The 72,089-nt window shown below is 42.6% G+C and overlaps 1 protein-coding gene across 1 annotated transcript; it reads left to right on the forward strand.

Annotated features, from left to right (window-relative positions):
* Nucleotides 1-10,681: 10,681 nt before the first annotated feature.
* On the forward strand, nucleotides 10,682-37,432 carry DPT (dermatopontin). Its single transcript, XM_076349467.1, has 4 exons — nucleotides 10,682-11,005; nucleotides 20,879-21,004; nucleotides 30,931-31,038; nucleotides 36,665-37,432. The coding sequence occupies exons 1-4, from the start codon at nucleotides 10,707-10,709 to the stop codon at nucleotides 36,729-36,731; spliced, it is 600 nt and encodes a 199-aa protein (XP_076205582.1). The 5' UTR covers nucleotides 10,682-10,706; the 3' UTR covers nucleotides 36,732-37,432.
* Nucleotides 37,433-72,089: the final 34,657 nt, after the last annotated feature.

A 72,089-nucleotide genomic window follows, 5' to 3' on the forward strand; every position in this document is an offset into this window, starting at 1 on the left:
GCTAAAGGTGAGAAGAGAAACGGGAGTCTGCTGCCCTAATAAAGCTGTTGGGAGCTCTCAATGCAATAACATAACAGAGCATAGCACACAGAAAAGGAAAGGATGCATTATTCTGTGGATGTAGTTGACAAGCCATCAGAATTCGATGTGATTAGAAAAGGTAAAGGCAGTAATAGCTATGTAGGCATTCTCCTGCTTCTTGGTGAACAGTTACTACTGGGATCGAGCACAGCGTCAGGCACACCAACAAAATACAAGAGTGCTCTTACAAATATGGCCTGCCATGTGGATGGGCATAAGGCATGATAAGCTGTGTGGTGCAAAGCCAAATCTGCATGTTTGAAAGCTGAGAGCAGGCTCAGGAACTACAGGGTTTGATCATGTGAAGACCAGATACTTAAATCAAGTTTCAGGGGCTCTCAGTTGCGCTTGTTGTGGTGATGAGGAGGAGCTGATCTGCCCCAGCCCTACAGAGAAGCTGAACTAAGAAATAGACAATTTGTAGCAATAGTGATCGCTGTAACTGCATGTAACAACAAGGTGGGTGGGGAGGAAGCACATCATGGATCAGAAATAATTATGGCAGCTAGAACTACTGCAAAAAAGGGTATGACCTTATCCTAAAGGACTAGAGGTAGTAGCTTTTATGAACTTGGGAGTAAAAAACCTGTACTGAAGTAGGAGGGTGCAGAATAGGTCAAGCAAATATATTTTTGGTTTTGTGTGAACTCTATCAGAATGGTATCTGAGCCAGGGCAGTATCAAACCTGCCTGTCACATGCACTGAAATAGTTCATCACCCAGTTGAACTGGAGGACTATCAGGATCTTTGTTACCTGGCTGTGCTCTATTCAATTGAACAGATACAATGACTACAGAGACTGGGTGTCAGATATTGTTGCACTCTCCATATTCCAATTTTTTGTTTGAAACCACGGATATTTCCTAGGGGAAAGCAACTTTCCTTTGAGCTGTCACTGTGCTGTCACCTCTGCACAGCAGGTGAGCAGGAGCTGCTCCTAATTAGCCAAATAGAGTAGCAGCAAGGATGACCTCCAGCCACCCCCTGCTTACAAGATAATGAAGCAAGATTTGTAAATGCCATGTAACGAGGGCCTTGACAACAGCAGTTGCCAGTGACACTTGGAAAAGTCTATAATCCCTTGACAAAGGTGAGGAACTTGTAGCATGAGGAGGCAGATCTGACCTAGCTTTCATCCGCCTGGCCAAGGTATCCACAGCAGCAAAGATGATGAGTCTTAGACAGCAGCATGAACCAGTGGCCACGTAAATGTGCAGGGACCTAGGTGGTTTTGTACTCTGCGGTGCTCACGCAGGGGGAGGAGGAGTCCCCAGCAGAGGGGAAGGAGGACAGAGACACGTGCAGAGCAGCAGGGCCTTTTCTGAGGCTGGGCAGATGGACCTCATTTGGCACAGCCACGGAAAGCCACATTTATCATCCACCCCCACAGACTCTGGGACAATCGGCTTGAGTGCTCTCATTAGCAGCTTCACTTCTCATAGCTAGCAAAGAGGGGTGGCATGTGGGGAGGAAGGAGGGTGAAGCAGCCCTGGGAGCTGGGAGGACACAAGGAGGACAAAGCAGGGTGAGACAAGGGAGCTGGATTACAACAACAGGAGCATGGGATTGTCTCAGTGCGAATGCCAAGGAGCTACTTCTGGAGCAGGGCAATCTCTCCTGCAATGACAGGGTTAATTTTAAATTGGCAGAGAGCTTCTCAGACTTTTTAACTTCCACTGTGGGGCTGGCAGTTGCTAATTACAATAATGTGAGGTGACAGTCACATGAAGAGTGGTGGATGGCTGAGCCGGGCTGAAAATCCAGAAGGTCAGATCGCAATGAATTAGTGACAGGACACAGAAGCCCCTTCCCCAGATTTTCTCTTCCTCTCTCCCCCCTTCATCCCCCCACCATCTGCAGCACCACAAAAACAAAAAAGTAAAGAAAAGAGAAATCATTCTCATGACTAGAATGCAAATGGATGGAAGGCACAGGGAGCTGGGCCCGGAGCTGGGTTTCAATGGCTACGCTGTCACTCCAGCTATCCAAATTCACAAACCATATGGCCAATGGCCAAAAGGGACCAACTAAGCATCTCCTTTAATTTCCCACATAACATGGGCTGCCAGATAGCACCTGGCTTTAGTGACTGTTAAAGCAAGATCATTCTGAACCCTTAAGATTTTATTTTGACACAAAAAAGCCTGCACAAAGAAAGTACAAAACCGGTATAAAACACCACAAGCTCTGAGTGTTCCTACTCAGCATTTGCTATGCACCAGCCTGAATGATCATGCAGAAATAGGGTCCTTTGCATGTAACACTGAAACACTCCTAAGTCACATTCTCACCCCTTCTCTCCCTTATCTAGCTCAGGGAAAACTGGTTTTGGCTCAGTCCCATTCCCATGACCAGCAAATGAATTACAGCTACTGCCATTCTAACATCAAAGATCAATCCAGCCCTAACCTCAGACTTACCCCGTGGGTCTGTGCAGAGTTATTATGAGTGATTAGTTCAGATTTTCCCCGCCAGCATTTCACAGAGATGTTATGATCTGTAGGTCACGGTATATGCTAGAGAAAGCCACATGAGAACTTTCTAATGATACCAAAATTCTGTGAAGGAGAAACCTGCTCACCATCCGTAACGGCTGGTTTCCATGACAAGGATCACAGCTGACTGACCTCTTAATGCTGTTCAGTCAGATGGCTACAGTCACACCCCTGGAAAAGGGTGGCCCATATTAAGCCCCAGGTCAGTAGTCCATGGATTTTGAAAATGCTACAGCTGGCTGCTGTGGCCTTTTCTAAAAGGTTTCCCATGGATTAAACGGAAAGAAAAGGTAACTGAGCCATACATGGAAACAAGCTTTGTGTGAGACTTACAAAATAAACAAAATAGGACTTGCGCCTCTTTTGTAGCTCTTCTCAGATTATGAAGGATACCTCAAAAATACTTTGATTGCTTTTTCTAACTTCTTCTGCATTAGAATTTAACATTTTTCCTACCCATTTTATCACAACAGACTTTCTTAATGCTTCAAGAATCAGCTGAAGCTACACATTTTGAGGCCAAACTTAAAACAAGTTGAGAGGGGGAGAAGGTAATTTTTCATAGATCTATTGAAAACTCCTTATGAATTAGGTTTAGTACCAATTTCACTCAAATGTCCAATGAGTCCACTGGAGAAGAGACCTCTTTCTGAAGGAGTCATATAAAGTTTTAGACATTTCTGCCTCTGATGATCTGGTGATGACTGCTCTTCCAGGAAAGCTCTCCAGCTCTATCAAGTAGGAACCACCAACTTCTAGACAGCACAGAGATAGCCAAGCTTGAATTTAGCCTAAAGACTAAATATAAAGCTATTATGTTAAAAAAAGATGAGGAGATCTTGATGAAAAGGGGGATTCAGTTACTCAGCTCATGTATAAAAAGGTCCTGGTAAAATGCTGCCTGCTAAATCTGTGAGGAGGTTCAGCACTGACTCAGCCTGAAGCATCTGGCTCTCTCCTGAATCAATGCCACCTGAATTTCCTGTACCTCGAGGCTTTTTTCTTTTCTTTTGGCAGCTTCACCTTCAAACACTGCACCCTGCCTGACCAGGCTTAATATGGGACTGTAGCTAGAGACCTGTTACAGATTTTAAGCATACATGCTAAAAGAAATAGTGATAACAACAACAGCTACAGCAATAAGAAAAGACCTTTTTAGCAAAGAGTACTGGGAAAAAACACCTAGCTTTTAGCAGAGACATGTAATTGGAAAAATACTGTGCCCGGTCCTGACATTTGAAACTGTAATTGCAAACACTCATCAAATTGGCTTTTCCTCATTGTAGTGATCCTGAAAGAGTCACTGTAATTGCAACAGCTCTGTAATTTTGTTGTGGTTTAACCCCAGCCAGCAACTAAGCCCCACACAGCCGCTCACTCACTCCCCCCTGGTGGGATGGGGGAGAGAATCGGAAGAGTAAAAGTGAGAAAACTCGTGGGTTGAGATAAAGACAGTTTAATAGGTAAAGCAAAAGCTGCGCATGCAAGCAAAGCAAAACAAGGAATTCATTCACCACTTCCCATCGGCAGGCAGGTGTTCAGCCATCCCCAGGAAAGCAGGGCTCCATCACGCGTAACCGTTACTTTGGAAGACAAACGCCATCACTCTGAACATCCCCCCCTTCCTTCTTCTTCCCCCAGCTTTCTATGTTGAGCATGATGCCATATGGCATGGAATATCCCTTTGGTCAGCTGGGGTCAGCTGTCCCGGCTGTGTCCCCTCCCAACTCCTTGTGTACCCCCAGCCTCCTCGCTGGTGGGGTGGGGTGAGAAGCAGAAAAGGCCTTGACTCTGTGTAAGCACTGCTCAGCAATAACGAAAACATCCCTGTGTTATCAACACTGTTTCCAGCACAAATCCAAAACATAGCACCATACTAGCTACTGTGAAGAAAATTAACTCTACCCCAGCCAAAACCAGCACAAATTTGCAACAACTTGAGGGAATGAATTCATTAGCACAAATGGTAAGAGTTAGTAGAACAGGGCAACTTTTACAGTCTGATGCACCGAGTGGGGAGGAGCAGTTATGTCACTGCTCTGACAAAATCCTGTATTACTATGATTAAACCATGCAGGAGGTGAAAGAGCAGGAATCATCTAACTTCATCACTACTAGTGGACCTGAACAAAAAATGCATCATTTTCTGTTCATAAGCTGTATATGACTTCTTACTATATGTACGTAATAGTCAAGTTACATGGTTCCTCATGCCCAGATTTGAGGAATGGCTGTGTCAAAACTGGTTAAATATCCCCTAGTAAATCTATTTGAAATTATTTCTGGGGAGAGATCTGTGGAAGTCAGTAATGATGGCAATAGGCTCCTGGGTTATTTAATGGCAGAATATTCTGTGTAGACATTCTAGGATGTCTGCACAAACCCTGCCATGGATAAGGATGTCTCACCTGGCACAATTTAGCTCTTTTCCTCTCTCCAACTTTTCCCTCCTCAAAGCTTTGTGTGAGCAGGGAAAAGTTTGCCACAAAGGTTTGTGGCTGTCACTTTTGTACCCAGTTTTTGGGGGTAATCTGATCTAGGAATAGTGATCAACCTATGAAACAGTTGTTCACCGATTACTTGAAAACTATGTTTTCAAAATATTAGATTTCAGAGTTAGAATCATAGAATCATAGAATCATTGAGGTTGGAAAAGACCTCTAAGATCATCGAGTCCAACCGTCGACCCAACACCACCATGTCCACTAAACCATGTCCCTAAGTGCCTCATCTACTCGTCTTTTAAATACCTCCAGGGATGGGGACTCCACCACTTCCCTGGGCAGCCTGTTCCAATGTTTAACCACTCTTTCAGTAAAGAAATTTTTCCTTACATCCAATCTAAACCTCCCCTGGCGCAACTTGAGGCCATTTCCTCTCGTCCTATCACTAGTTATCACTAGTTATCACTAGTTATCCTATCCTATCACAGTTGCAGATGGAAAAGATTTATCATGGCATCCAGCCGGCTTCCCAGACCAGGAAAATTTGTTTCAGTTGTTTCTTTACTGATGTTTCAGTGCAGCTTCCTTACCCTTTCCTCAGAGACTTTATGACTTAAGTTTTGCATTTCCTGTTTGCTTCTATTACTTAACCCATGATTACCTATGTGTAGATTACCTACTACACATGCAGGTAAGAAGCTATTACAAAAGTAGTCCAAAGGCTTATGATAACCTTGGAAAAATAGCACTGCCGCTAGCGCTTTTTTTCTCCACGGCAATATTCCAGGTGGTATCGCATCAGAATTTCCTACAGCTACTTCCAAAGAGGAAACAGCTCTGCAATATCTTCTAGTATCACAGGATCTTAAGTAGTATCTTCCCTTTTACAAAGAAAGAGCTACGCAAAGTAGAAGCTGAACCAGCACCTCTGTAGGGAAGTGGCAGGAAGAAGGGGTTGGGAAAAGGTGTGCTTTCCCAGGGCTGGAGTCTGATGCTGACAGTCTAGATGCTGGAGTTTAAAATCTGTTTCTAGCCTTGAGGTACTGGTGGACATGGGGCAGATCACTGGACCTACCGTCCAAAATAAGGTTTTTTTAACCTTTCCTACTTTTCAAGGTGATTGAACTTAATCAAAGTACTTTGAGAACACCAAGTGAAAGGTGTTAGAAGAAATATCATTAACAGTAGGAAGCCTTGACAAATGAACTCCAGCCTTCACCATATACATTACTCTGAAAGAAGGTAATAACTTTGAGCTAAAAAGTTGACAAGGATATATCTTTGTCCCTTGTGAAGCACAGCTTTCTAGCAGCTTCATCCTTCTCCACATTACCAAGGCTTCTGTAACCTCATTTCAAAAACGTAATAAAGGAACCCCAAATCCTCACACATTTATAAAAACTGAAAATGCAGGAAGCTTATAAAACAAAAAAAAAGTCATGCTGCAAAGATGGCACAGAAAAGTAATCAGTAATTGAATTCAAATTACAGCTCCCAGATCATGCAGCCTCCCTGACTCATCCAAGCCACTCTCTTTTATCAGAACTGCCAGCATCACTCTGAGACAGTGTGTAATAAAATATGGAAAATGTGTTCAAAATGTGTGACCTCACTGATGCAATGAGCTGACATGATAAACACTTTCTTCTCACTGTGAAATGCTATGATGTGGTCGCATTAGCTTGGAAGCGGACATATTGCTGCTGCTACTGTCACTGCTTCTGCCATACCTGTTTTGTGTACAGAGGACTTCAGGGCTCAGGGGATACACACTCAGCCTCCTTCACTAGCACAAAATGCAAAGCTTCACTTCTGGCTATAGTCCTGAGTAATATGGGATGGAATCACTCTTGTGCATCTGAAGTGCTGTGAGATAACACCCTTACATGTTCCTTCTGCCCTCATAGTGGGGCAAAAAACTGGTCCCCAAGAGTCAGACCTTTGCAAACACAGGAACTTCAGCAGCACAGCTACTCCAATAAAACCAGATGACACTACTTCCATGCAACCCAGTTTTGTAGACACAGGTCTAGTTGTACCTGTCACTGACCAAGTCTGAACCCTTGCTATTGCCACTGCAGCTTTAATGTCTCTGTGTTTGCCAAATAATAAATAAAGCTTTTCTGTTCTTTCCCCTACTTTAGTATAGAGCTTGGGTGCTAAAATAAAACCCATTAAGCTGGCTACTGTTAGTCATTTGAATAGTACTACTGCACCTATGATTTTAGTTCAAAGCACTGCAATCTCTCTGCATTTCATGGCTGTAACATGGCATATTGCAGCATTTCTCCTAATGGCTCCAAAGCACTAATAATGCCTACAGTGCTAAGTAATGCTGCAACTAGTATCTGCAGCAGGAGAGAAACACAGAATAATTCAGGTTGGAAAGGACATCTCTCCTAAGGCCTCTAGTCCAAACTGTGCTCAAAGCAGAACTAACTTCAAAGTTAGGCCAGGGAGGTGGGGTATCAAGAATAATCACTTTTGTCCACCATCATTGGGCAAGACAGAAATGAAATACTTATTTGTGTGGATTAAATGAAGCATTTCTAAGAACTGATAGGGAATAAAATTACCAGCCAATGTAATAGGTTCCACGGCAAGGAACTGATAATGAAAGGTTGGCCCTAGCACCTCATTGACACTTTCTGCTTTTCCAAAGATTGGATGTGCAAGGCATGCAGCTGGTGTTTTTAAAGTCAAATTAAAGGGTAGGTAATTTCAGAGGGGGACTGATTTTTAAATATGATTGAGTTTTCTCCTAGTGCAAACTCTAGCTGGAGCCAACCAAAGTCACCAAGCTGCAGACTAGTTTGCAGCTCTTCTAGCCACTGGCTTTTGAACTGCTATGTTTGATTGACTGGCCAGAACAGAATAAGGCATAGTGGTTAACATGCCAGTGAGTCAATGGAAACACAGCTAAAATTGCAACTCTCAGCACTGGCAACATCAGTGGAATTATCTGGGTTGGAGCAATGGTGTGAAATGTTAGCGAAATAAGTCGCATGTAGCCTCAGCTTTGCTCCATGAACCAAACAGCTGTGAACTGCAGAGCTGAATGAGCATTACTCAGAAACAAAATTCATGTATGTACACTATTTTCTTTTCTTAACCTCTACAGGAATTTTCAAATCACAGTTCCTCCCACTCACAAATACCACCCTTCTCCAAGATGACTAAAAACCATCATGTCCCTCCTGTAAGAAATTCTGCTCTCTTCTGTTTTCATTCAGTATCAGAATGAAGCATGAAATTTAATATTAAAAGTTCCCAGAAAGCACTGGATCCAGAAACACAGAACTGTAGATTTTCAGGCAGTCCCTGGTCAGGACATGTCTACACTGCCACAACTGCTACAGCGAGCTGTAGTTCTACATCTCTCATGTTCACTATCTTCCCTGCACAGCATTTTCCCCCAGGCAAACCACTTCTTGATCACAGTGCAGCACGGAAGTGCCACCCTATCCACTAACTGGGATCAGGCAGGGTAGACTGTATGTATGAAGTGACAACAGACACCTCGAAGCTTCACACACGTGTCAAAGGGAGCCAAAGGAAGACACTGTCCTACTCTCCATGGAGCCCTCCTCCCCCTTCTCATCCCCTCTTGCCCCTGATTTTGTGTGGGTTATGTGAGGACTTCCTTCCAAGGAATGGTACTTAGAAAGGGTTATGTGAGGTGAGGATCATATATATATGATAATGTGGTACTTCCTGCTAAAACGTCTTCCAGAATGCCTCTCAGGCAAATAGAGCAGTGTGCAGTGCTCCCAGATGTTGACTACATGTCTAAGGAAGTAAGAGGGAAAAAAACATACACTATTGAGTTAGCTGAAAAACTCATGCGAGATCATGCAGTTCAAGTCTGCACTCTGGTGCCCATCAGATAACTATGGGTTTTTTAATCTTAAATTTCCTCTCTCTTTAGACTTTGGCTACCTGTGTCCCCTACTGTTACCTAAGACCCAGGGGAGGGCAGCTCCAAGGAAAGGGCTGTTCTGTGTTGTCTCCATAGCCCTCTTCCCCAGGCATCTGGGGCTGCTACAGCTGGAGGTGAAGCACTGAGCTAGATCAGCAACTCTCAGCTGCCAGGTTCATGTAGATCTGCACTGGCTGTGAGCATGGACAACTGAGATATTGCTGCACTGTGCTCCTGGCAAAGAGCTCAACCCCCACTTACAGTTTTGTCAAACAAGGCTCTGCTACAAAAAAAGCCATTAGCTAAAGGCACAAAAGTACCTGGCTGATGAGGCTGAAGGCAGCTTTTGAGATCTGGGACTGGTTAGTAAAGGCACCCGCCTCCTGGGACGCTTATGCTCCTGCAAAGCAATGACCAGGGTTTGGAGATCCCTAGAGAAGAGCAAGTCCACCGTTACCCATCACAGATCTTCTTTCTGATAGTATCAGCAACAGAATAAAAGCTCATACTTTTTTTTTTTCTTTTATGCATGGCCCAAAGGGGGAAGAGGGTTAGTGAAAAGAGTGGAGGAGAAACTTGCAGCAAGAAACAGTCTCTAGATCCTTTGCGGTGATTTCACTGGAAGAGGCAGGATCTGAATCTGGAGCTGTTCCAAGGGTCATGCATTTCACTAGCAATACAGCATAGGTGACATACGCATATATAGACTATGTTAGATTGACTTTGGACTGTCTTACTTATTAAAACATGCTCAAATCCCATCGTTTTCTACAGGTCAAGAACACAGTTAAGTAAAGCACACTGCTCCACGCTCTCCTGAATAGGGTGGGTTCCTTATAAAGAAATTATCTGAGGATGTGGCATATAAACACATTTCCAAGTGGCAAGCCAGGTTTTGAATTTGCAGCACAGCAGTTCCTCAGCAGTAGCCCCATGTTTCTAGCCCATGATAAATGCAAGGTAGCTTAAAGGGCCTTGCTCAAAGATTTCAGTAGGCTATGGTTACACATGAAGCTTATCTCATCATAACTTGCTTATGTGCTTTATCCTCACATTAAAACATCTGCCAAGTCCACAGTTTTACAGTGCTCACACACAGTTGTAGCAAAATCAGTTCTGCATGGAAGAAGCCAATACCCTACTTCTCAGGGTGGGCTGTTTCCATGCCAAGCCAGAGTCTCAGTCATTTGGGCTCCACCTCCCCTCTAACCAAACCAAACCGAAATGTCTAAAGGATTTTTTACAACAGCAGCAGTGAATTCCCCCACCTTGCCCAATTTCCTTCTTTCTAGGGACTGGCAGAATCATGTCACACTTATTTAGGGAAAAGAAGGTGGGGACACACACATGATTGCATTTTGTTGCATGTTACTAACGATGAAAAATGGCAACTTCAAATAGAGCTTTAATTTCAAATAAAGTAGTTTTCAAACTTAACTGCTGTCTTGAGGATAAAAGTGGGATGTCTGTGACAGTTGTACTACAATGTGTATCTTGCTCCATACAGTAGCTCTGCAGCAAGGGATCACAGGTGGTTTGTGGTGGTGGGAAGACCTTGCTCTTACGGTCTGCAGACTTACTGTACTTGCAGAATTCCACCTTAAAAGTAATTGGATGTGTCTGTAACTCAGAGAAGGTTTGCTAAGCAATGACACATTGCACTTGGATCTGGAAGCATAACATCTGGAAGCCAAATGTTAGAGGCGATATAAAAGGGCCAGCCCAACAAACCAGTGGGGCATTTCTAAGCCAGGAACATCCTCAGGATGGACCTTGTCCTTCTCTGTGTGTTCCTGCCTCTGGTGACCGTGGCATGGGGCCAGTATGGTGACTATTACTATGGTCCCTATAACTACGGAGATAATGATGAATGGGTCAATGTGTACCGCCAGGGTTTCAACTTCCAATGCCCACACGGGCAGGTGATCGTGGCTATCAGGAGTGTTTTCAACAAGAAGGAAGGCTTCGACAGACTGTGGAACTACGCCTGCATGCCGGCGGCCCAGAGCCTCGGTGAGCCGACAGAGTGCTGGTGGGAAGAGATCAACAGGGCAGGAACTGAATGGTAGGATACCCCCAACCATCCCCGGAGGGCACAGCCCTGATACCCCCTGTGGAATGCGGGTGCTAATACTGTGGTCAGAGCAATGCAAACGCATATAAATGCTGTCATAACCAGTGGCTTCACTGCCCTGAACGACTGCCTGAGACTCATTAATCACGATGCATATGTGCGAGGTAATCAGCATCACATTTGCCTTCTCTGTAGCAATTTCCTGCTGGAGGGTCTCAATGTGCTTTAGAAATGCTGTGTCGTTTGGTCACTCACAACCTCAGCTGCAAAGTGGTTCGGTCTTGCTATTGCTGTTTCACAGATGAGGAAAATGAGGCATGAACCTTCAGTGAGGAGAGGACGAAGTCCCTCTTGAAAGGCCACGCATTGAATCAGTGACTAAACTGAGGAACAAATTGTAAAATTCCTCACTCTGTGCTCCTGCTCTTACCACTAGAAAAAAAATTCTTCTCTGTATTGCACTGGCTTTTATCTTTGTGTTTTTGTTGCTAAGCTTTTTGGCTTAGGCCCAGTCAAAGGCTGTTTTCTTGTCATGCTGGTACTACAGGAGCCAAAAATCCACACTAACGAGCGATGATGGTGGCATATATATGCATGATAATGATAGCAGATGATCATGTTAATTCCCTAATACAGTCAGTTTTGGTTAACTAAACATTACATTTTCCATCAGCCTTAGAGGTAAAGGTGATCACATTTTATGGCTACAATAATTTCTGGAAATATGTATAGTGTTTCATGTTTAGGCAGCACATACCCATTTTTTAATTATCTTCTGGTTCTTTCATGAAATGTGAAACACAGTTTTGGAAAACTCTGAGTTTGAAATATTCTTTGGACAGAATGAAATGAATGCAAGAATATTTTCAAATACTTGAAATGGTTTTGTTCCAGAAATTGCAATGTGATTTTTGTAGATTTCATGTTATATGGGAACAGGTTAGCAACGAAATATGAAGCTTCTGCTTTTTAAATGATTCAAAATTTTGTTCTGAATTATTCATAGTCTTTCATTTACCACGTGATACATTCCTATGGCTGATGCAATTGCTAAGGAAAAAAAGATTGACCCTGTACTTAATTTTGGAATAAGAACTGAAAAGAAAGGGGAAGGGCTGCAAAACAGGGTGAAAGAAGACACTGTGGTAATCCTGGATGACTTCTTCATTTTTCATACATTGATGCAATTTCTACTTACTGCATAGTAATTTTGAACTAGACTTTTCTATTGTTCAAAATAAAATTATTATTCTCTTTCTAAAAATCCCTGGCAGCAATTGCTCAAGTTCACTTCTCACAAACAGGATACTGTATAAGTCTATACAGAACATTTTCTTCTGCTATCTAACCATGGGGCCATATTCATCACCATGCTCTTTATGCTTAGCATGACTACGTCCACAGTATATTATCTGAATCTCATTTCCTTCACCTCTTAAAAAAATCTTTCCACTTTGTCCTCTTTCTTGCCTACATTTTTTCCTATTGCCAACCCTATCTTTTCTCCAAATGTATTTCTTTTCCAACCCCTCTTTAATGTGTTTAACTCTGTTTCACTCTCTTTCCTAGCTTTTGGAGTTATTTTAGTTATTTCTTCCCTAGCTCACCTTTCCAGTCTGACATCCTTACATCTATCTGCCTTTTCTGCATAAATCTCCTTCTTTCTTTCTTTCTTTCTTCTATTTTTTGGGGAGGGGGGAATACACCAAAGTGATTAGGGAACACATACCCCTTTGCAAAGGTGAACTTGTGCTCCTAATTACTTGGGCTATTTCCATAAATCTCAGCTAGCTGTGCCTGGTTGTGTTCTGCAGTTTTCTGCACCTAGGGCTGAGCTGGTTGCATTTACAGTGCTTCATGGAGAGAGCCTTGCTGTTAGCCAGCACGTCCCTCACCGTGCCCAGACGCTGCTGTCCAAGAACCCAGCAGGCTCATCCCAGACTGAAGTGAAAGTGTGCGCCAGCAGGCAGACAGCCTGGAGTGTCTTGAGTGCAAATTCAAACCTCAAATTAATGTGATGGCACGGATGTAGCCTGTCGGGCCTTTGACAATCCCACATCTTCTTTCTTGGCAGTCTTACTTCTCATAGCTGCCTCTCTTTTCTCTCTCTCTTCCATGCCCAGCTCAGCGCTATTTGGAGCCATCCCCAGTTCTAAAGAGATTCACTCAGTAATCAAGTGGGACCACAAATAGGAGTCGCAATCTGTACCATTAGTTCCTGTTTGGCCACCTCTGTTTCCCCGCTGATCTTCTGACAAACCAATCTGTTGGTGAGCAATACATCATCCTCATGTCAGCTGACACAGCACTCTGCTGGACTCACTAGTCCATTCCCCATCCATGTAGGATGGACTGTAATATTCCTTCTTCAGCTCTGCCTCACAGGGTATTTTGTCTCACCTTGCAAATCACATCCAGGGAGATTCAATGGCTTGTACCACCAATAACTACAAAGCTGCCAAGTTTTTCCTAAAGTTTAAGCTACGTTTCCTCTGCTGTAATTGAGGCTTTTTATTCCTTGCCCTACCTTCACTGAATAAAGAGAACAAGCACACTGCATCCTTTGTAAAATCTCTTTTAACTTATTAGTAGGTAGCAGCTATGCCTTTCCCTCACCCACGCACCTTCACCCATGCTTTTGCTTTCAGGTTTACCACGTCTCCATCCTTCTAGTTCTCCTTTGGAAGTTTTATATCCCAAAATTCCTAAGCAAGCGCTGATCATATGTACAGCTCTCCTCTGAATTCCCTCCAGTTTCTCAGCCATGTCCCAGAAACTCTAGTCTGGCAGAAACACCAAAAAATGACCTCTGACAAATGATGTTTACGGCATTTCACAAATCACCATTCCTGACTGTTGTGCAGCTGCACAACAGAGACAAACCCAAGAGAGGTTTCTTTAGAAAAGACAACAAACCAAGAAAAGCTTTAGAGAGAAAATGAAGTGGGAATATAAAGCAGAGAGAAGAAAGAGTCTCCAACTCATTATTTTCTTTGCCATTAGCACTGAGGGGGGAAATGGCAGAAATAGATGTGGGGAGCATAGGGATAGGAGAGTTGAGGGGACTGGAGGGCAGGAGGGAACGGCTGGCAGAGCTGGTTTAGGTAAGCTTGCTTCCTAAACTAACACTAGGTAATATATGGACTTCTAGGATTAAACCCGTAAGACTTTGCATCTTACAGATATGAAAAAATTATTCAACAGAAACAGGGCAATGACACAGATCCACATTAGGCATCTAATCACGATGCCTAGTTTATGACATCTGCCCCCTTCCAGAGTCAATGGAGAGAAACAGGTACTCTAAAAACTGCTCTCTGGGGCACCCCATCTCTCCCAGAAGCAGACTCCCGAAGACCAATCACCTCTGACAGTTGACTAGAATTACCTACTGGCATTTCAGAATACACCTAACTATAGGTGCTTCGCTTAATAAATGCATCCCTGAAGTTAAGCATATGCGTACATACACTTCTGAAGACAGCATCTTCTTTTGTGTTTTGCTGAATGGACATGAGAAGCCTGTGAACATGTTACAAGACTCATAGGGAAAGTTTTGGCAATAGATTTGATCAGATGACCAGGGATGCCTTCTCAGCTTCATTAATCTGTGAATATGTTTAAAGTTAAGTACGTGTACACAGGCTTTGTTGAATCTGTCCCAACACCTTACTCCTGCAGAGGCTATCTGCTAACCAAGATGCTATTCAATATAGGGAGCAGAATTTGTTTCTGGATAATTTGCAAATACTCATGTCTGGAGCAGGGAAAAGTCTTCAGGACATCCCCTGATTCTACACAGTCCTTCTAATTATTTGTATGCTGCAACATCTCAAGGAATCCTGCCTTTTCAGACAGAATAAAGTTTATGATTTTAGTTCCATTTGTACTGGAGGAAGCTTGACCTTGGGTAAATATTTCACCACCTAAAAAAAGGTAAGATCTGAGTGATTGCTGGTGAGACTGATCTTCACTGCTTCTCTGAATACTACAGAGTTGTCTCTACAAACCAGTCTTTGAATGAGGTACTTAAGAAAAACTATTTTTCTTGCCTGAAAGTGATTGTACCAAAGGACAGGGATCAAACAAACAAACGAACAAAAGTTTGCAAGTGAAAGACAAGCAACTTTTCCTTCCATGAGAAAATGTTTGTTTTACACTACAGAATACAGATGGAACTGTGCCATATCCCCAATATACTCCTAGTTACCCATAAGGCACAAAGCAGAAACATTTCCAGCCAAGTGTTATTTAATGCATGTTTATTGCCTCTTTTCCTTGTTTAGACTTCTGAGAAAGTATTTGGATGGGACTTGGAAAAAACAGATATCTAGATTCTCCCTCCCCACTCCCATTCTCACTCTCCTTTGCCTTCTCTTTAAGCGCACAAACAGACACACACACGCAGATCCTTCAAGTAGGCACACAACCCTATTTCCCACAAACTGGGTGCAAAGACAGACTCATGAGCAAAGGAAGTGTCTGCAGGAGCCTCCTGTTCAGGCGCTGGCAGCACACCCCGGTACATCTGCGAGGAACTGTTTTTGTTCTCAATCTCTGACCAATCCCAAGTCTCAAATCTGAGGCTGTATTACCCAAACCCGATAATCAAGCTGCCCTTTCAAAACATTCCCATTTGTGCTATCTATGCAAACAAGTTAATTTTCTTCAAAGCCCTAGGTTTATGTTAAAGGGATAGTGCTACAAGCTCTTAGCACAGCTGCAATGGACTGAGTCCAGTGGGAGCATTTGAGGAGAAGAGGGGTGTTTCTGTAGATAGGGAGGCCTCATCGGCGACTGTCAGGAAGAAATCAACAGGGTGAATAGGGCCTTGCCTTCCTTTTGGGCGGGGAGGAGAAAGTAAGTCATCACTGACCCCTAAATGAAAGAAAAAGATAGCTGAAGATGATAGTAAGGTTGCCTTTGGCATGTGGAAGTCATGACAACACATCTCACCACCCCACCACAGATAGTGAAGACTCCTCGTAGAAGTGGCCATTGGAGACTGGCATGGCCTAATCAAACACGGAAAAGTCGTTCCCTTCATCTGAGTGCCAGTGTTTCAAGTGTCCTGAGCCTGCCCTCAGCCACTTATCTCTCCCCACTCACCTGTAACAGACTGACTGTTAAATTAGCTTTCATCATGCGACTAACCAAATTACACAGAGGGAGGACACTCCACAAAAATAACTCAGGAAAGCAGGACAGGGCCTCCCCTCCGCAGCTGTATGAAAAGGAAGTTAAGTTTTGGATATTGAAAGTAACAGGTTTTGGTGAAACAACACTCCAGGAAAACAGTCTATCTAATGTCTTGTTAAAAAATGCCTCCCACACTCTAACCGTGGTCTTACCAGCTGCATGAGGTTAGGCGACCTCTCTCCGTATTCCCTCCAGGGAGGACTACAGGTGAAAGCATGCAGTGTTATTTCCACTGGGTCAGTTTGCCATGGCTGACATATCTCCATAATATATAGATTCATTCTGTTGTGCCAGGCTCTAGAGAGATAGCTTTAAAGTAATTAATGATGCAAGTTTTACAGGAGCCATCTGCTCTACAGCAGAACAGTGGGATTCTTTTGAAGTACATAGAATGACACTCTCAGGTTACCCTGTTATGAGGAACAAATCGCCCTTAATGCAGCATGACCCAGTGACTACTGAGCTATGTTTCAGACTCTGCACGTTTCCAGAGAGCTTCAGGGAGCGCTGCCCGGTCAGTGTGGCAGGGTCTCAATGCAGGCTCTAACAGCACCACTTACTGCATCTTGAACTTGGGCTTCCCTGAGCGGATTTGTAGTGAACAGGCTTCCTCTTTGGGTTGTCATCCTCAGGACAACACGCTGCTCTGGCTAGTTCCTGATGTATCTGAGGGACAGGGGGCCTCAGAGACAGGTTTACAACACAGCACCAGCATTAGATGGGGCACAACACTCTGGGGCTTTGTCTAGCAAAGGGCAAAAATAAGATGTAGGCATAATTATAAAGTGTCACCACAATTGGTGCCATTGCTCAAAACAATTATACTGTTGCAAGCAATATTTGTCTTCAGTCTGGCAGGCAACTGTTGAGTCAATGAGGTACACACTTGGCCGCTGAGGCTATATCAACGTTTGCAAATAATGTGGCACAATTTAAGTGGATCTGTAGGGTGAAACAGCTCATGCATGGATGCAAAATCCACATATGCATTTTGAGTGGGTTTGTTTCAAACCAGCTCTAGTTTGGTCTCACAGATAAAAGCTCATTGGTGAACAAGGAAAGCAGTCCTGACCTGAACTAAACTGCTAACGTGGTAACATGGATGCACACTTTGGTTGCTTGCCATGACAGAACTCAGCTGTACAACACTCATTAACCAGTTCAGAAGAAGATTTGGCAAAGGAGAGGCTTTTCACAGCAATTGCAGCAGGCCAGGAAAGTCTCAGCTACCATATCCCTGTTACTACACAGGACTCCCCCCAAAATAAGGCTGCATAGCTTACTCACTTTCTATGAAACACTGCAGTCATTTCCAGCAGAGGCAAACAAGGGAAGGGAAGGGCAACTTCCCATTCAACAGCACCTGACCCTCACCACCACCAGTCTTCCCACTCCCCCACCTACCAGCCAGCTCACCTCCTCTTCTCCCAGTACCAGATCCAAAAGGCAACTCTTCATGCATCGCAGCTTGAGCCAACTAGAAAAACAAAACAACCTATCCATTGCCAAGTCTAATCCCACACAGTCTCAGCCGGTTTCTCATGCTCTTCTGCATTCACCTTCTAAGAGGTATCTTCCTCTCTTCGTAGCAATGTCAGGATTTCATGAGTGAGGAGAACCCAGTGTCATGAACTCTGAATACTGAATTATCCTCTGTAACAAAAGTGCTACAGAGTGGGTCTAGTAAAAAAGGCTTTTTTTTTTTCACTTGGCCATAAATCAAAGGTCCTCAATCACTAGTTCTTATTCACCATTCTGGTTTGCAGAATTTGCTGTGACAGGAGTAGTGAATTCAACAGAGAAGGAAGAAATCCTCACATATTAAGTGTTGTTTTCAGACTAAAAAGGTGTGTGGGGCGGGATTGCTTGTTTCCCTTGAAGAACTACTTTCTGCTTGTAGGAAAGAGGCCAACTGGGAAAAGGAAAGAGAAAAAAAGATTTTATATGAGCTCACAAATAAGCACTCCAATTTCTGAGAACATCTCTTCATTTTTGGAGGAATATCTGGATTTTACTTGAAAATTAGAAAGATCATGGAAAAAAAATCCTGTGTTATCTCAAAGCTAAAGAAAAGTACTTCGACGTCACTATTATCTTTCTTTCACTGAACCGAATATTGAGCTTGAATAACAGATTGCAGGACTTTGTCTGTATGAGACAGAAGTAGAGAGGGAGAAGTGAACATGAGCTTAAAAGTGTATTTTAAATTTTACTTTGAAAGTTTTTAAAATAAAATGGCAATTTAATTGTAAGACATGACTTATGTCCAGTTATACTCTCCATCTAAGAAGCTAATTTTTAAGGCACCTCCAAATATTATTTTTTCTAAACAGACTTTTCATGAGAAGATAGAATCAGGATCAAAAATAACCAAACCTTCCTAAAGTTTGGTGCCCAAATATGTGTGCATGTACACATAGGAGTGCTATGTTAGCTAGATTTTTTCCAATCCACTAGAGCCAGAACAGTCCATCAGCAATGTCCCTCTCAAGATGAATCTTTCCATCAAAACTGGAGTGTATTAGTAGAGGTGTCAAGAAAATAAAAACTGTTGTAGGGCAAAGAGAGCAGGAAAGAGGGCAGGACTTCCCAGACTGAATGTGAGCAGCTGGGGAGAGAAAAAGAGAAGGAAGAACCTCCCACAAAGACGAATATGGGCAGGAATATCAGATGCTGATTGGTGAGGATAGGAAATTGCAGGGCAATGCCGAGCCTCTGAGAGGAAGTGCAAAGGAAAAGGAGGAACGAAATGCTCCCGTTATTGCACCTATGCAAGAGAGCTAGAAAATCCCCCAGGAGCACAAGGACTTGAGCAGTGGAAATGCATGTAACTGGGAAGGGGGAGAGGCAGAAGAAGATGAAGACACACAAGTTTGGTTCTACTTTACACAGATTAATGCAGAAAAGTGCTCATTTTGCAACAGGTACAACCTTCCCTCTATTTCTGTGTATCAACCTTTCTTCCATCAGGATAACACCAATCATCTGCAGCTATCCAATATGTTTACACAGAGTCTTAGCCATATGTCCCCGTGGCCTATGTGCCAAAAAACAGAGCAGCTTCCTATCAAAGTCCTGCTGAAATCCTCTGAGTGCGAGCCAAACTGCCTTACTTGGTGTGATACCATAGCAACTCAGAGTCCCCATCATTGCTTAACTCTGAAGGTCCTCGGCAGAGTCTCACAAAGCACAGCAAGTATGCGTGGCCCCAGCAACGTGGGAGATGCGGGGATACAAACAAATGTAAATAATCTTGTCTGAACAACAGAACACGGTGGAAGGGACATACAGAAGAGACCCCTGCTTCAAAGGAGGAAGTGGAAAGTTAGGCAGAGGAATTAATCCCTGCACTGGTCAAAATTGATCAGTTTTTCAGCTTCTGCAGACAAACACTTGAGCCTCACACTTTGCGAGCACTAACACCTGTATGCACAAGTGAATGACTTTCCAAACACCAAACTCTGCTAGACGATGTGTTTTCCTTTCTGGGAACTCCAGGCTCATTAAAATAAACTATGAGGTCATTGAATGAAACTAGGGGAAATTTTTGGTATTTGTTAATCATAAAGTTACTTCTGAAAGTGTCTTTTGGATATATCAATGCATTTGATTTTATGGTATCGCAAGGAAGGTTTGCTACAGCTCTAGGCTGCCAGTTTTCCTTGATGAAGGAAAAAGAAAGAAAAGGAAATGGAAGAAACTGAATTCCTGTAATTTTCTCCACTAGGGAAACAATGAGGCTAGGAGGGTGCTTGAGAGAATGAGCACTCAACAGCTGAGTTAATGAGCTGTCTGATTTCACACTCTCCTTGTCTTTAGTCTCCAAGAAGCAAGCTATTCAAATGGATTATCACTTGAATTACTTTGGGTATCAGTGTCCAGATGCTTGTAGGGTGTGCAGAAAGAGAAGCATATATCTGCATGCTTAGGGACCAAGTCTATTCTACTTGAAGGCAGTGATTTACATGTATGACAGAATTCCCGAGTACACAGAAAGCATGAAGCAGATTTTTCTTTTGAAAATCCAGTCATAAAATTTATGTGAGTCTTGTGATTTCATAACATCTGCGTCTCAGTTTAGCTCCTGTGATTGTTATCAAATCATGATTTCATCACAAGCCTATAATGTTTTGAATTAAGAGTGCCTTCTCCTGGAGACAGGTAATTGAGAAAGAAATAAAATAAAAGAAATTGCTGAATTTCTCTTATAAAAGAGTTTCTAAGGCTTCTTTTTTGTAGAGAAGCAGTTGAAAAAATTACTCCAGTGAACCCCCAATGCTCAAATACCAACAGTCAAAGATAAAAGTATTAATGGACTATTTTGAAGTCAGTCTTATGATTTGTAAACAGTTGAGAATGTCAACACCAGAATAATCTTCTTGCCTGATTAGCATATTGGAATGATTAAATACTTTAAAACAGTTAAAATAGTTTTAAGTGCAACGTAAATGTTAAGCCATTATTAGTTAACTACTGCTGCTTTCTTACACAAAATGGTTACTCAATACAAAGCAAGTGCATACAGTGCTTCTCAATACAAAGCCAAACCCTTAGCTTCCACCCCGAATCAAAATTTTTAATGCTGTTTTCAGAAATGCTTGAAACTATCAGGAAATCTAATATCATGTTTTCCTTATGTGTTCTCTTCTTTTTCCTCTTTCTTAGGTATCAAACCTGCTCAAACAATGGGCTGGTGGCTGGTTTCCAGAGTCAGTATTTTCCATCTGTGCTTGACCGTGAATGGCAATTTTACTGCTGCCGCTATAGCCGGAGATGCCCGTATTCATGCTGGTGAGTTTAAGCAGAAACCAAACCTGTTAGCCTCTTTTCCCCAGCAGTTCATATAAATGTCTTTGGCCACCTGGCCCATCAAAAACCTTGTCTGAGAAAAAGTTAACTGTGTTTTATGGGGCTAAGCAAGTTATTTCCAGTCTGGTAACAGGATTCTTGAGGATCCATGGCTAAGGGAAGAGAATGAGGGCACAGTTATGCTGAAGAGCGCAACGCAGTAGCTAGCCCTTAATGAACAGGCCTGGGTACCAGCAGCAGCCTAGCAATGCTAGAAACCATGACAGAAGTCTCCAAAGTGGAATGACATTTCAAGGGTGGTGATATAGCTCCCACTATAAATCCAGCACATTTACAGCAGTAGGAGCATCTCTGTGCTACGCAATTGTGCCACAATGATTTACAGGAGTGAACTTCCTGCCATTTACCTCAGAAAAAATATCCTCTCGCTGACAACTTGGGATTTTTGTATTTGTAGTGCATACAACTTGCTCCCTCTCTCAAGGCTGTTTGAAGACCAAAGTCAAAATGAGCTACTGATCATAGTCCAAACCTAAAAAAAAGGTGGCCTCACCTCACACAGTATCACAACTGGTGCTGGCAACCTCACAGAGGCTATGGAAAAACGAGCTATACATCCCGAGCTTCCCTGTCGCCCCAGGTGTGGTTTCTCTAAATTGAGATGGAAGAACAGTAGCAGACTGTGCAGAGAAAGCTCATATTGCTCCTGTCCATTCTGTGTAACAGAACTCATGATTTTATGCTCCAGGGCTATTAATCCAGCTATTTTCACTGATACAAAGAATAACCTGCCTGCGTTTTAAAAAAAAAAAAAAAGACAAAAATAGGGGAAAAAAATCTGTGCTTGAATCTTTGATTCCAGAACTCAGCTTTGAAGTAAACTTCCCATTGAGATGCACACAAACTGTTAACATGCCCATTGGTCTTACTTGTCTGGCTGGCTACTGGCCAAACACAACAGCAGTGCCTTGCTTTGCATCCTTCAGTCTCCTTGCAGCCAGGAGGAAAAGAATTGTTTTTTTATTATTATTTTTAAATATTTTAAATGACAGGAACTCTGTAACAAAGTCTTTGAACATTCTTCTGCCCCCTTTCCAGCCTACACTGCCTACGGATGTTCTCTGCTTGGGGGTTTATTTACATACCTGCCCAGGCTCTTCCCTCTGAGGGAAACTCACTCTAACTTTTAAGCAGTTCTTCCAATCTCTCTTACTCCTCTAATATTGCATGTATTTTCAGAGAGACAACAGAAATCTTCTCTGACCTCTTTTGTTGTTGACAGTTCTGCTTCCCTCAGACGTCGTCTTGACAACTGGGAACAGCTTTGTCTCTGCCTTGCAAATTGGCATTCAGAGTAATGCGAATCCTAATGTAAATGTTTGGGGTTACTGATGTCTTGTGTTTCCATCCCAGCTGCACACAGACTCCTGTACTGCCCTTCTATTTCCAACAGTGACAACACTCATTTTTTATGCTTGGAAAAGAATGCCTTATGTAGTTCAGCTGCTACTGCCTTTCCATGCAGAAAAGGCAGCATTTCAAAGGCAGGTGAAGCATTTCTCCCTCTAAGCAGAGTAGAAATCCCATGTACTCACATTCGTCTGGGAGGGGAGAGCTGTAAAACCTCTGGGAAGACCTGTCACTAGTTGGTGATTATGGGTTCATTATAAAACCATTTTGTATCCTGTATTACCAGGCTCAGTCACTCCATCTAGAGCCCAGTTTGTTCTGTTCAAGCTACTGGCCTATCTTGACACTTCCATATCCACTCTCACCCTGGACAGTCTCTCATACAGTTTCTTCTACTTGAGAGCCTTGTTTGACCTTACTCTCTTGAAGTGCCTCCTTACAATATATTTCTTCCAATTTTTTTCAAGCTCTCATTCTGTCTTTGGAGTTAGCAAGGTAGATACAAGCTCCTTCTACATACAGTTATCCAAATTAGGATGTTATGGTATGGATGGACAGACTAACAGTTGTTAGATGGGCTACCAACTAGATGGGTAAAAAACTGGTGGTTTAACAGGCTCAGAGGGTAGCAGTTAAAGGGTGATACCCTGCCTGGGTGCCCATTACGAGCAGAGCACTGTAACTAATGGTCTACCCTGAGACCCGTCCTGCTTAACATCTTTATCAATGACCTTGAGGAGGCAACAGAGCACACTCTTGCCAAGTTTCCATATGACACCGAACTGGGGGGAACAGCTGATACGCTTGAGGGCAGGACTGCTGTTCAGAGGAATATGAAAACCTTTTCCTCTATGAGGACAGTGAGATAGTAGAGCAGGTTGCCCAGTGAGGCTATGCAGGCTCCATCCTTGGAGGTTTTCAAGACTCGACTGAATAAAGCCCTAAGCAGCCTGGTCTGACCTTGTGGCTGACCCTGCTTTGAGCAGGGGGCTGTACCAGAGACCTCGAGGTCCCTTTCCACCAGAGTTATGCTGCGATCCCAAACAGGACTCCTCTGCTGGAGGGCCCACACCATGCAGCTAAACTCTCCTCTCCGAAACAGTGGTCTCCTGCCTATTGTCTGCCGGGAATGGTTTCTCTTCTGTTTTATTCCCTTTCCCCTGCCTAGACAGTGTCTGGGAGAGTGCTAGTTGTTACGCTAACATATAAGCAACATGAACTGCAATGTGGTAGCACGAAACCCCATGCTTTGGACCCACTCTTATTACTACAGATGTGACTTGTCTGAATTGTTAAACTTCACTGTACAGCAACTAAACTTCCCATTCCCTAATAGGAGCTCACTCACAACTTCACTTCCATTGGCATTTCCAAGTTATTCTCACAAAACCTTGTTCACACATCACACTTCTGGTCTGTATCTTGTACTCTGTTTAAGATGCATTTGACAGAGACAATGTGTTTTCCAAACATTCTGCAAAGCAGTTCCGGGCTACCATGGGTAGGACCTCAAAATGTATATGCATATAAGACACAATAAAAATGTGTGTGCGTATACAGTATCATTATTTATTACAGTTTCTGCCCCAGCCTATAATGGTATTTATTCTGTTCCAGAAACTAGCTGTCAATAAACTATCTGTGGAGAAATGACTATTAACATGCTGCTGACTCCTATTTCTTGGTTGAAGCAGCTTAATTTCATGCAAAGGCATCTATTAGTATATGACTATGTGGAAAAGTAATACCAGGAAAATACGTAATGGCTGTGGTGCCTCCTGGATCATGCGTGACACATAGGAAAATCCATATTCAAAGACAATCCACATTGCAGAATTTCTCAGCAGCCTTGAATTTTAATGTGCAATGAATCCTTCATTATGAAACCAAATATGGGCAGAAAGGCATTTTTAAGAAAACTGACGGTACTGAGGTGTAACAAAACTCTTTGGTTTAAATTAGCTCTCACCTTGGGTATTTGATCCCTTCCTCTTCCAGTTGTCTCTGTACGGGGCTCTCTGGCAAATATAAAAGTGGTAAGACAGCTGATCCTTATGCATGGCTTCTCTTGGCTCTTCTTCAAGACTACATTCCTCCTAAAGTGAGCTGGTCTTCCCTACAATGAATAAAGACAGGTTTTCCCCATATATATGAGCCATGCAAATGGTTTGTTAGAATTTGACCCGGTTTTTACAGCTGGAACATTCCTGTGTTTTTTGAGTCCTGCTAATACTTATTGGAATACTAATTTATGACACCATCATGCTGACTGAAACCCCCACTTAAACACTTTGCTTAACTTAAGAACATTATTAAACCCAATACATGCTTAAGGACTTTGCTTGGTAGCATCTATATCTTTACCCTTAGAGCCCAGCAGTTCGTTTCACAGCTCGTCTTCTCACCATTAATTCCCAGTTTACCTGTACAGTAAGCCCATACTGAAAATAAATATACTAATCTTTTCCAGTCTCATAGTTTTGCACTTGCTATTTTAAATTTTTTTTACAAGTACTTTGTTTCCTTCCTCACCATGCCAAGTCTTGTCATGGATTCTGCACATTTTTACCGTACTGAAAATAATTAACATTCCTCACAGGAGGCAGAAAAAAACCCCATTATTTTACCTGGCTAGGGAATGCTACCACAGTAAAATAAACTGTGTGCTGATTTGAACCATAAAGGAAGCAAATCCATCGCAGATGCAGAGACAGTGTTATTAAATGGTCCCATTAGAGCTCAGATTTTTCTCTTTGCCAGGAAATTGAAAGCTTGACTCCATACTCTCAAAAGCAAACACATGTCACAGAGCAGCCCCAAGTCTGCACAGACTGTTTATGACTGTTTCCTCTCTCCAAACAACCAGCAGTCCAAGTGCCAGAAAGTCTGTCTGGAGCTGTGGCTGCTCTCTGTCACGGTGATGTTGTCCAGGCAACAATTACGTTTTCCAAGAGTTACGGGGCTTAAAGAACTTACTTGTTTTCTTCACTCAACCTGCCACCAAAGCCATATTGAAACTGATGAGATCCTATACAGGTTTCTCAGAGATTACCAACAGCAGAGATATAAATCCAGGAGGTGAACTCAGAATAGATGCGGTGCAAACATGCACTTCTGGGCAACCCAATTCCCTTCCCCTCTTTTTTTTTTAAAAAAAAAGGTAACTGATTTTTTTTATATCCCAGCAAATACAACCTTACAGTTCAATCTCCTGGACCATCTTCCAGAGACATCTTAGGAGAAACACATCTGCTTAATATTGGAAAGCTGGTTAATGTTATTTCAGACATGTCTTTCTTGAACAGCTCAGGTGCCCTGAGCTCTCTGCTGCTGCTTGTATTGGTATTGCACTAGCTCATGTAGGCCTCCAAGAAGAACTGTGGTCCCACTGTGTTGGCCTCGTGGCTCCTCAGCCCTGTGAGAGTTTGTTTTCACTACAGCAGAGTGGAAACAGAAGAACAGTGATGTGTCTAGGTGAATCTATGATCTCAGAACCTGGAGCGTGAACTCAATCCAGAAACGCACATGACATGGCCACATGAGAAAACTGCTCATCTCTAGAGCAGCTCTAGGACAGCTCTAGTTCCCTGGAAGCCCAGCAGTCTGGGATCTATACTGGGAGCATTGGCAGGAATTTCTGTAGACAGTTTACTAAGACCTTCTTTGGCTTTTCAGCATAGTATGCTTTTGAAAAGGGGATGCCCACTGTCTTCCAGCTGGAGGAGGAATTGAAATTGATTAAAGAGGCGTATAATTCACATGTTCGCAGAATGTAACATGGGGGCTCATGGCTCTTGAAACAAAATTCTCCTTTAGGAGAGCCATATTCTTGAAGCACTTGTAAATAACATCTGAAACAGTAAGGCCATTCAGGGGACACTCCTTGTCCTCAAAGGTCAGAAAGTTAATGTCAAAGCTTGTTTCCCTCTTGAAATGGAACAGCTCCTTCTTTTGGCTGTGGCATCCTTAGAGGAGGAATTCAGCAGCAAAGAGGAAAATGGAGATTAAAGAGGAGCCATTCATCTTGTTAGCAGTGTAGTTGCACAAGAAGTAAAAAGTGTAAGGCACTCTGAAACAACATACTTACTAGCAGGGAATAAGTATATTCAACAGCTGGAGCAGGAAACCATGAGCTCTACCACTGACTGTCTTTGATATTTTAAAAGACTCATTTCTTTTGTCTGCTTGATATCTGAAGGCAAGGCATACCCACAGTTCCCATTTACTTCTCTAAGGGGCGGGCTGTACAATACTAATAAGGCCATTGGTGTGACTTGATCTTCTGATCGGTAAAAAATAGACTCATAATAACTATTTCTGAAGTCAATCGTTCAAAGAGTGCTAGGGATCACTGTAGATTAGTACAAAACATTCTTCTTGGTGCTAAATGAGTAACTCTGTGTTTTCTATTAATCTCTAACATAGTAATTCTTCCCGATGGAAAATAAACAACATTACTACTTTCAGACTAAAATAACAACAGTAATCCTGTTAAAGATTTAATGCCTTTTTTCAATACGTTTCCTGCCTAAGCAAGATTTATAGGATTATAGCAAGTACATTAGAAAAACGTGGGGATGGGTGGGGTGATGCAAACCAGTCAGAAGATAAACCATCCCACATCAACTCTATACCAGCTAAAAACCCCATTATGAAAATACCTTTTTCTGTCAGGTTTTCCTGCTCTCTCCCACACATGCCAAACCATTTACATCCCTTCTCACAAGCTTTTCTTTCCCAGTCTTTAATGTAGAATTTAACCTGCTTTCTCTGCTCTCAACAATGCCACTAGTGCCCCAAGTCTCTTGTGTCCAAACATCATACACCTGATACTGACCTGAAGTGGATTTGCAAAGCCGAAGTAGAATTCCTCTGTTTTCTGTATTAATTCTTGCAAATAGGTCACATGGACTGAAAAGACCACCACTTGCTAAAGGTCTCACGTTACTATTTTCTCTCCTATGAGTCCTTCCCCAAACTTAACACCTATGTACATATCTGGGTTTAGTAAATAATCCCACTAAATGCACCCTGCTAGCCCCTACACAGATCCTCTGCCTCCTCAGGGTTCGTTTGACACCAAATTACTCAGTGCCTAGGTCCCACAATCAGTATAACATAGGTCTTTTCACAGCTGCTTTGCAAGCCGCTCTTCTAGGGCTTTCCTTCATGTACCCTCTCAGACACCACAAGCACCACAGCTTGGTCCTAGAGGCCTCAGATCACCCTAAACGGCAGCAGCAATTTTGTCTAAGCACTTGGCAATTCCCAAGCTTCTCACTGCTCCCCTAGCCCAGTTTTCTTTGCTAAGAGGTCAATGCCAGAAGAGTTTACAGGGCCCTCATGCGGGTTGCTGTGGATGGCTCTTCCCACATGGGTCTTGCCCTTGGGCTTGGACTCCTTGGGAGTCCAGACTCCCGTGGGCAGGCAAACCCTCACCAACTAGGGCAAAAAGCGTCTCTCACTTGTTTCATGACTCCTCTCAGGTATAAACCATATACTGCCACACGTGGCTCACAAACGCTACCACGTTTGTAAATAAATTACCTGTCTGTAGGGCCCTGGTAGGTGGTTCACAGTTGACACGTAGTTGATATGCATTAGAGAGTAAAACACTTAATATTTTCAGTTAAGCACTTGATAATACGGTTACACACCAAGCTACAACAAATGCTGAGGGAACCACTGTCCTCTGCCAGGCAGACCACTTTGAGAAGAGCCTTAATGGCTGAGTTAAATGACCTTTCCATGACAAGAAAACCAAGTACTGAATATCCCTATGCATTAAACACTAGAGCATCTCTCAGTGCAGATACATTTTGTGCGACTTATCCCCACGATTCCAGAAACAGGAATAATAGAGAAGGGCTGGGTAACACCACAGAGCCCTGCTATATGGACAACCAATGGCATTTCCTTCTAAAGGATACAGCACAATCCAGATGACCTTGAGATGCATGGGCTTAAGGGAACAGTTTCATAAATGAGTACAGCAAACATCAGAGAGAACTGAATTAGACAGACAGACCATACAGACCCAAGTGAACTTGAACATTGCTGTCATAGCACTATTTATAATTTTTCTCTCCAGAACAAAAGGAGTCAGTAGGCATCTGTCTATGTAACAAGACAAACTTCAGAGCAGCTCAAGTCCCCATATAATTTACTTTGGGTAATTGCATATATTTGCTTTTCAAACATTTCTTAGCAGAGGAGCCTTAAGAGGCTGAATGGTAATGTGAAAGAAGTTAGTAGAGAGGGAGGGGGAGATGACAGCAGGCAGAAAGAAAAGAGAGGAAAGCTAAATGAAGGCTCCCTACTGCATTCATTCACTTCAGAATAACACTGCCTGCTTCTGCAAAAGATCTGTGAGACCCTTCACAGTAATTCAGGAGCTTGTCATCAGATTCACTTTTCAACTGAAAGGCTCATGAAACAAGTTCAAAGAACTGACTTTCAGTTCTGTCTCTGAGTAGAGCTGAAAGCAGCTTTTTAACCTTGTGTTTTGCACGGTCTTGTCTGCCCAGCACATAGTGCTGGTCAAGATTACAGAACATTTTCCTTGCTGAATGCCAAACAGCTGTTATGAAACACATTTGGTGGAACATATATAAACACATGTCTTAGTGTTTTCTCATAATAATAGCCAAAAAAAGCCCCAAAACCTGAAGCTGATGGGGGAATGCAAAATGACATCCTGGTCCATAGCTGGTCTTCATGCCACATGTTTTAAAAACCTGCTGTGACCCAGGAATCTTTGAAGATGCGCTATCAGACACTCAGGCTACAAATTAGTAAACTAAATATGGGGACTCTTCATTTCTTATCAACAGCACAGCACTGCGAAGGCTCTGCGAATCCATGTGCCCTTGGTCAGAGCCCTGACAACAGGTGCTGTGACCAGGCCTGATCTTCTGTTTCCCAAAACCACTTGGGCACGGGTGTTCTTGTACTACAACTAGTAATTTGTTTGACGATTGCTGTGGCCAAAGGACAGAAGGCACAAGAACAAGATATGTTCAAAGAAGTTGACTGTTGAGACTTAGGGATCTTATAAGGCCATGCTTGAGTTTCACACTCAGTCCCATTTTTCATCTGTCAAGGAATAATGATTTGTTAGGAATGATGTTCCAACTGAATGATGTTTTTCTTTCATTTTCAAAAGCTGAAAATGGAATTAAGTCACATCTTCTTTACAAAGAAGATGTAAACAGCATAAGAATGGGGTAAACGAAGTAATCAAAAATACATTTAAAATATACAGAGAGTGGTGGCAATTTCAGAGGAATTCTTGTTATAGTAAATAGCTCTAGGAGAAAGCGGCCTAATATTCCAGAGTCCCTCAGTTTTCAGGTAAACTTTCAGTTTCTGAGTATTCCAACAGTTACTGGTTTGGGCTCCAAATAACCTCAAAGCATCTCATCTTAAAAACTTAAAACCATCCCAATAATTGTATTCCTAGTGAGTAAAATATTTAAGCTTCTGCTCAAACCCCACCAATTTAACAAAATGTAAACATGCACATGAGTGCTTAGCTGGGATGTGCTAAGATCACCTTCAAGCATCATTCAAGCACTGCTGCTGGGCTGAATTAAGTCAGAAAAACGGTTGTCAGGATTTCTGTAAAGGCATCTTAACCCTGTTAGTCTCAACAGGAGTTGAGCTGTTCATTTCCACAGGGACAGCATCTCCCTTACAGGGAACCTGATTTTTCCCTGTGCTGCTTCGGAGTGAAGCTGACACAACTCCACTAGCAACTCCCACGTAAAATGGTGTAATACAGGGAAAATCTGAGTGCCAGGTTTCCATTCCTGACCTCTAACATAATGTTGACATAAAGTACTGGTCAAGGTCCCAGCCCCTTCCTGCATCTGTTCATTATCTGTAAAATACTTGCCTATTTCCCAGGAGAGCAGTAACCATAATTTGATTAATAAGTGCAGAAGCACTTTGAGCTTCTTAGATAAAATGCACTGCACAAATATTGTCCAGGCCAATATTTTTACATTATAAACTAGGCAGAAAGTGGAAAGAACAAAGAGGAATGGATTAATTGCTACATTCATTTAATATAATTCATAAATGGATAAATGCTTGTAGCTATTTAACTTGGCAACATTTACAACATTCTAGAGCAGCAAACGAAACAGACTGACAAGAGGCCGGAGCAAATCCCTGCAATGAAGACATAAGTAGTAGACAAGCTTTACATTCTTGTTAAGGCTGCTTTTATCCCAAAGCTGCAGATGTATATACATATAATACTCCAACTTGCTCTTAACAGTTCTAAACTTACTGAAATTTATTCAAATAGCTACATGAATTAGTTGCGTAGAAGAGAAATGCAGTCTTATAGGTCAGACTGCATCTTGTGGTGCTATTAAGAAACAAGAACTTTCAAAGAAACATGAAAAATCTACTATTTGAGTTGCATTCAGTCAACTGGACTTTTCTGTAAGATGGTAAATTATTTTGTCTTCTTTTTCCTTAATGTAAAGGTTAACAACAGAATATCCGGGACACTATGGAGAAGATATGGACATGATGATGTACACTTATGACCATTACATCCGTGGGGCAACCACAACTTTCTCTGCTGTGGACAGGTTTGCTTTTCATCTGTTTCACTAGAAATTTAAAAAAAAAAAAAAAAAAAGTTTTCCTTTTCTATTTCTCCCAAACAGTGCATGGCTACACATCATCTGCTGTGGTACTCAGCATCAGGCTAGTACTTCTGAGGACCAAAGTTCACTGTGCATGTGGCCAATTGTCCAGGGTGGTGTATCAGGAAAAGGGCACCTTCATGCACAAGGGGATCATCTGCCATGCCCATCTGAGTAGTGAAAAATATAGCAATGGTAGGCTTGGCTAAATCTGAACTCCACAAAGCTTAACAGATCTTCAGCATTGTTTCTCACCTACCTCTGGTTAGAGCATCTTTTATCTAACCCAGTAAAAACTCAGCCTGGAACACCCTGTCCTTTCAGGGGATGAGGGACTTATTTTGGCCCACTTTTCTTTGCAGAGAAGTGGGGTATCTGCCAGCATGCAAAGATAAGACCATACAAACTGCAGTCTGAATGCTGTAAAATGCCCAATCCATTGGAACACAATACTAACAGATCTGAGGCCACACCAGGAATTAAGGCAATGCAGTGCACATTGATCCCTTTCCAGAAAATGAGTCCACTACTTTTTCTTGTTCAGTCCTGGTCATTACTTGACCAGGCCCTATGAGGCGCTATGGCTAGTGAAGTTGTGGTTGGATCTTGATTCTTTCGTCTTGAGCTGACCTCTAATACATCAACTGTGAGTTATTTCTTCGCTGATGTTTTTTATCAGACACCTCAGCCCAGTATATTAAAGCATTTGTTACCAAACACAGCACAGACAGCAAGGCAAGGTGCGCTACACTGGCCTGTTGTTGCCAAGACTGGCTACAGGAGAAGCGGGGAGAGAAGAGAGAAGGAGGAGTTTAAACACACCAACATTTCAAGCTGTCTCTAATAACACTCAAAGGAGCCGAGGTGCTTTTGTCACTATGACGGTCTCAGCTTGATGGACTTCACTAGGGATCCCCTCAGCCAAAAGATTACCTGAAATAAGAAGACCTTTCCAGAAATGATAACACAGTCAGACTGCTGCAGGTCCATAAATGTAATTTTCTGGCTAAAATTCATTAGCCTGTTTATTAACAAATGGAAGCCATGTCTGCAAATTATTCCTACAAGCGGAAGCATAACTTTCACAGTTAATTAACTCAAAGGTATCTATTTATTCCTTTGGATAAAGAATTTACAAGCTTGCAAGGGACATCCCTGTTCTGGGTTTTTTCTCTTAAATATTACCCAGTGCTATTCTTTATCCTTGCTCCTCACAGCCATGGCAGAGAGTAGGGGAGATAGTGCAGACAGTGCGCTCCCCTGCAGCTGGATTCCAGCCTCTACTGGATGTGGACCAGGGTAAAGTCAGGAATCACAAGGACAAGCCTGGAAAACAGAGCAGCTGAGGTAACCGATGCCTCTGAGCAGATTTCTGTCTGTGACTGTTGAAGGCTTAACGCAGCCTTCAGAACAGGGACTGGGCCAGGAGTGGAGGTAGCATCACGGGGATGTACATCGGGAGTACAGGTCTTCACAGGTTATGGGAACACAGTACCTGGAAAGGGAAGAAGCCACCACCACCTTTGTCCTACCACTGCTGTGACACCACAGATGAACCTGCAATAGTAGCAGGTGAAAACCATAGAGAAAACATTTTATGAATTGCAATCTAGGAAACTTCTCTGTGCCAATGAACTTTCTGGCCCCCGGCTTCCAGAATGACTAAAACCAACTTGTGTTGCCTCGTGTAAGAAGTGAAAAAAACTCCTGCTATGCCAGTTCATAATTCAGATTCATGCAGTAACTCTCCTGAGTGGTATACTCGCAGAAGTTGGCTAAGTTTGTCATCCTAAATGGTTCTTTGCAGCTGGTTGAGGCAGCATAGGAGCAAAAAAAGCTATTCCCAGTCCCAGCCTGCCAGCAGCACGCACACGTGCATCTTGTCTGTGTAAACATGCTGTAGATTTTGAGACTGCTTTTCATTTTCAAGCACGTTAAACTTCTGTCCATACTATTTAGCCCATGACAGGCAGTGTTCTTGAGCTAATGAGCGTCACAAAAAAAGCCTTTGAAGGTATTTTAGTTTAAGCTTTCCTAATCACTTCAAACAGTCAGGTATTTTTAGACTTTTTGAATAAACTTGAAGGAATCATATCCTCCCTTTCCTACTCCCTAAGACATTGCATCACTGGGGTCACTGCTGATGCACAGATATTTGAGAGAGCATGTGATGCCTCTGGCAAAAGCTGTAGAAAATTTAGAAAGGTGGTATCCCCATCTCCTCTTCTGTAATCACTCTCTGAGAGTTTCCATGCCTGTGTATCAACAGGAATGAACAAAGGAGTTGCTGTTCATCATCAGAGGTTCTAAGTGCTCATCTGTGGAGAACAGATTTTAGAAGTGGTTAATATTTACATTTTTCAGTCCCATTTTAAATAGGTCAAAAGGAGAAAACAATTGTCTATAAAGCAAGACAAAAGCAGCTGGAAAGAATTAGCAGAGGCTTGAAGTGTCTCTGGGAGCACATTTGGGAGCGTGGTGATAATGCTGATGCAGACAGGATGACCTATGGACATAAGTAAGGCAACATTTGCAGGTAAAGGCAGTATCTTTTGTTAGACAGACTGATACAGTCAGGTTTCAGAGGTGGACATGGGGTATATGAAGCAGGTTGTAAACAATTGAAACTGCCCGCATAGACATGCACATTATAAACCCTTGACAAAATAGCTTCCAAAATTAAAAAAAAAAAAAAAAAAAAATCAAAATAGCTTCAAAATAGCTTCAGCCTGAGCTCTGAAACATGCTAAGTGATGATGGCATGGCTCCCTCATGGAGCCTTGTTATGGGGCTGTGGTCTGATTGGGTCGGTCCCTCGAGTCCAGAGAGCACCACTGGAACATTCACAGCCCAACCTGCAGGGAGTAGCTTGAACAGGGAGGTGGGGATTACCAGACGTGCTTGATAGGTGCCACAGCTTGCCCTTCGCTGTGTTCTATAAAAACAGCACATGCAGACTGACAGAAGCTCATTTCTCTTACAAAACTGTTCTCTGCTGCATTTATTTGGGTGATCTGAATAGCTGGTAATTTCTTAACTGCTCAGACATCATCACTGAAAGCTAGATCAACACCCAGATACCCCAGCAGTAAGGACATTTGAAATGCCTGGACAAGCTGGATATCTACTGAGCTCAGCTGAGCTAAATTATAGGTTATTTTAGGTCCCTAATAAGTTTCATATGACCAAAGAAAGAGGATTTTGTCAAACTCAATATGAATAGGAATTAATAGAATTTTTTAACTGAATTGGAAACAGATTATTTGGCAATATTTGGAGATAAAAGATATTTTCCCCATAGCATAAAAAATTCAAATCTGACAGCACATGACAGCTGGAGAGTAAAAGTGACAATTCAATATTGACTTCCCAAGCCAAGGAAAATGCATGAAATTAGCAGTTTGGGGGGGAGGGGGGGACTTATAAACTGGTGTTAAGGATCTGCAAAGGCAAGTTCATATATATTCTAGAGTATTCCACTTAGGGCAATTCCTGACAGGATCTGCACCCCCACTGGAAAACTTGTAAGGGATCTACAAATTGAAACAGGCTGATAACTATTGAATTAAACACACAGCACCAATGGTACAAAGTAATTGCCTGCATACTGAAAAGTTGGACATACATGCTTAACTTCAAACACAAGTAATGCAAAAAAAGATAAATTAAGATACTAAATGCATAAACCTATTGGCCATCAATCATGTGCATATATGCTAAAGTGTCTGCAAGTTCAATCTTAAATTACAACTTCAGAAATAATTCTGTTCTAATATTTCAAAGCATGTTATTAATTCAGGTAACTAAAATACATTTATTTTAAAGAACTCAACTTTTAACTTTACAATATCCCTTTTTAGAAAAATGACTTGACCTCAGCTTTTGAGCTAAAAGTCTCTCTGACAACGGGTGCTAGTTTAGCAGACCTTAATTTTGACCCATATAATCCTGTTAATCCACGAGTCATCTTTTTTTTTTTTGGTCTCTCTGGGTAGCTCAGTGACCAAACGAGTACTAACAGTCTTTGAAGAGCATGCACATAGTCCAAATGAGGACTTCCTAAAATAAACCTAAAAATGAATCTTGCATTTCATTAACCTTTGGTAACAGTTTTATGAGGCAATTACAATTAAAAATCATGTAGGAAAGGCCTAAAGAAAACCAAAAATAAACACTATACAACTAAATGCAGACTTGCTGATGAGTATGAGATAGGCCCAGTTCCAAATGACACTCAGCATAAACTGGTGAAGTAGCATAGAAAATTTCCAATTAAAAAACCTCAGTTAATGAAAGCTGAAATGAGACGCTTTATACTTACAAAGAGCTTAAGGGTCAAATTAATTTTATTCCAGGATAGAGTCACCCAGTCAATGAAACCATACAAAAGCAGTTAATGCCAAAATCTGGGCTCAGGTGTCTCAGCACATCCCTAAGAGGCAGCAGGTTCTGCACCAGTTTCCTCAGTGTTTGGAGCTGGCCACCAGAAAACCAGGACTGTGCAGGGATCTTGTAAAGCAAGCTCCTATTGAACCACTCCAGCAGCATTACCTGTGCCATGCCTCAGGTTTAGGAGATAACTATTAGCAGAATCCAAACTTTCAGAAACCTCTTGGAGTACCACCCATTACCAATTTAAATGACGGCTGCCATCTGCAAGGACTGTACTTGAGATCTAAACTCCTGTTAGCCAGTACCAAGCAGCCTAAATTGAACATTTGCTCCACAGCAGGACAGTATTTGTTCCTCTGAACTCATGCGTTTTTGTCAAGGGAAAATTTAACGCACAATAAGCTAAGGTGGAAATTTGCACTGTTGCAGCTATTGGACACTAAATCACTGGCCTCCACTGTTGAATCCTGTTGCTCCAGCCACGCTTCCTACTAAAAATTGTTAGTAGGTATTGTATCACTCTCCTGAGAGAGAATACAGACATCCAATTACTCACAAACCAGGAACAGCATAAACTCTCCTCACACTCGTAAATGTTACTCTGCCTCACACGTGTCTTGTGGAGATCAAGGATGAGAATTGAATTTAATTTCTCTCACTGTTGATTCCTTCACATCTTTGTTAAAGGACACTAGCTAGAAGACCTAGTAGTGGAAAGAAAAAAAACAGAGTGAATTTTGCTCTGTGGATAACTCCCCACTTAGAAATAGCTTGAAAATCACCCATGTATTTTACTTTGTACACATTCTTGAGCAATATATCACATGACAATAACTTTTGAGAGAACCATCCTTTTCCTCTTGGTCACTGATTTAAAGTCAATTTAGGATTGATCACCATCAAAAGTCATTGTCTTCTGAAGGATACTCAGAGACCTAATTACTCAGAGAGCTGATTTTCTTACCTTGTAAGGGAATGTGAAGGAATTATAACTATCAGACATATTTAATCTTCTTCCAGCCCATAAAAACACAAAGCATTCAGAGGAAATTCAGCTAATGGCAGACAGATGTTTTTGTTGCCACAATACCTGGTGTAAAGTTATTCTTACTTGTATAGTCTTATCCTTTGCAGTTCTGGCTCACTAATATCTCTCTCTTGTCTCTCTTCCATGCAGGGATCGTCAGTGGAAATTCATTGTCTGCAGGATGACAGAGTATGACTGCCCATTTCAAAATGTTTAAAAAGATCGAGTTTACTCAACTTGGAAAGCTTGGGGATGGACAGGGTGGGATGAGGCTCAGTGATTACGGGAGAAGGGCAATTAGGCTCACAAAAAAAGTACCAAGACTCATCAGCTGTCTGCTGAAGATACAATTCTTTCCCTCTGGAGCTATTAAATAAATTGCCAGTCCACGTGCTTGCAACAGCGATTTTGGAGGATTCCTTCAAGCTGCACTGGCAGTTGTATCCCCTGACTAAAATTGCTTACAACATACACATTTATGATACACAAGTCTGTGGCATATGCAGTTACCTTTTTTATATATACATATAGCCATTCTGAACACATACAACCTTCTTTCACATAGCAACTTCATATAAATTGCTTCCCAGCACAGTCACTCTGAATGAGGTGGAAACATACTATAAGCTTTCCAACATCCACTAGACTTTCCTGTCTCTACTTTGTACTTGGAACCAACCCAGTGATCCCTACCAGCTTCTCAGCGTTTAGTAGCTGAAAGTGTGCTGAAAGCAGCATCAGGAGGTCTCTGACGTACTGCATCTGGCGTTACCCATTACAGCCCTCAGCATAACTCCATTGCAACAAACGTCTGCCTGCACAGGAGAATTCCAGGTATTTACAACACTGGAAGACATCAATACCTGATTAAAATGAGAGTAGGTCCATCAATAAAAACAGAAGTCTAACCCAGCTTTACTGAGAGTCTCTTTTTTATTGTCTTAAAAGTCTCTAATGACATAACTAGCTACGAGCTCTACTCTGGGCAAACCCAGGAGTAGGTGAGGCCACTTGCACTCTCAGTAAATATGTATACTGCACTTGTCAGGAGTCTACTTTTCAGGTAGATTGGGTTTCCACTATGGGTGCCTGTACAACATCCATCTGCCCTTGGTAATATATTCTTGGCTTAGAACAGACAAATAAAGCTAATGACTTAGGTGACCTCAGTTCCTCCAACTTTTAGATCTCATTCCCTGTAAAGGATAAGCTGACCATGTTTCAAGACTGCACAGCACTTGTGCAGCTGTAATTCAACAAGAAAAACTATTGATCTCTTCCAGGAAGATCTGAGGTAGGATTTTTGCTCTTGAACAAACCAGAAGTTAGGGCGCAGTTTCTTAGCTGATGAAGTCGATGGTAAACTAGCAATGGCTCTGGCAGTGCTGGCTCAAGGGCCATGATGACCGTGTGTACCAATTTAACGTTGTAAAGCTCCATAGGAAACAGTGGTGTCAGCCAGTCAGTTTCCATGTTCCAAGCATTTTTAACATATTTACTAGCATACCTTCAAGTGTGAGCATTAAAACTACATTTGTCTAATAAAAGAATAATAGGTTTTGCATTGATGTAGCCTTGCTCTTTCTTGATTTTACTTACAATAGCTTATTAATTTGCACACAAAGAAACCTTCTGTCATTCTCAGAGACCATGATAGTAATTAGGGAGTTTCTGTGAGAGCCAGTTGCTGAGACATGTAAGTAACAGTGGGAAAGAGAAGTCAAGAGGCCTAGGGAAGCTGGAGGAGCTTGTTAGCTGACACTGGTAGACAGGCAAAGGAAGCCAAGAGAGCTCCAAACAGGGGAGCACCTGAGGAGAAGGCACTCATGCCAGGCACTATAATTAGGCATAGAAGGATCATATCTGGGAACACCTGCTCTAGACGGACACCCGTCTCCCACACAACTTTATCTTGACTACTTAGGCTGCTCTCAATTCTGTGTGCACACTATAGGTTCATGGAGGCCTCTGAGGGGACAGTGCAAGATCAGCTTAAGCTGATTTAGATCCACAGCGCCACGGAAATGAGCAGTTCTGCTCTCTTGTCCACTGGAGCTGCAGTGTCATATTGTCCCATATGCCACCTTTCTCCTCATCCCTGTCCCAGTCACTTCCTTCCACCCATGCTCTATTCCCAGCTCCACCCTAGCAGTGCATCTGTGTAGGATACATTTCACAGGACTCCTCTTCAGAAAGTTAAGTAATTCTCAGATGAGGAAAGGCGTGGGTGGGAAACAGAATGTATCTTGGGGGAAGGCAGAAATGGGATGTGGACCAAAAAAAACCAAAAAGCAGAACTGAGGCAGAGAAAGAGTGGTTCCTGTGAAGTCCTAGGACAGCTAGTTAGCAAAGCTAGGAACTGAACTTAGTTTTTATCTAAGTTTTTATCTAAGTTGCAGCATCCACTTCTAATGTTTATGTAATCTTTGCGTGTGGGAAGACATTGCTCCCAAGCTGATAAGGTTCCAGCCCAAATTCCTCAGCACAGAGCAAGGCAATGATGAGCCTGCTTGCAAAAGTTCGCTGGTTTCAAAACCTGATCAAGCCTGTTTTGACTCTCCTAAAGCCATTCTGGAAAAGTGAGCCTTTCAACCTGCTTAGGACACCTTACCGAACCTGAACCACCTTTCACTCGTGCTAACACAAACTAGATGCCATTGCAGGGAAACGAACACAGTTGTGCCTATTCAGACCAAGTGCAACTGAGCACAGATGCCCAGTACAGGGAGCCCACAGAACTTCATTCTCATGTGTTCCATAGCACAGAAGCACCCCACCTACACTTGTACTATACGGAGTAAAAGTCACCCCTGATCTGAGAGCCAACACAGAGCCTATGCATTACTGAAGTCCCATATAGGCCTAACATTTTAAATAAACCCTTATTTTTTAATAAACAAAACATCAGGAAATAAAGTCCTATTTATTTAATAAATAATAACAGTATGGATTGAATTCAAACATCTGAGAGAAAAGCACTCTTTCGTAAATGCTGAGCGTTGCCCCAGTCATGCTGCAAGGGCTGCAGATGGCATACTGTCAGTGTTGTCAGCGATTTTTTTAGATAAACTAGAGCAGGGTAATCTTTGCATTCACAAAGGGAAATGCAGCAAACTTCAAAAAACAAGGAGAACCTTTTGAGCTTTTCTAACTCTAAATAAAAAAGGTGAAGAAGAAAAAGTGGGGTGGGCTGGCTGGGGAAGAGAAATACCAACACTGACCCCCTTTGTGGGTCTCCTTTAATCTGAAACTCAGTGAAGGCTGGTGCTACCCCAAACCCACATCCTCCATTTGATCCACTCCTCTTGAAGACAGGCTTGAGTAAGAGAACAGCATGAGTAATTGGGGAAAACACAGACAATTCTATCAACGCCAAACAGTCGAAGAGGAGGACTTGACCGCTCTTCCTCCCAAATCCCAAGATTAACTTAAAAACCATGGGACTTTTATAGAAAAAAGAGCTCTATTTTTTTCATCTATTCTGATTTCTCAGTTTGCAGAGTATATAAGCACTTCCAACATTTTTCAACATTTTTCACTTTCAGTATTTTTCAAGTGCTTCAAACAGTATTTTTCAATTACTTCTCAACAACGCTGAGCCTAGAAATGTGTTTTTTAAGTGAATGCTGAGATTCTTGTTTAATCACTTGACAATGAGAGCTGGGATTAGTTTTACAGGACATCAAATACTATGAGACTAATGACAAATATATCAGATTTAGCAATACAGCACTGATTAAAAAAAGAAATAGCAAACCCATAGCCATGTTGAAATAAGGCGTATTTCCTGTAAAATCAAGAGAGACCTTTCAACCTCTTCCAGTCCAGTGTTCAGGATTTTGTAATATGAGATAAACCTGGCAGAGAGTCATGGCATCACCTAAGCAGAGAGATGCCAACACAGCTGAAGGGAAACCAGTCTGTGGATGAAGCAGAAGACCTGGCAGAAGACCAGTTGGCTCTTAGGAAAACTTACTTAGGCTTGACCCTTGACTCACAGCCATTGAATCCTTTTCTGGTTTTAAACTTTATTTCAAGCCCATGTTTATCGCACCAGCAACATGTTACTGTACTGGCCTGCATCTTTAAGGCTACAGTACTGTTTGCAAACAGAGAGTATGAACATCACTGGTAGTGGCACTTTGTGCCAGAGTTGTTGGCATGAACTGTAGGCAGGAGGAGTTCTGCTCATAACACATTATCAAACATAAAACATTGCTTGTGCCTAGATTTACTTTTCAAGACACAGTAGTTACACAGGGGACTGCTACCTTATTCCTCACTATTTCAGGGTACTGGTATGTGTGTAGCTGATGCTCTGCATAGTAATCCAGACCTATGCATCGAGAAGTTTAGAAAAGGCAGCAGGGCTGCCCACATGCTGAAAATGAAAGACATGCACAAGTGCCTGTGGGTCAGAGCCAGCAGGCTTGGCTCTGTTTTTCTGAGCTCCATACCTGAACAGCATTGATTTCAGTCTTATCCAGCTTGTGAACTTTGGCCAAAATCAATGGAGTTCAGTCTTAAGCAAGAGTCAGGCATCTAAATACTTTTCAGGATCTTAGCTTAGCTGGTGCATCTCTACAAGGAAGACTGGAAAAACTGGACCTCGAGTTAGAGGGAATCAATCGAAGAGTGTGCCAAGATACACAGGGACAGACAAGGCACTGCATATTCTTTTCATACTTCCTCAGACATAAAAGCCCTGAATTGGTCAGGCAGTTGGACTAGGTGATCGTTGTAGGTCCCTTCCAACTGAAATAGTCTATTCTATTCTATTCTACTTGAAAAATCTAACTGACTTAACCTCGTGAAGACCAGGACACACTCTGCCTTAGGTTGTCTTTAAATCATTTAAGAAGAATAAAAAGAAGTTTTGCTGAGCTTAGCATTAAAGCTATGTCAATAGGATAAATCCCAGTATGTAAAAAAAAAGGCACAGCTACATTTTTGCAGGATGTGAGCTTTAGTTTACATGCAGGATCAAATTCTCCAGGCCTTGCCTGAACCACACAGGTCACCACACTGCAGAACCTGGTCCTAAAAAGACCAGCCCAAATTGTGGAGAACACAGAAGAAGACACAGGTGCACAAGAGATGGTTCTATCTGAGAGAAAACTCAGGGGAATGACAAGAATTGAAGCAAAAATGGTGAAAAAGAGACATGAAGCCACCTGAAGAATATACCATTATGTAATTTCTTAAAATAAATGCATGTTCCTCTATCTTAGGAGATGAGATGACTAGGATTATTTAATACCAGCAAAATTTCAAGAATTTGGAGAAAGCTCCCCAAATAACTTTGCAAAGAAAAAAGCTAGCACAGTATATCAAATACCATCCTTGAAAAGCAGAGGATTTGCCAAGTGAAGCAGAACCAACTGATAATGTTGATATAATTCTTTTAATCTGCATTGGGAGCTCTTAACCCTTGACCAAAGAAAACAGAGAGATGAGAACAGAAGGAATAAGCTAACAATGAAGTGTGAGTAGAAGGAGGAGGTGTGATTACAGATAAAGAAAGAGGCAAGAAAAAACCAAAGGCAAATAAATTCTCAACAAACTAAAGAAAATGGGTCTTTGGCACAACATCTGGCCCCAGAACTGAACTTCTAGCTTTCCATGGTTGTGTGATGCTGCATACAAGGTTTTGCTTCAGCTAACATAAACACATTGCTCAAGCTACTTTAAAGTTTGAAGTTACCTAAGACTCTGTCTTGGGTTCAGACCCATGTTAAAGTGAACAAGATTTGACTTGGAAATGGATATATTCATCAGCAAAAACACTGACATAATTACACAAGTCATCCAAAATTAAGTGCTTTTGTCTTCCACTGAAATCTAACAGATACCACGGCTATGTCCAGGGGTGAATGTGATTCCCATCCACTGGTTTCCATCCAGGCAAGCTGACAGGTTTTTTTCCTCCTCAACCTTTACTTCTGTTTTCATCTGGGAGGCAGGGAACATGGCCTTGTAAAGCATCTAAGATGGCCTTTGGTGGGTGTCACCTTGGCAGCCCCAATCCAGGATACTATAACCTAGGAGGCAAGCAACTACCTTCTCCTCTGTCATTTTCGTGGTCAAGCTTCTCTTCCTCTAGTTTCACGTGATTTTGCACTGAAGCTGTCTGTTCCCGTGCTTTCACTCCCTCTCTCCTGTGTTCGTGTTATTCTTACAGCTACTGAAAGATTTTGGGGCAGCATTCTTCTCTGCCTGCCTGGCCTGTCAAGTCACATACAAACTAATTGCATGCAGCACCATAAAAATGATAAAAGGCAACAGCTTAAAACAGCATATCATAGTGTAATTTCAGATAGACATCCCCACTGCCCAAATTCCTGGTCCAAAGCCCATGGATAACGGTAGAAGCCTTTCCATCGATTTTTAGAAGGTTTGCACTATTCCTTGTATGAGGAAATAGAGCCATCTCACATGGAGAAAGCTCACATATCTTTCTCATTCCTAATCTAGCAGCAGGCAGGGGATCCTGCTATAATAAATAATTAAACTCTGATCATGATCTTACATAGAAAGTTCCTTTCTTCCTTTATTTATCTTCATTTTACTTATTCAGAGTGAGTTTAGCACTGGTGGAAAATTTGAGGTGGCCTTGGAGAAACTCTTACCCACATAACACAGCACTTTTCTGTGAGATATTTCTGACCTCCCCTGGATGGACCTCTTTGGGGTCTAGGAGAATAGCTGAGTGTCTGTGGCTTACTCACCAACAGCAGCACTGCTGAGACAAGCAACAAAAGGTGTAAGTAATGCTAGCTGCCGTCGCTTCTCCGCTAGAAACTGACTCGTGACCATAAACTTAATTCAAGATCAGCAATCAAATAGTTACTAAGTTGTAACAGGCTTGCACCTGTTACAGCTCACAGGCTGGACTGTAGCATCAAGAAGAGATTTTTCCAAGGATTTTATTTGCTGAATGTGCTGCACTGGGTTGGAAAAAGTCACCTACTCCAATTTCTTTAACTACAGTCCAGGGAGAGAACTAGGTGAGACAAGACTGATGCAAACATCCTTCTCTACCACTTAGAAATGCTAAATCTGAACCTTTTTAGCAGCACAACCTGCAGTTTGCTCCTTTGCTGGTTCAACATTACCTGCTTTCCAGATGCCTCTGTCTGACATCTACCTTCGCTGCAGGTGGGAACTACGGCATACACATCACAGACTCTGCACTTAACATTGCAGCACAGCAAACATTGAATTCACAGGCCAATAACCTGAGCTATCATTTGCAGTTACTCTCTGCATTATTTAACAACGCGCAGACAAGAGAAAAAGGGCTTTGAGTAATTAAGTGCTGTTCAGCAGGTACAGTGAATACATAGAGCACCATGGCATTAATCTGAAATGGTGACTGAGAGAGCATTGATGCTCTGCACGCAATTCATACAGATAGAGCACATTCACAGGATTACTAGCAAGAAATGTATGTCATTACTTCAGGTCATTACTTTCCTCTGTTAAACTGAATTTGCCTCCTGGTCCCCTGGCTAGTACAAATGGGCTGGATTCCTCAGTAATAGTGGAACTTCTCCTGCTTGGTGTAAGCTGAACATGTGGCTGCACTGCTCACTCAGGGCCAAGGAATCTCACTGCCCAAGTCTCCATCCAGCCTCCGTGCTCTGCCCGAACAGCACTGCATGCCACGAGCTGCTCCACAACGTAACTAGTTTGACCTGGCTCCTGTCAAGCCCTCTGAGATGCCCATTTTGCCCTCTTTCCCCTCACACCATCGTAACAACTGCAATGACTAAACAACAAAAATTATTAACATCAACAGCGAAATCATTGACACCATATGGAATTTCAGATATTTAAACACAATCCAGTGGGACCTCCATGTGTTGTTGAAAAACAAAATAACCTAACATATTAGAAACCACTGTTCTGGTGCCTTTGAACAAACCTTTCTTCAATACCAAGAGTTATTCTCTAAATTGACATTTGGGTTGACTCTACTTTTATCTTATCTTCCTTATACTAGCAGCCATCTACACCCAGTGGTCAGCTTAATAGGTTGGCAGAGATTTCTCAGACTTAGCTGAATCTATTCAGGGATGGAGGATAGGGTAGGATAGGATAGGATAGGATAGGACAGAACAGAACAGAACAGAACAGAATAGAATATTTTCAGTTGGAAGGGACCTACAACGACCATCTAGTCCAACTGCCTGACCACTTCAGGGCTGACCAAAAGCTAAAGCATGTTATTAAGGGCATTGCCCAAATGCCTCTTAAACACTGACAGGCTTGGGGCATTGACCACCTCTCTAGGAAGCCTGTTCCAGTGTTTGACCACTCTCTTGGTAAAGAAATGCTTCCTAATGTCCAGTCTAAACCTCCCCTGGCACAGCCTGCAACCATTCCCATGCATCCTATTGTTGGATACCAGGGAGGAAAGATCAGCATCTCCCTCTCCACTTCCCCTCCTCAGGAAGCTGTAGAGAGCACTCAGGTCACGCCTCAGCCTCCTTTTCTCCAAACTAGACAAAACCCGAAGTCCTTAGCTGCTCCTCACAGGACATTCCTTCCAGCCCTGTCACCAGCTTTGTGGCGCTCCTCTGGATACATTCAAGTACCTTCACATCCTTCTTAAATTGTGGAGCCCAGACCTGCACACAGTACTCAAGGTGAGGCTGCACCAACGCTGAATACAGTAGGATAATCACCTCTTTTGACTGGCTGGTTATGCTTTAATGCACCCCAGGATGCGGTTTGCCCTCTTGGCTGCTAGGGCACACTGCTGACTCATATTGAGCCTGCTGTCAACCAGTACCCCTGGATCCCTTTCTACAGGGCTGCTCTCCAGCCCTCCTCTCCCAATTTATACTTGTGCCCGGCGTTAACTCTGTCCTAGGTGCAGAATCCAGCATTTCGACTTGTTAAATTTCATCTGTTAATCATAGCCCAATGCTCCAATCTATCTAGATCCCTCTGCAAGGCCTCTTGTCCCTCAGGAGAGTCAACAGCACCTCCCAGTTTGGCATCATCGGCAAACTTGCTAATGGTGCATTCAACTCCTGCATCCAGATCATTGATAAATATATTGAACAGAACTGACCCTTGAATTGAACCCTGAGGAACACCGCTGGTGACCGGTTGCCAGACAGATGTAGCCCCATTCACTACAACCCTTTGAGCTCTGCCCTTCAGCCAGATCTTCAACCAGCGCACCGTGAACCCGCTCATCCCACAGTTGGACAAATTGTCCATAAGGATACTGTGAGGGACAGTATCAAAAGCCTTACTAAAATCCAGAAAAACTACATCCACCACCTTCCCTTCATCCACTAGGCGGGTGACCTTATCATAGAAGGATATCAAATTACTTAAACAGTATATGTGTGCACTTGTTCTCCATTTGTTGTGCCTGTTGATCTCATTTGAGTTAGATTTAAACAATTCCGGTTCTGCAAAGTCAGATACATTCACTTGTAACCACAACACTCAAATTCTATATACATATTCAATAAAGCTAATAACATATTTCCATAATGTGCTATATGAATACCTGCAAAGATAATGAGCTGTTGTTACATCTCTGTGAGCTGAAAGTTTACAGCAGCAATGAATTAACTCTTTTGATCAAGCAAAAAGAAAGAGCAAGTGACTAATATATATTATTCTCCTGCCTGCTCTATTAAAAAATTGACTCAGCCTTCAGTCTGTTGCTTGGAGGACCATGCCAAATAAGCAAAGAGGGTAATGATGTAGTGTGGGATGAGCGGAACTAAAGAAAATCAAGATACTGCTTTCAGAGCCAAACACCCTGAGTGAAGAGGATGAGCCATGGAAGACATGCCTCAATTCCCATGCTGGTTCTGAATTTTCCTTTGTTTCCCTTTGTCACCAAGTCTCTTATCCGTAACAGAGAGCAGACTGCAGTGTGGTGCTGACACACTGGAGCATCTTGAAATGAACTTGCTAGAGCAGTCTAGTTCCAGTTGGCCAGAGCTTGGCATTAAGAATTTTATCATGCTTCTCCTGTTGAGTTAATTAAAAACTATAAAAAATGGCTAGTGCTTCAGAGATAGCTGTCATCAGAAAACGGACTATTTTCTACTATTGGGTTTTCCTTTCTGCTGAGACCTAGATCTTCCTGATACAAAGCCTCATGTTGTTTGACTCTCTTCTAGAGGAGGAAGGTAAGTTAGCCCACCATGGCCCATTCTGTCATGATTAGATATATTTCTGTATCCCAGCTAGTTTTCTTAGCATTTGCTTGGGTGTTGCTAGGTGGTACTTTGTGCAGTGTACAACGCAGACAGACCCCCAGTGTTCTTCACTCCTCACCTGTAATGAGATACTGTACTTTCCTGATTTCTGCATGGACGATGAAAAAAATTCTGTTAGAAATTGAGATTGATAGGGGATGGGAAAGGATAAGAAGGTGACATCTGCCTCATAAGCATCAGCTTGGTACAATGGACATGGTCCCCCATACCCCACACCAAGCTCAGCCATAGATTTGAATGCCAGAGCCAGGCACATGCCTAAAATAGAATAAGTTCTGACAGGGAGAAGGACAGAAGAAATATATACCCTAAAACCATGTGCAGTCCACCTGACAGTAGGAAGAAAGTTAATGTTTTCTTTAAATGTTACACTGATGAAGTGTGAAAACTCCAATTAAAAACAAATTAAGAAGGAATATTCATCATGAGGCTTTGCTAGTGAAGCAGTCAATTGTCTGAAATCTTAAAAACTGAAGAGTGCTTGTGTGGGCGCAGGATAATAAACCTGAAGAAAATTCCAGCAAAAATAATTACAATTGCCTGTTTCTTAGGGGGCTTTCAGGTTGAAACTGCAGTGCAGAAACACCTGTGTCATCTTCTAGGCTTCACCTGGGCAAAGGCCTAACTGATTCCTGCTAAGTCCTTCAATTCAGGGAACAAATCCATTGTTCTGTTTAGAGGACCATGCTCCAACAAGCTGTTCAAGCCACAATTTGTGTCTTGAATGCTGTGCAAGGCAAAAAGATGTCTGAGTCATGCTGTTTCACAGCGAAAAGAAAGAGGGGAAGGAATGGATGTAAGAAATAAGGGAGTCCTGGGGAATAAGCATCCACAGCAGGACTGAGATGTAATTAGTCCCATGAAAAACCCTCTTATAAGACACTGTGAACAGTCGCACTGTGAATAGTCTCCATGGAAAGAGTGCCCAGTGGTTAAAGTGCTAGCCAGGGACTTGAGAGGCTCCTGCTTGGCCATCCACTCTCCATGTGAGAGGAGTAGGTCACTTGCATTATGGTCCCACAACACATTGCAGAATAAAGCTAAAGATCACTCTGTAAGCTTTGAGTGGGATGATACTCCTAAAAGCCCCTCACAGAGATGCTAACACACATTTTCAAAGCAATGCTTTCATTGTGCCCGGGCTGCTAATTAATCCAAGCACATACTTCAGCTAACATGGCTTGCCTGATTCCAGGATAGCTCGGTTAACACCAAGACTGTGCTTTGTTTCATGTGTAACTTAGACATCTGAAATGTCTAAGAATCATAGAATCATAGAATAGTTTGGGTTGGAAAGGACCTCTAAAGGTCATCTAGTCCAACCCCCCTGCTGTGAGCAGGGACATCTTCAACTAGATCAGCTTGCTCAGAGCCCCGTCCAACCTGACCTTGAATCTTTCCAGGAATGGGGCATCCACCACCCCTCTGGGCAACCTGTGCCAGTGTTTCACCACCCTCAGCGTAAAAAATTTCTTCCTTATATTAGTTTAAAGCCATTCCCCCTTGTCCTGTCGCAACAGGCCCTGCTAAAAAGTTTGCCGCCATCTTTTTTATAAGCCTTCTTTAAGTATTGAAAGGCTGCAATAAGGTCTCCCCGAAGCCGCCTCTTCTCTAGGCTGAACAACCCCAACTCTCCCAGCCTTTCTTCACAGGAGAGCTGTTACATCCCCCTGATCATTTTTGTGGCCCTCTTCTGGATCCGCTCCAACAGGTCCGTGTCTTTCTTATGCTGAGGGCTCCAGAGCTGGACGCAGTACTCCAGGTGGGGTCTCACCAGAGCAGAGTAGAGGGGCAGAATCACCTCCCTCGACCTGCTGGCCACCCTGCTTTTGATGCAGCCCAGGATACTGTTGGCCTTCTGGGCTGCGAGCACACATTGCCGGCTCATGTCCAGCTTTTCATCCACCAGTACCCCCAAGTCCTTCTCGGCAGGGCTGCTCTCAATCCCTTCGTCCCCCTGCCTGTATTGATACCGGGGGTTGCCCTGACCCAGGTGCAGGACCCTGCACTTGGCCTTGTTGAACCTCATGAGGTTCACACAGGCCCACTTCTCTGTGTCCCTCTGCATCTCATCTCTCCTTCCGTAAATCATCACTGGCATTGTGCACAAATAAATGCAATGACAACAGTGAGGCTTTAAGATACTATGATGAGGAGAAGGCAGGGAGATACCTCTAAATATGACAGATCAGATGAACCACAGTGTGATAGGGCTGGCTCCACGCTCTGGCATTTTGTGCTTGCCTAGAGTACCGATGCCAAGAGCATCGTGCCCAGCTCCTCAGGGCTCTGCTGCCCCACAGGTCCCTCCAGAGCTAACACGGCAGCATGGCAGCTTCCCAGTCAGCACAGTCATCGCAATGCACTAAGCAGCGCTAAGTTCCCTGTTCAGATGACTATTTCTAACCCATCAAATATGGCTACTTCTTCTGGGAGCGGCAGTGTGTAACAACTCACATGGCCAGCAGCCAACACCCTACCTACTTTGCCTTCTGCTGCTAGGCCAGCTACCACATGCAGATGGTATCAATGAGCCAGTCGTGAATTGGACTTAGCTGTCTACACCCTTCAAGAATCACTTGCTGAAGAGATAAGGTCCACCAGTGGTCTAGGCAAGTGCCGTCTTTTTCAGCCATGCCAGTTACCTATTTTCTGGGCTAGGGTCTTTCAGGGCAGAGCTGCGGAGCTACTCTGCTGCCCCTAAGTTACTAGGGCTGCACTTCTCATCCATGGGATACCGACTGTTAAAGTGCTGCAGGCAACACATATGGTACAAAGGACACCTTCCCCAGCCATCACTGCACACCTCCACTGCAGCAAGGAGGGAAAAGGTTCTTAAAGGATCAAAGTGAGACTTGGATTAAAATGCTTTACAGACACTGATCTAAGGAGCTGCCAGGCATATCCCCCCTGACCAGATCTACCAGTTTTATACTAGAATATAAGACATATACTTTGTATTTAGGAAGAGTGCAAGCTGTGATCCACTTTCATTGCTGTGTTATTACCAACCCAAGTAATTTCATGTACTTCATTTTACACTATTCACAAGGTGTAAGAATAGATTTCTCTTACTCAAAAACATCAAAATAAATCATTGTTATTTTTCTTTCTTCTTCTATTCTGTCTTACCTCACACCTCTCATTCCAGGGAGTAAGAGTGGCTGAAGTTGACATATACATGCTTTAAACAGTCAACGACATATTGTTTTTACTCAGAAGAGGAAAACCAAGTCCCTCCATCAGGGAAAGATGCTATGGTATGCAGTTGTTTAATTACAGTTTCTTACTAGTGCTGATTTGGTGGATGAAAAACTGTTTCTTACACACTCATATACAGTCCCTCAAACTATGTGGCTCTTCCTATAAAGGAAGAAAGGTCTTCCAGATGGGGAAGGCTATCAGGAAGTAGCAAATTTCACATGCGTGTGTGTGTATGTGGTTTTGCTCTGTTCAACACAGGGAGACTTCCATGGTTATGATACTGGGCAAGATTAACCACCCCTTAACCTCCTGCAACACCTAGGATTATTTTGCCCATCGCCTCTACTCATCTCAGAAGAAAATACCTTCTTGTGCAAGCCCACAACAGCATATACACTGTTACCAGTCACTGAGCCCCCAGAAAAGGAGAGAGTAACTTGATCAACTCACATTTTGAACTGTAAAAGGCAATTTGCTTTAACAAATATTGTTTTTCATGCAGAGGAGAGGGGCTTCAGCAAAACAAGCAATGCAGGCCAGAAGACAAGGCAGCCTAACAGTTTCCAGCAAGTGGAAAATCTGAAGGCAAATTCTTACTCTAAATCAGGCAGTGGAGGGACCTTAAGCCAGTTCACCTACACCCTAGGTAAGCTTAACCACTGCTGTCTTGTGCACAGCCTGAACCAGACCACTAGCCCTAGAAACGCCTACAAAATTGGGTCCTCCAGGAGAAAGACGCCTGAGAACCCTGTTGGGTTTTAAGGTTGGAGCCAACTAAAACTGAGCAGCTGAGTTTGTGCCCAGCAGCATAAATTAGTCAGGATTTTTCTGGAAGATTCATACACATACAGAAATCAGGTATGTCTGACTCAAACAGCTGCTGGGTGGGGTTTGAAAGGAAGTGCCAAAGCACTTAACTGGGCACTTATGCTTCTTTGTGGAACTGGCTCTTTCAAAACATAGCGCAATTGTATGTGCATCTCCTGTGGTAGCCCATACAAAAGAGACCAGACTCTGGGCTCCAAGCTCTTGGCATTGTTCATTTAAAGAATCTCACCCTGGGAAGTCCCAAGCCAGACACTGAAGGTCAAGGCTAGATGTAACTTGAAGATGTTGACATAAAGCTGCTTGATACAGTAGCCAAGAAAATGTGAACCCTTTTTAGCTCCATGTTCTCAAAACTTGCCTCCATAGATAGCTAGTGACATATGGGCATAGTCACTGTTCTAGTTAGCACATCCACATCTTTTCACAGAACTTAAAGAAACTTTGAGTGTGGAGTAGTGTGAACTAAGACCGACCTGCTGGAACTGGCATTGGCTAGTGGATTAGGGTAAATGCTCACAAACCAAGTCAAAACGCTCCACATCTAATGACTTGACATTAAATCATATTCTTCTATGGAGGAGGCTGCTATGTTTTTGTAATGGAAGGTTTTTCCACTTTTAAACCATGGAGTGGTTAAAAGGGATAACTCGATAATGATAATAATAAAGGCGTGAGAACATGGTAAAGGCACTGCATTTCTATAAGGCCAAACTATAAAGATACTTATAACAGTCAGTACCTCCAACACATAACCCACAAACAACCATGAAATGAATATGCTTAGGCGACTGCTGGGCTTAATCCAGTGCAAGTTGAAATCAATGGAGGGACGTCAGGGACACTGGACTGTGTCCAGAAGTGAGCGAATGAAAAGCACAGCACAGAGTGGTGATCCAGGCAGCCTTCATACAGTAGGCTAAGCACATCAGACACTGGCAGACCTTGCACAGGAATTCTCAACGGAAAATCCTCAGTAAGGCAGAAATTGCCTCATTTTTGAGCTATTATGGGAATATTTTTCAACACCAAAGCTAAGGTCCCAAAGCCATAACTAAGGCTTTCCACAGGGCTTACTGGGTTTACCGTGAGTCAGGTTTAGTATAGCATCATTCCCTTCTTTGCAAATCCTGTTAAATTGTTTCCACTCTCTCACCGCTGTGTTTCCACTAAAGATGGGTTACCACAGACTAAAGGAAGCAAAAAAGAAAATCTCAGTTGCTTAGCAGTAAAACATATGGACAGTTTCTGCGAACAGCTTGGATGTTTTGAGTGCTTGAGTGCTGAAGGCCTGTACTTGGGGTGTTTCGAACAGGACTGGACAAGAGAAAACTTTCACAATTCTCTATGTTTGTCACTCCTTCTGAGATTTCTGTACTTCCATGGACATTTTCAGTAAGTGATACATAAAGAAGATCCACCTCTGGATCTCCTAAAGAGGTCCAAAAGACTTGTGTCTCTCTCCCTCTGCCTTGGTCCTGTGTGTACTGCTCCAGGAGTACTGCCTGCTTGTGACGAGCTGGGAAAAACTCCTCCTACACATCTACTTCCTTCTGATACCCTCCTTCTCCTGCCTCTCTCCTAGATAATAGACTATCTCAGTTGACAAACCAACTCCCCAGGAATTCAGCAGGCTTTAGGTCCGCATGGGGCCAGAATATGAAGCTGCGTTAATTTAAGGGAGTTGCTATGATTCTGATGTATACATGTACAGAGCATGAGTTCTTGCTTGACTTAGGGATGCAGTGTGAGGACACACTCGCAGACACACACACACAGAGCAAGACCTCCTGCTCACTGTGACTCAGCATCAGAGCACTGCTGCTTCTTTTGTTCTTTATCTTCCCCTAATATAAAAATAACACCCAGATAGACAAGACATGAGATAACTCATTGCACAGGGAAAACCCAAGCAACATGAAGATCCGTTAAAGGATGCTGATTTAATGGACACATTAATGATAAACACTACATGCACAGAGGGAAACAGCCCCGCAGAGTGGCTAAGTTCTGTGCAGATACAAGACAATCTGGTCGCCAACTAGGAAATGTGGCAAATATATTAGCTATAAGAGTTATATGCCTTCTGAGATCAGCTTAACCTAAGCTATTAATTCTCTATTCTTTCCCTTTAACCTGAATAATAATGCTAATAAAATATTTACTATGTACCATAAAATATGTACAATGCTGTCTTTAACGGTGTGCTTGCCAGAGAAAGCACACGTAAAAAAAATCAAACAACTTATGAAACTTGGCTAAAAAATATTCAGCTTGCATCAAGCAATGCCTCTCCATACATATACGTATTTCCCTCAAGAAAGTGCAACTAGTTATTAAATATTCTTATTGATGATAACTACAGTAGAGCCCCGGTAAACCTGGAGAAATGTCTTTCTTTTTTAAAGATCAGGTTGTTTTTCCTAGGTATAACAGCATGGAGAGGAAGCTGCAACACATGTAAAACACATGCCAGAATCTATGGAGTGTACCAGCTGAGTAAATTGATGGTCTTGAACAATTAAGAGGTGCCCATTATAAGTGTTCTTTTTTGATGATGGGAAGTAGATGCAGGAGCTCTTCTTTTGCACAAATTCATTGGGGGAGAAAAGCTGTTGATTATCAGCTGCTGTGCACACTCATCAGGGACTAAGTACAGTCAGGGGCACCTTTCCCCTGTGTGCAGCCAGTGCTTAACTGGCTCCAGGTAAGGAGAAGTCTGTAGTGGAGACAATGAAGACACCCAGCTCCTCCTTTGGGAAGCACCAAATGAACACAGCCTCTTCTATAATGCATCGCTCACAGATAAGAAACCAAGACACCGTAACTTGATCAGGGACCAAATAATGATTTGCACGCAGACCACAGCTCCTGGCGCCAAGCTACAGGCTGCAGTCAACCACCCTCTCTCCTCTCCTCTCCTCTCCTCTCCTCTCCTCTCCTCTCCTCTCCTCTCCTCTCCTCTCCTCTCCTCTCCTCTCCTCTCCTCTCCTCTCCTCTCCTCTCCTCTCCTCTCCTCTCCTCTCCTCTCCTCAGAGCACAAGTATCTCCGGCACCCAGCCAAGGTGGCACAGAAGTGAACTGACGAATGAGACAGGGGAGGTGCGGGAAATATTTTAGTCTTCACCTGAAACATGCCGGAAAGTGCCCTCACTGAAGCACTTCCTCTTGAAGCTCCAAGCAGGCTCCAAGCCTTGATTCCCTGGCTTCAGCTTCGCATGTTTTCTTCATCAGAATCAGCCTGACAATGCAGGGAAAAATGGCAAAGGGATTTGTTTACACTGTACACGGGCTCCCTGCTCACCTGTTACACGATTAGGTGGTTACATAAATGGCCCAAGATGTCACATTCCTCACCCGGGCACTGACCCTTGAAATAATCCAGGCAACATGACTCTGAGTAGCTGGAGGGTCTATTTGTGAGAGGATTTGCCGAGTGGGGCTGCAGCATAGAGTGTTCTTTCCATTTTTATGAGTGCGTTCATCAGTGGATCATCATTTGCAGAAAGAGAAATTCAGACAGCAAAATTCAGACAGTGTTGATGCAGAGAGGTTCCATGATCTGTTCCAAAACTGGCTGCACATCAATGGGATCTCAATAATTTTTCCCTCACCTTTCTTTTTTCTGAGGACCAGTATAAAGGGCAATCAGTCACAAGTTCACCAGCTTGCTTCCTTCTTTAAAAACAAGTAGGTGATGACCTTGCATAAGATTTTCTCTCCCACCCCTCCCTCCACACTGATTATCTGATCCAGAGCCCACAGAAATCTATGAAAACTTTTAACACAGACTTCAAAGGGCTCTATAATCAGCCCTTTTTTATCTATCCCTTTCAAACACACCCAGCATTTTATGCAGCACATTTTATTCAATAAATCTGGTGCCATTCACCTACAGACCTCAAAGTGTTTCCTAGTCATTAACGGCTCATGATAACAGAAGCAAATATTATTCAATGGCTGATTCTATGGCTCCTGAAAATGAGTCTAAGTGAGGGGAAAGGATTTATCCAGGATCATACTGAGTTAGTGCCATGACTGCAACAGGAATCCCGCTCACCCTACCCTAAGGCACGTTTCCTCTATTTGCATACTGGATTTATTTTGAAAAGATGGTGAAGACAACACACAGCGAACACCATCCCTGTTTCTCATGGCATAGTCCTGAGGGTGGTTCTCACACATTGCCCTCTAACACACTATCAGAGCATGTTGTCCAATTTTCAGAAAGAGCAAAGCACCTGTGCAAGGCTGATGGTAACACCAGCAGGCCATCTGTTGATCCCCCAAGAGGCAATTGCCTCCCAGCCAGAGGTCTTTTAAGCATAATTGTCCATTAATTCACACAAAAAAAGGAGATGTATAATAGTAGCTATGAACAGAGCATAGAGCTGCACTGGTGCTGTATTCACACAACCAGGAACAGCACTTGTTTAGAGATTATGTATTCCACAACTCAATGCCCTGTTATCCTGTGCACCATGGGCTAGCAGATCTTCCAGAGGAGAACTCACCCATTTGGTTTCGGCCACCAAAGAAGGAAGTTTTTCTTCCCTTTTTTTTTTTTGGTCATTCTCAACAACATCAAGAAATTATGACAAGTGTAGACCAAAATGAAAGCTAACGTCACCTGTATTGGGATAAAAAAAAATCTTTCAAAAAAAGCCTGATATCTCCCAATCAATTATAAAGCTCTGGCCTGCAATTACAATTTATTCCCTGACTCTACTAAAGATGAGTTTATACAAAAAGAAATCTCATTACTCATCAATTTGCAATGTGCTCTAGTTTCTCATGAGATATTGGATCTAACTGATCTAGTATATTATTTCCCAGAAAAGGAGTGGCAAAAAGGGGAGGGCAGGTATTAAATTGTCTGTGGGGGATCTCTTAGAGAAACTATGTGACATGATATCTTGCAGCTGTTTCAATGGATGGTCCCTCTTGCACTTTCAAAGACAAATGATACACCAAACAGTCAAACTGCTGCTAACTCTATTCTAGTTTACAGGAAGTCTGGGATTTAGGGAAAGGCAGCACATGGGCGATTTGAAAGTTGGCTACAACTCCTGAATTTAAATTTAAGTTACAAGTCCATCTAGCACCCAATGCAAAGCTCTGGGAAAGAACAGCTCTCATTCTGCAGAACCTAATAAACCATGTGTCTAAACTGTACCAGAGTCTTTACCTTTTTGCATTTGTTCACATGCAAATGCTACAAGCTCTCCAACATAGGAACCACCTTTTCATACTCTTGTCTTTCATTCATTTACTTGTGCCTAGTCCAATCCATGACTAATTCCTCTTGGATCTGCAAGGGGTGACCACAATCCATTTAGAAACAACCAGCATGTAGTTTTGTTTAGCACATTTGGTGGCATCACATTCAATTGCAAGGATGATTTATTTCCAAAATGTAACATTTAACGTTGATGATACTTGTTTCTTGAAAGGTTGCAAGAACAACACTTTAAAGTGTGTAGAAAATAGTATGTAAATTCAGTGTAAACTCCTATAAACTCAACTGCTTCACCTCATTATACATTTCCAGCCCATTAGCCTTTTGAAAGGAATAAATCAGGGCTCCCTAATTTTCACAGGCCTGAATAAAATAAATAAGCAAGATTACATTAATTTAAAAGAAACCCACCATACAGGTGAAAACTGTTAACATTTCCCCGGTTTCATTAGCATTGAATGACAAAATCTTGCTCACAACTGAACCTGACCTTGCAGATCAGCAGATTGGTTGAAAATGACATTACAGCTATCTGGTTTAGTTATCAACAGCCAGAGCAGATCATGCAGCTAGCAACAGAAAGAATAATTTTCTTCTTATCATGTATCCTCTTCTTAATCTAATCACCTACAGAGCAGTTTACCTACTTATTTCAGATCAAAGTAGCTTTACTAAACAAAGCTGACATCTTACAAGGTAGCAGGTTCAGATAACTTTCTTAAATGAAGCAATACTTGGAATAGATTAACTGCAGATTTAGGTTTTAAAGACAGAGGAGCATTACCGGGGCCAATGTCAAAGCAGTCTTCTCAAGAATATGTGTCGGCATGCAAACACACACACTCCACATGCTGCCACCAGAAACATTTTCCTTCAAAATAAAAAAAAAAAAAAGAGAACAGCAAAAACAAGGTCCTTAGAATACAGAAATGATGAGCTACTTTTGATGTTACCTTCTTTTCTGAACCTTGCAGGATTTTTACTTCAGCTGCAAAAAGTAGCCAACAGAGAAGGTATTTGTACAGATTTTTCATCAGCAGGCATCTCCCAGATAGTAACAGGTCAGTCACCTGGCAGTGAATATCACTGAGATCCTCTCTTCTTCCTTTCTTGGGTGGCCAAGAAAGCTATCTAGCTATGGGTGTCAATAATGAAGATAGATAATGTGTAGCTTTCTGATATTTTCTTATTTTTACATGTTGAACTCCCATATTTTGACACTCCCACATTACGGGAGCCAAACCTACAATCTAGTTTGTGAAAACACCTTCCCATGATGCTTGCTGAGGAGGGTAGGCTTCAGCCTAACCACACTGGGAAAAACACTGTCTGGAAAAGTTGTGTTGCAGTCACATGGCCTCTCAAAATCATATGGACTTTCAAAATATCTTGTTCTATGGGGTCTTGCCAGGGGAAGCCATCCCTAGCCTTCTGCTGTGGGGAAAAGCAATTACTCTTACCTCAGGTACCGATACAGGCCAAGCAGATCATTAAAAATGAATGAAATGAATAAAAAAGCTAATGGCTTAGTCAGCCACTAAACCTTGTCAGTTGCCCATGCATCCTATTACATTCTCTCAGCACACTGGAAATAAATTTAGCTAACTTATGGCAATCAGTCACATCCTTTCATCAAGGAAGAAAATTAGGGAAGTAATTTGCTAAAAGATGATGATTTATATGGCCCTTTCTGATGCAGGAGCTAAGAACTGTTTTTACATTCTAATAACATCAAATCCTTTCAATATAAACTAATCTAAATTTCTGCCAAGCCATAATTCTCACTTGGGCTTTTCTCTCATTATTGTAGGTTAAAAAAAAGAAGAAGAAAAAATTATAAAAGTGTGTAGGTGTGTGTGGATACACAAGGGAATAGTCACACAGTTTGTTCCCTTTTCACAATAAATCTTTGTATAAAATGATAGGTCAGAATGATTTTCAGGTTAAGAACTGATCTCATGAAACTGGAAACTGCTAACTGTTAGCAAAATTACCCTTGGGTCAAAAATTTTGGTGGTACCTGTGCACTCATTTTTTCCCTTGTATCTTCTAGTTTACTGTAAAAGTGTCAACCTGCTTGATCATTTTATAATGGCAAAAAGGCAGCTATAGTAGAGATGAATAAACAAAACAAAGATGGCATGAAAAATAAATAAAGCAGAAATTAGTAACAGCTACTATTAGTATACAAACTAAAATTAAACTGAGGGAAAGCACTTGCAAAGATGAGGAGAGAGCTGGGTAAACCTATCTGTGGCAATAGTGATTCACGGGGGTTATAACGTGACTGATAACATTTCAGGTCCACACGACCAATCTAAATCTGGTCCAGTTTCACAGTGGTCAAAAGCTGGTATAATCTGATGTGATGCTTGGTGGCTGTAGGAATCAGCTGATGATTTAAATCTAATTCCTCTCAGAGGACAGAAGTCGGTATTGTGAGGGTGCTGCCCAGGAAGCTCAGAAGGCCAAGGGTTATTTGCCCAAGCAAAACCTTTCCTGCTCATTTGTGCTCATCACCTAGCTTAAGGGGAAGCCTGACCAAACTACTGAACACTGCACAGCCACACCTGCCTATTTATTTATATACTGAAACTGTAGTAAACCGCACCGTTAGGCAATAAGAATACAACCACTGAGAATATACATACAGCATTTCTAATCAACTTTGAAGCCATTATTTCTGTCCCTGAGAAGAGATTCACTAAATATGGTACTTTCTCATTCAACATTTATTGCCTTTCATTAACTCCAGATGAAACATGAAGTCTCTAAAACCAAAAATAATGTTCCCTTCATTCCCCAAATGCTGGCTTTGCAAACTCAAGCACACATTTACCAGCAAATTAAGCCTTTCTACCAGTACCAATCAGTGCAGTCTGCAGTCCTGCATTATGTGACACAGTCATAGCTCCACAGCTCTCTCTTTAGATGAAGGTCATGTCAGGGCTGTCCATAAACCTCTGAATCTGATGGGCTCAACCATCACAGGGTCAAAACCGAGTTCATATCCTGCTGATTGCATGGGAAGCACATAATATCCAGTTCTCTCTCTCATAACGAAGTCCATTTGGAGAGTTAGAAGGAAGCACAATCTGTAAATATTTATTCTGTTTGTCAAAACTACAATGCACACAGGACTCAGAATGAATCCTACAAGCCAGTCTGCAAACTACAGTAGCACCACATTCACTTGCCATAGAAGAACGGATCCTTCACACTCCTTCCCCACCCAGCCAAAACCTGCTGAAGAAGCCAGTCAGAGAACCAGCCTTACTACCTAGCAAATGTAGGTCAGTAAAGGTTGTGTCAGGCCTGGGGAAGGCGGGTATCTTCACCTGAAAATTACCTGCCCCGACAATCATATCTAGGACCTTTTAACAATGTCCTGATTTATCCTATCTTGGCTAATACACAAAATGTAGGCAGCCAGTTAAGTTTCATAATTGTACCTCCCTGCGTAATGAAACTGAAATGAAAAGCAACCATGTCTCTTACTTCATACTTTAGCACCCATCATGCCTCACATATGAGAGTGTCAAGGGAAAAAAAACAGAAGTGAAACATATACTTTGCATACAACACCATCAGCTATGAAAACCTCAGCCCATGAAAAGCTAGAAGGATGGCAAAAAATGTCTTCTGTAGATATCAATTTGGGAGAATTACATATTGGAATTTTAGAGGGGAACGCACGCAAAAGCAGCTGATAACAAAGCACTGACAATGTACTGCAAGATGCAGGTCAACCACAGCCACTACTGTGAACTGCTGTTTCTAGGATTTTCCTCTTACAGTATTGTGAGGCTACACAAACAGCAGTCAGGAAAAACATAAAAGCATATGCACCACAACATAAAAGTAAAGACCCTTCCAAGTGGAAATTTGCAGCAAGGGTGGAAGAAAGCCCCAGATGTTCCTACAGCCTGTTGACTTACCACCAACATTCCCCATTCAGACTGATCTTCTACCAAGAAATTGTCAAAGCTTGTTGCTGTGACTGATTTGCATCAGAAATGTGGAGTAAAAACCTGAAGTCTTCTAATACTTAACGACAAGTAAAGTCCAACCCATGTCATTCAGCAACCTTCTTTGCTTCTCGGACCTTTCGTATCCCTCCTTATGATCCATTCTGTACGGTTCTGATCAAAAGATACCTTCAGGAAGTTTTAATGGAATAAGCACAGGAGCACTGTTTGTGTGTCATAGGTTTCCAAGCTTCTCAACAAGCTCATGTTCTTAGGTTGGCTGTTGCCCCTCATCTATTTGTAGGTGCCGTCCCCTGGAAAAGGAATGGAGTGTGCCAGCTCTGTGCTCCACTAGAGAGGAAGCTGGTCAGAGCAGTGAGCACCATCCCTGTGGCAGGAAGGGGAAGCCTACAGCCTCCATACAGAGCTCAGCACCTGGTAGCTACAATTCCCTGCCTTCACTCAGAGTTCTGTGTCCCCCCCTGCTTTTTCTGTGTTTCTCCTACAAGAACTGAAGCAGCAGTAACACACACAGGTACTGCTGTGCCCTATCTGGAATGCAGCTGACTTAACTTGCATCTTTTTGCCAGCTAGCCAGAGAGCATTTGCATTTTCAAGCCATCCAACCACAGTGACTTCACAGAAAGAACAAGTATTATCCAGCACTATTCAATAGCATTAATTATAATACAAATCTTGTGCTCAGGCCCATTTTCCTCCTCCCAGGCTCGTACTGGCGTCTGACTCACACTTCACCACAAATTCCCACTCTTCTTCAGCACTGAGGGCCGAGCAGTAATCTGACGGACACTGGGGATACCACCAGCAGGACAGTCTTTCAAGCCTGTTGGCATGTCAAGAGCTATTGATTTTAGTAGTGCCTCTGGCAACTTAGAAAGGACAATCTCCAGGGTTTTGTAGCAGGAATGCAGTTCCCAGAGTGGCTGCTGACCCGGCTGCCTTGCTGTGCTCTTGGAACCAACTCTGTGGATGGAGGATGACGAAGTGACGCCAGGCACAGCTCCAGCACAAGAAGTGGCTGTAGAGGTTTGTCTCCCCGCTGCAGGCAGGCTCATGAACCAGAGTTACCTGCAGAACCTACCACCCTGTGTCCCACAAAGAAAGTAAGTGGCCTGCTTGGTTTCCTGGAAATTTTCCTTTTTTTGTCTTTGAAATTTTTAAGTCTGAACACTGTTTTTAAGATCAGACGAGAGAGCTAATTCTGTAGGGTAATGCATAGTTCAAACTAACATCCAAATAAGAAAAACAAAATTCTACTTGCGAGCTTGGCATTTTCTTGTGGCAGCAGCTTGTTTGCTGCTTTTTGAGTTACAGCTGTACACAGCTATTAGTGACCAATGCTGCAGACCACTTAGCAGCCACCACAACTCTTCATATACCTATTCCGCCCTTTTCATTTACTTTGTTCCCTGTTAGGCTCTTACAGCCTAGCTGTTACTATAATAAGAGTAATCCACTCTGGAGACTTGGTGGAGGTTGCACAGCTCAATATGAGATGGTTTTGCACTGGGGGACTATATAAATCATGGGAAAACATCCACACTTAACCTGCAAACTTAAGGGATATCTTCCCAACTATATTCCTTCTAGCCAATAGGATTTATATTTTTGCATTCATAATTAGACACCTCACCATTGCCAGAGAGGGACAGCGATAAGCGTTTCAACTTACCTTACAACAGAACTAGAACTTAAATATAAATGTCTAAGTATGATCCAGACTGGCAATATGAGAAACCATGGCTGGAGGCAAGAGAATGAAAAACCCTCAAATCATCAACTTGGAACAAAACATGTGGAATGTAAGAACAGCCTTTAAACAAGCATGGTGATACCCTACTTTGTTTTAAATTTGCTGAAAAAATGTGACCACTGCTAGAAAACTCAGACAGATGGATTTTCTTCTCTGACAAACCAAACTAGCCTGCAGATTAATAATTAAAAAGAGTATTTTTCCAGCACCCTAATCCATTCATTTTTTTTTCATTAAACTCACACTAGTATCTGCACTAGAACTACCAGTGGTAGTTCTTACTTCTTTGATCCTGTACTATAGATTGTCAGCAGAGATTTTTACCAGATTTCTTCCTTGCCTTTGGTAACATAATGCATTTCATCTTGTGCTTACATACAGAAAACATCCTGAAATCCTGATGGTTGCCTACAAAAAGTGATGGTTCTTCCTCTAATGTCAATGTAACCCATATTCTTTCCAATTCCTTTCACTAAATTGCATGTCTAAGGGGAGGTTAAGACCTACAACCTTGACCTAGCAATAGGTGTAAGTCTTGTGTTTAAGCCTTGTGCTGAATCGAGGTCTAAAAATGCAGTTCTGCACCTGTGGTCAAGCAGGCCTAAAGAAAGAAAAAGCAAGCAGTGAGGAAAAAGGCAAAGAGAAAGAAGAGGAAATATAAAGGAGGAGAAGGAAAGAGATAGAAAAAGCAAAGGAAGTAGCAATGAGGAAAAAAACCCAACTGTTCTGTTAAAAAATTTGTTGCATTTGATATGTATTTCAATCTGTGCATTCTGCAACATGTACTTGGTTTGTTTGATTGCTCACCTCTGTTAAAGGTGAGGTTTCATTTCCATGCCTAGTCTAACGCAATATTTATAAGAAGCATGATTAAGCAATCACTGGGAAATCAAATCCCTCTGGAAGAGACGGATAATTCTTTAGAAAGGAAATCACAGTAGGAGAAGTCATTCTAGATTCAGATCAATTAATACTTTACATGTCACCATTACAATACCCTGTTTTGTTTATGCCTTTTATATGAGAACTGGAAAGCAGGGAGAAAATAATCTTTATAAATTCCTTAAAAAAACCATACAGTCAATTTTAAAATAATCCTGTGGGATGCATGCTGTATGATGGCTATAAATATGGTGAAAATGTTTAAACAATACTCATGGCCACAGGTACACATTAGTCAGGAAAAAAACATAAGCTGTGACATATCTGACCTTCCAGCATTAGCTTTTTAAAAAAAATTTAAGCATCCAAAATGCAAGTAAGAAAATGAAAGTTACTTCACTTATTGCCCTTAAGTAGGATGTGTAGACACTTTTGAGAATGCCATAAGGTGCCTCTCTGCATCCTTAGGGATCTAACTGTGTTTAAAAACGTGACATCCCTCACTTAAAAGAGGCAGGTTCTGTAATCAGGCTGCTGGGAACGTGAAGTTGCAAATGTCTCTTTGTTCCCCTTCTTTCTTGACACAGGCTTGTGATGTTTTGCTCTCAATAAATCACTTTCTTTTTTTAAAACACAGGCTCTTGCTGTAACGTATGGCAGTGCCAGTGGCTGATTGCTAGGTGAATATTAATTGTTGAGCTCATCTAGACTGCTAAAGTAAACTAGATAGATACCTTGGTGCCAATCTGTAAGAGCTCATCAAAACAAAATTGCACAAGCATGTTCTTTTTTGACAATCCTGGTAAACCTTTGTCCTCCATCCTTCAAATTTATCCTCCCATTACCTTCTCCCTTTGACCCAGATGACATCCCCTCTCCCCTCTTCACAAAATGCTTGTTTCTCTTAACCTCTACCCAATTCTGCCACATTGTCATTTATCATGCTCAGCCTGCCCAAGCAGACTCTTTGGGTGTGACTCTGGTTTTCTTCTTTTGACTTACTAAAATGTAGGATGCCCATTCCAAAATCTTGGGACTCCACGGAGTTGCTGCATGGGCTCTACCTGGATCTGGGTGGGGTCTCAGCATCAGCAACCACTTCACTGAAGGAGCAAGGATTTTACATGCCATAAAACATTCAGACTGCAATCAGGAAGAGGTCTGCAGTTCTTGCTAGTCCTCTGTTGTGTTGGACACATTCCCAGCCAGACAGCCTGACCCCGTAGGGTGATAATCTAATTCGCCTCACTCTCCACTTCCTTGCACTTCTCTATCACAAATCCTGTTACCGCTTTGAAAAGCACAGCATCCTGAGAAGTGCAGTTTTCCGAGTGACTAACTCTCCAAGGCAACTTTTGAAGGAAGCCATCTAGATTGCTCAGAAGCCTGCATCTCTCCAGAAAGCCAAGAGCCCGAGAAAAATAGAGTATCTTTTAAACCACTGAAAAAACTTTGGCACCTCTGGTATAACAACAGCTGCAAGCTCCAGAACACAGAAAAAGTTGTGTTTAGATGGCTGTACTGTCCTGATGCAAGAAGGGCATTAAATTGTCCTTCCTCTGAGGGCCTTGGCTGCCAAGCTGACTTATACATTCAGAAAACAAATGGAAAATACGTCCTTCTCATTCTGTGTAATAGACAGTCTTACCTATCAGTCTGCAAGTAGAATAAAAGCAGTGTAACCACAGAGATGGTCAAAGACCATTATTTCATTACTTTGGGTCGATCAGAAAGGGAGTATTCATTTACACAGCCATATCATTACTTGACAAACACGTAAGATACAGTTTCCCACTCATTAGCCCCTACATTTATACCCCTCTTCAGCCTCACAAACTCCCAGTTTCTAAACTGGGATGATCTTCAATTCAAGATGCTAACAGGAGTTTTGGGGTGGAAGAATGAGCCCCGGACACAGCCTGGCAGCAGTCTACACTTTTAGATTGTAACATTTCGTCTCAAAATGCAACCTCTTAGGATCATGGAGAAAACCTTCCCAATGGAAACCCCTGCGTGCAGTGCTGAGGCCTGCAGACCGCTGGGGCGCCTCTTCCCCCTCCTCCCACCCTCACCTCAGGGCTCGCAGGGCTGTTTCTCACACTTTTCCCCCTCACTCCTCACTGCCAGGCAGCGTTTTGCCCTTTCTTACACAGGCTTTCCCTGAGGGACCCAGCCGTGGCTGAGGGGCTCAGCTGTGCCCTGTGGTGGGGCCGGTGGAGCCGGCCGGAACCAGCTGTGCCCAGCTCAGGGCAGCCCCAGCTTCTCCTCACAGGAGCTGCCCCTGCAGCCCCCACTGCCAAAACCCTGACGCCGGCACCCAGTACAGACAGTAACACATTTTTCACTGGGGAATGGTCCATGACTGAGAGCTAAAAAGCATGAGTTGGTGTATTGGAAGGAAAATTACCAACTCCCACAATAAATAGTTATAAAAGAAGTGGCAGGAGGCATGCACACACTAATAAGGAAACTATATAAACAACCTACATATATTGACAACACTCACTATTTACTTACATGGCTGCATCTCTGCTGGCCTTCATCACCACCAAGCAGGTATATCCGCTCAGTCCTCTCAGGGACAAGGCAGGGCAATTATCCTCTGTTTCACAAGTGGGAAGCCCCATTGAAGCGGAAGATGGCTTTACCCTGGTCTTACAGGACGTTCAGGGCAAAATCACACCACTTTCAATTGCCATCATATTCCCTGGGAGCTGAGGTCAGTCTTCAACCTGCAGTTATTTGCTCAGGAAATCATCACCAAAACCTTCAAGCTTGAAACAAAAAAACAAACAAACCAACCACCATTAGCAAATGAGACATTTTTAAATTCTCACCCTGTACCTATGACGCACTGTAGAGCTGTGCTGCTACAGTAACAGTACTGAGGAGATTTTTAGATTTCTACTGATAACAAAATGCTCTGTGTTATACTACTAGACCTAGGAAATTAAATTGCTTTAGAAACAAAAGATAATGTAGAGCAAACAGCAGATATCAAATATATACTTAACTGAGCATTTTACATTAGAAACATAAGAACCTCTGGCAAAACCATCATCTACTGCTAACTGGTGTACCTCCACAAAGGTCAACACACGGAGCAAATTTATATCCGCTCAAGATCTGATCAACATGGGTATGCACATATCCACTTCTACCGGTAACACATCATCCCATACAGTTTTCCCTGCAGTTGTAATAAAAGTCCAAAATGCAGCTAAATCTCATTTTCATATGTCTCTATATTTTCATGTCAGTCACTTAGCAACTCATTACGCGAGAAGAAAAAGAAAGTATCCTCCTTTAAGAAGAGCAGCAGTGTCATGTCGATGGCAGCCCTCTCTTTTTCCACACTGCAGATATGTTTCCATCACACCATAATAAGCTTTTAGCCTAGCCCCGCACTCAGGGAACAGCTTTGCCTCCCCACTGCCCTGATACTTTCCTTGTTATGATAATGAAAAAAAAAACAGGGCATCAGCTATGCTAACACAGAAACTCTTCACTGGGAATGTAATTGAAGCCATCCTAATGCCCAGCACAGAGGACATTAGGAAGCTATTAGAAGTAGGAACTTTGGGGATAAAATGGATAAAAATCATCAGGCAACAGGTGAGAAGAAGTGGCCTCCATTACGTGTCCCTGAGGTAGCTTTCCCCCGGCCACCTCCACTCTTGGCAGGTAACTCAACAGAACAGTGTTCTGGCACCGCTCTAATCTACTGCAACTTGTACCAGCATTTGCTGTAAGCATGAGCTGAAATTTCATACTAGAAACAGTTATTAAGGCCTCTTACTAATGTAAATCATATGCAAAATAGCCAGAGCAATTTCAGCAGGGTGTTTATGTGCATTTGAACAGCTGTTCTAAAGTAACAGCTCTTTCATCCGTGCAGTTATTTCTCATGTCTTGAAGTGATGAAGATTTGGGAACAAAATATTCTTGCATGGAAGAACACCGCTACTTGGTAATTAAGCATGTTGTAATTCACGGCACCAGAGGAATGCCAGCAAGGCAGGATTGTCCTCTGATTAGGATAACAAAAAAGGATTCAGAAAACAAGCCAGGTTTTGCCATGGTTTCCTTGTTAGCCTCTTCAAGGCCCTGTTCTCTGTCTGTAAAATAGGAAGAACAGTGCTCCCTTGTGAAACAGAGAAGCCGATCTCATTTGTAGTGTCCAGACTCTTCTATGTATGTTATTAAATTGTTACGTACTACTAATAAAGTTGAGTTTATTGTGGTGACAGGTGCAATCAATGAACAGTGTCATGACATTTCCAAGAACGCTGTGGAAAAGATAAGAAAAAGCAAAACCTGTAACAGACTGGAGATGTCTGAGGAAAACATGCTTTGCACATACAGTTGAATACTCCTGGACAATTTGTGATAAATGGGTTGTGGATTCTGGAAAAAGCAGTTGGGTAAATGTGACTGGCCAGATGGAGGAAGGAGCATCCTCTCAAACAGCAGAACACAAAGTGCCACCACAAACATTTTGGTGGCCTATAGAACTAATCCTTCTCTCCTATGTCAAGTCTAGACCCAAAAAGAAAAAAAGGGTATAAAAAGTGATCATCTGCTATTTAGCTTTACAAAGATAGAAGTAGAAAATTGATGAAATAATTACTCTATAGTATTTGAAACATATTAGCAAAAAAAGCTAACAAAAAGTGCCTGTAGCCAGAGCTCCCCTGTAAAGTGCTGAAAACTTCAAAGGGTCACTTCAGTGAACTAGAAAAGCATGCAAAAAGCAGCCAAAAGCCTTAATAAACTGAAGTACCTTGAGCAATTTGGGGGATTAGGCATTGGTTTATGTTTTCTCTGGAGTTCACAACCCTGCCTGCTGGAAGGAATAATTGAAAAGTTATTCTAGTGGTTATGAGCTGGTGAGGTGTGAAATGCACCACGTGCAGCTGCCTACTCAGCTCCGGTTTTCACTGATGCACAATACCACCTAGGTAGCCACTGCCTTCAGTTGTGTTCCTAGTGTACTATACAACCCTTTTTTCTAAAGGAACTAAAATACCATTGACATAACACTGTGGCTGGAAAAGTCCTCAGTTATCTTGTTGGATTATGTTTCTCTTCAGATACATGAACATGTAGACGTGGCACTTAGGGTCTTTTCCAACCTAAATAATTCTATGATTCTATGAAATTATACAAACACCTCTGCAAATTAATGTAGCAAAATTTTCAGTTAAGAACAAACTAGCCCAACCAGAAATTAATCTGGCTACTGCCATAAAAGACAATAAAAAATGTTTCTATAAATACATTAGCAACAAAAGTAGGCCTAAGGAGAATCTCCATCCTTTATTGGATGCGGGAGGAAACGTAGTGATAAAGGGTGAGGAAAAGGCTGAGGTACTTAATGCCTTCTTTGCCCTCAGTCTTTACTAGTAAGGCCAGTTGTTCTCAAGGTACTCAGCCCCCTGCACAGGAAGACAGGGACGGGGAGCAGAATGAAGCCCCCATAATCTAAGGGGAAATGGTTAGCGACCTGCTATGCCACTTCGACACACACGTGTCTATGGGGCCAGATAGGGTCCACCTAAGGGTACTGAGGGACCTGGCGGAAGTGCTCACCAAGCCACTTTCAATCCTTTATCAGCAGTCCTGGCCAACCAGGAAGGTCCCAGTTGACTGGAAGTTAGCAAATGTGACACCCATCTACAAAAATGGCTGGAAGGAGGATCTGGGGAACTACAGGCCTGTCAGCCTGACCTCAGTGCCAGGGAAGATTATGGAGCCATCATACGTCTTGAGTGCCATCACACGGCACGTACAGGATAACCAGGTGATCAGGCCCAGTCAGCATGGGTTTATGAAAGGCAGGTCCTGCTTGACCAACCTGATCTCCTTCTATGACAAGGTGACCCGCTTAGTGGATGAGGGAAAGGCTGTGGATGTTGTCTACCTAGACTTTAGTAAAGCCTTTGACACCATTTCCCATAGCATTCTTCTGGAGAAACGGGCTGCTCATAGCTTGGATGGGTGTACTCCTCGCTGGGTAAAAAACTGGCTGGATGGCCAGGCCCAAAGAGTTGTGGTGAATGGAGTTAAAACCAGTTGGTGGCTGGTGGCGAGCGGTGTTCCCCAGGGCTCAGTTTTGGGGCCAGTTCTGTTTAATATCTTTATCAATCATCTGGATGAGGGGCAGTAAGTTTGCAGACGACACCAAGTTGTCCTGCACTTCAGCCACAACAACCCCATGCAACGCTACAGGCTTGGGGAAGAGTGGCTGGAAAGCTGCCCGGTGGAAAAGGACCTGGGGGTGTTGGTCAATAGCCGGCTGAATATGAGCCAACAGTGTGCCCAGGTGGCCAAGAAGGCCAATGGCATCCTGGCCTGTATCAGAAATCGTGTGGCCAGCAGGATTAGGGAAGTGATTGTGCCCCTGTGCTCAGCACTGGTGAGGCTGCACCTCAAATACTGTGTTCAGTTTTGGGCCCCTCACTTCAAGAAGGACATTGAGGTGCTGGAGCGTGTCCAGAGAAGGGCAACGAGGCTGGTGAAGGGTCTGGAGCACAAGTCTTATGAGGAGGGGTTGAGGGAACTGGGGTTGTTTAGCCTGGAGAAGAGGAGGCTCAGGGGAGACCTTATCACTCTCTACAACTACCTGAAAGGGGGTTGTAGTGAGGTGGGTGTCCGTCTCTTCTCCCAAGTAACAAGCGATAGGATGAGAGGAAATGGCCTCAAGTTGCGCCAGGGGAGGTTTAGATTGGATATTAGGAAAAATTTCTTCACCGAAAGGGTTGTCAAGCATTGGAACAGGCTGCCCAGGGAAGTGGTTGAGTCGCCATCCCTGGAGGTATTTAAAAGACGTGTAGATGTGGTGCTTAGGGACATGGTTCAGAGGTGGACTTGACAGTGCTTGGTTAATGGTAGGACTTGATGATCTTAAAGGTCTTTTCCAACCTAAATGATTCTATGATTCTAAAACGCTTTAAAATGAGACCCCGACTCTTTAAATAATGGAAATCTGGGAAAAGATAGCTTATCGTGTGGCTTTGCTTCTCTGAGTAGACCACGTTGCTCTCTCCTGACTGGATCAGAAGTGGTTAAAACTGTACCATCAACAGAATCTGCGGCCCACTGTGTGGAGTGTGCAGAGTTCATGGAAGTTGGAAATACGGCTGCATTTGAATAGGACTAGGGAACAGCAAAGACATCTAATATCTGTTAGAAATTCATGTGGCCAGATGCCAAATACATGGTGGTCCTGGACAGGGGTAGGATGTGGACTCTTTCACCACTCATATTGTAGTGAATTGCCATTTACTTAACTTAGCACTGTGTCCCACAACCTAAGATCTTTATTTATTGCTCTGATTTCCCCTAAAAATAATCCTGCCTGACCTCTTCAAAGGCTAGATTAAGTAGAGGAACTGCACAGCAGGACCATGTATTGTTCAGGCAGCCACTCTGGACAATTGGTAAGCAACGCCTTATTAAAGCAAAGGTGTGAGTGTGGGGCTTCTGATCACACCGGGATAAGCTTCCTCTTCCCAGTTTGGGATTTGGTCCTAAGGAAAGAACAGTCCCAGACTCTGCTCATGCATTGTCTGTGTTTACAAAAAGCCAGAGGGGAAGTTGACCTTGCCTGCAGAGAGGACCAAAGGGCAGACTCGTGAAGTCCCCTGGCATACTTACAATCAGCATGCCTGTTGTTTACAGCTTTCTTTCCAAATTTAGAAACAGAGCCTTTTCTCACCTCACTTGTTCCTGGCTGCAGAAAGGTCTCCAGCTATTTACGTATGTTGCAGAGGTGCCAAAAGACACAACACGGCTGGCAGCTTCCAGGGGGCTTGGCTCCACTAACACTGCAACTATCCAGAGTTTTTTGGAAGCTACTTTATTCCAGCAAATCTTTTTTTTCTGGGGACACTTTGATCTGAGAACTTCCATGTATATATGCTTCCTGGCCCGATACTGTTTTTTCAAACGTCATGATTAGAAAAAGGGTGCAGAATGGCTTCACTTCCTTGAGAGCCTGTTAGCAGCTCATTTATTTATTATCCATGCATGAGCTGGCTGAGCTGAAATACACGTTTTTTAACTGATCACACAAAATGTGAGATGCACTGCAGTTTGGTAAATGGTGTAGTTATGATGTCTTTTTTATGTATCCTGCATGTTTAGATCTTCTGAAGCAAAGATGTATGCAGAGAGCAGGAGCCATTTGTTCATTCTGTCAAGCGCAGAGTGGTTTAAAGTTTCGATTCACATTGGGTTTGTTTGCTCTCCAACAAACACAGGAACTTTGGCTTTCTTCAAAAATGATAATTATGAAGAAAATTTGTAGTAAGATTAAAAATGTTAAAATTTAACTTTTTTTTTTTTTAATTAAGAGCCTCAAACTGAATTATTTTTCACTTCCCTCTTTCCTTTCTCTCTTTTTCTTTTCAATTTGGGAAAAGGAAAGAAATCAGACAAAAAATATGACAGAACTAAACTGTGACCTGTTTGCATCACTTCCCTGTGTGTGTTTTACTTAAAAAGTCTGCAAATAAAGGAGAAACTGAAAAGACTGAGGAAAACATAATTTGGCTTTCCATTCTCCTCCATGATACTTTTTGGGTTTCCTATGACCTCTCCCATGGTTAGAACTCAGTCAGGGTGAAACATTTTTGTCCCTTACTGTTTCTCAGTAATGTCAATTAAAAGCCATGCAGAGTGACAACGCAACATTGCCAACACATCAGTCACGCACTGTACAATAAAAATAAGTTATTTTTTTGTGTGTTAGTTTTGGTGCCTTTGAATGCCACAATATTCCTCAGTTTAAAGGAGCTGGGAAGGGTTACTTCGATTACTTTTTTGCTACCTTCCAATACTGTCCTCTTTTCCAGTTTCGCCATCATATCCTATCTTTCATATGCCCTTCTCATTCAGATCCCCTTCCAATATCACCACTGGCTTACACTTCAAGCAGAATTCTTCCTGCAACTTCTCACCAACCATCTCAAGATTGTCTCTCATCACCTCCTTTCGGAGCAGACCCCCCTCAGCTGTGCACAACCTCCTAGCTGCCATTGCTCCCCGAGATCCCCCACGTGCTGCTTCTTGATACTGATGTAGCCTCATGTAAAGGCGAATCTCAAACAAGAGGAGACAAGTAATGCTTGGGCCTAGCAGCTGCTTCAGCCAGTCACCATCGGTGATATGCAAACCTCAGCTGGGGACTGGATGGGTATTTTAAGAACCACAGATGCACAGTTGGAAAGCAGACCGTTTAACCCATGGTGATACCTGCTGCGAGGGATGACATACACCAACATGTACACTTTAGCAACTGAGCGCTCAAAAGAACGTGGTATTTCTTAGCACAACCTAAAGCACACCGACACAGGCTGTTCAAGCCATAACAGAGCGCCATCTCGTATAGACAGTAAATACTAGCGGGCTCTCTCTGAGCAGC

Source organism: Aptenodytes patagonicus, chromosome 1 (genome assembly GCF_965638725.1).
Source record: "Aptenodytes patagonicus chromosome 1, bAptPat1.pri.cur, whole genome shotgun sequence".
Lineage (NCBI taxonomy): Eukaryota > Metazoa > Chordata > Aves > Sphenisciformes > Spheniscidae > Aptenodytes > Aptenodytes patagonicus.

Bases quoted from the DNA above. Each gene is read 5' to 3' on its own strand.
- DPT (XM_076349467.1), top strand. From the start codon at position 10,707: ATGGACCTTGTCCTTCTCTGTGTGTTCCTGCCTCTGGTGACCGTGGCA. The intron at 21,005-30,930 runs GTGAGTTTAAGC...CTTAATGTAAAG, and splicing joins AGATGCCCGTATTCATGCTG to GTTAACAACAGAATATCCGG. The intron at 31,039-36,664 runs GTTTGCTTTTCA...TCTTCCATGCAG, and splicing joins ACTTTCTCTGCTGTGGACAG to GGATCGTCAGTGGAAATTCA.